Below are 72,089 nucleotides of genomic sequence, written 5' to 3'. Positions count from 1 at the left end.
TACCTCGTGTAACCTATTCTACCATCGCTCTATTTCTTTGTCCAAATCCAATGTACAGGATCTTTCGCGCTCCCATGAGATTCGTCCATTCGCGGTGGGATTTACCTAGTCCTGATCTTGTGCAGTTATCTTGTAGATGTTGTCAAAATTGTCGTCACTTTCATAGTCGTGCACTGGCTCCGTGCAGCGTGATCTTTCTGCAGGGTCTAAAGGTATGAATACGTGCAGAGACTTTTTCTCAAAAATCATCTTACGCTTCTTAAAATTTATCACCCAATTCATGTCAGTGGGCCAATCTATTCCTAATAGAGAAGGGTAGGGATTGTTATCATCAACAATATCTATTACTTCAAAATCCGCTAGTGTGCTCACTCCTTCGATATCTAGGTGATTCCTTGTAATCTTCTCATAGGCAGGATATTTTGTTGGTTCACCATTTGCAGCTGGATAGGAGACCATTGTAGTGTAGGCCTTCCCATGTTCTCCCATGTCTGCTTCGGCAGAACATTCACATCCGATCCTAGGTCCAAAATCACTTGGTCCATCTCATATTCTCCAATTTGTGCAGTCAATCTCATCTCTCTTCCCATCCTCGTCGCGTGCTTTCCAATCTTTTGAACTATAGGTGGTTCTCCTGAAGCGGTCCCAGCACATCTATTTATAAGTTCCTGCAACCCCTTTACATCCTTGCTGTCGCGCAACAGCTTCATGCATGTTTCCAGGAATGTCGTGAGCATCAATGGGTCCATTTCCAACTCTGATCTGTCTTTTCTTTCTGAAGTGGAGGCATCAGTGAAGCTCCTCCTATCTTCCATGAAGGTTTCCTTAGCGTGCTCCAAATCAAACTCTGGTTCTTTCGTTGGAGCCTTGCGAACCCAAGTACTATCTTCAGGCTGCTTGCCTTTGTCATCCCCTATCATAATTCCACTTCAGAGCACAATGTTCACATTAGAGTCTTCCTCACGTGGCTCAGACCTCATCATTTGCAGCTTCTGAGTTGGGGGAGATTGGAGCACTCCTTTGTCACACAACCTTGCTATCAGTGTGGGGCAATCCTCTGTCTCATGATCAAACAATGTACAATACAAGCATGATGGACGCGTCGGATTCATACAATCGCGGGCATAATGTCCTGGCCCTCTGCAATTGTAACATATCATTTGTCTGCGACCTTTTCCAAGTCCTCCTCCACCTCGGCCTCATCCACGCCCTTGGAATCTGGTTCGCGTCATTCCTACGTTCTGGTCAAGGGGTCGCATTTCGGTCGGAACTCTGTAGGTGGGAGTCTTATCCATCATCAGTTCATAACTTCTACAGGTGTGGTCATCATGTCCCACTGATCTATAGAAATTACAGAACAACTGTTGTGAATTCTACATGTACTTCTACAATAAATGGCAGTTGTCCGTAGCATGCTTTCCTCCTATTTGACAAATCGCGCACCACAACGTAGTTGTCGTGCTGGGTCCTGCTTGTACCTCTAGTCTCAACGGAATTGGTCCTCCTCGTGCAAGGTAATTCGAGAACACTGGCTAGTGGTCCTTGTCATGACCCTGACCCTTACATTTAACACACCATACTTCGTTGCGCACCTCTGGCCAAGTTTTCCTATCCTGTCTCAGACTCTGCATCTCAAGGCACAAGTTTTTCAACTGCGTGTGGATCTACTGAACTCCCAGGTTAGGATCCTTTATCGAGGTCTCATGCAATCTCATCGTGATCTCCAAGGCCTCGACCTTAGTTGTTAGCCTCTATTGTGACAACGTGTTCCTTAAATGCGGTGTTAGTGATGCTACAAACCATTCATGGTGTTTTCCATCTGTCAAAGTCATGTTAGTTTCACGAATTGTGCACTTTAGTCTCTGATCCAACTCCCAAGGAGTCTCACTTGGTAGCATCATGATCTCCTTGAATGAAATGATCAATTGTGCCTCTGAATTCGGTATGCTAAATTCTCTATTCAACGCAGTTTGGATATCTTCGATCCCCGCATTCGGATTGTCATTGGAATTCTTAAAGTACTAGGTCAGTGCGCGATCCTGCAGAATGATGACCAACGTTTTTTTCTTTATATTGTCATCTGTAACTCCCTGCGCTTCCCATACAAATTTTATCATGAATCAAAACTGGTCCAGATCTTCATTTCCTACTCCCTTGAACACTGGAAATTTTATCACGCTTTCCATATTGACTCGCGGTGGTGGCGGAGGTGGTATAGGCGAAGATGGGGGTGAAGGCAGTGAAACTGGTGGTAGTGTGGGTGGGGGTGGTATGTGCAAAATCCTCTGCCTTATCAAGTTGATCGCATTTCTTGGTGAGACCTTCACGAGCTCTTCCTCGTCCCCTCACGGAGGTGAAATCAAGGGGCTAGTTTCTAGTTCTGCACTACCTTCATTTCTATAAATTCTCCCACTCCGCATAGCCCCAAACATCAATGTATTTGCACAACCCACTTTTTACACAGTAGCATTTTAATCCAAGTGTTTAAAGACTTAACGTACTTACCTCGCGGTCCCTCGAGGAAACGTCACTCTGTCTCATTGTAGTTGACTGAAGTATCTACCACGAACCCAGTGATGAATCCTCCTATAATTCGATCGAGCCAGTGATCAACAACGTGCATGATCTTATCCTCCGATGCTTCCAATCTGCGCACCAATTCTGAATTCCACACAATAGGTTTGTCGAGCTTGCACCTTCCTTGGTTATCTGCTAGCTTCGCGATCCACTTGAATAGCTCAGTAGGGAAAGATGCGAAGAAAATTTCATGGATCTTTGTGTACAGGTAGTAGTCCAACCACTCTTCTTTTAATGGTCACAGATTCCTGTTCTCTTGTGCCACAAACTCGTGAATCTTCCTATCCAACCAATATTAAATTTCTTTCTTAGTTGGATTCCAGTAACACAACATCAGACATCTCTATGCAGATCTTGGTCCCGAAAACAGAACCATTTGTTGGCTTGTTGGGGCCTAACACAGGTTCATATTTAATTAGCTAAAAAAATCCCTATACTACTGGCCCTTTCAGCAATAGTCCGAGAAGTGCGGACTGAGGTCTCACCCGAAGTAGTATTGGGGGGTGCTGGAACTAGGTTTCCGCGCCCTTTAGATGTTTAAGGGGTTGATTCTGTCCAACTGTTAGTCCCTTCGCACAAGTTACTTCGTACACTTCCCTGGCCTTCGCGCCCTGATATATTCGTCTTCACGCAACCCTAACCAGGGGTTGTGGGGCTTTCGCGCTATTGGATTAGCGATCTACACTATTTCCCTAAGTCACAGCCGAGCTATTACTTATCTTCTTATACCAGTTAGTTATCTTCACGCAACCGGATGCCTTATGTTATATTTACTTATTTAGCACATTCATATGAGTTCGCACAGTAAATAAATAGTAAACGTGCAATTTATACCCAATAATACATAAATCAGGAAAAGATACATAGAAATATGGTAAAACTTCTCTTTATTAATGCTTCCAACGCTTACAAACTTGACGTGCCTTGCGCACTCAGCTGCAGGGGTCCACGCACCTAATTGCGGACTACTAGACCTCTGGGCACTCAACTGGAGAGCCTTCTCCTACTCTACAACCCAAATACATGACTTACACTTTGACTCCATGCTTCATCGATTCCTTCTATCCCATCGATTCATTTTTCTCTTACACTTAAAGCCTCACTTTATTTATACAATCCCATGGTCCGCGGACCAAGGGTGGATCTTTCAAACCGACATTACATTACAAAAACAAGGGAGGACAACCCTGTGACTCTATTATGACTCCGCGCTCCGTGCTCACAAATTGTGGGGTCTTTACAATGGACTTAGTCAAAACTTGGGCTTTAAGCCCCAAAACATGCCTTGGGGGGAATTCCACGCCCAACATGCACACTTATACTTTAGGCACAATGTGCATTTCTATGCATTTACCTTTGAACAACAAAGTGCATTATCACAGGTTTACTCCAAAGCCTACATGCATGCCTAGAATTTTGGAAAAGTCACTTGTTTCCTCTTCAAATCCAAAATTTTTGTTTTTCCCTGTTGTTTTACACCTGTTTTAACCTCTCATGAGTGTTTTTCAGTTTGATTGAATGTGATATTGGTTTTTCTTGTGATTGGTCTTGTTTTTCAAATTAGGGTTGAGTCTTGTCTCATGAATGGTCGACCTATCAAGAGAGATATTTATTGGTCCTGTTGAGTTGACTGTCTATCTTTCTTTTGTCAATTAAATTAGGTTTTAATTCTAGATTTCTTTTTTGCAAAAGTTTATTTTGGATGCCAAAGTGAATGATTTACAAGATTAGGTTTGGTTTATGAAAATACTTTGTATGTTGGTTCTAAAATGAAAGATCATTTTTTTGTCTATTTGTTGAAGTGTTCATGAACTAAATTAGTTACTGCAAGAAAACTTATAGCATTCAATTAGGGAAAAGTTCATTTTTAGTCATCATTGGTTTCTTGTTGCATTGTTCGAATTTCTGAGTGATTGTATGAAAAGAGAGGTTTCTTGTTTGCTTGTGTTATTGGGCAAACTGAAATTTTGAATTGTTTTCAATATTTGGGTGGTTTGCAATTGGTTATTTTCATTTTAGGAAAAGGGTTATAGTGGGGTTTTGAGTTTTTGTTTATATTTCAGTTGAAAAAGTGAAAGACTCTTCCCTACCTTAGATAGATTTTCATTGAAACAAAAAGATCATATCATCATTTTCAATTGCATTAGGATTGCGTCAAGTCATAATTTCATCAAGTTTCACATCCATTACCTTTGCATAACAACAACTATTAAAATCAATGCTAATTAAAATCAATCTAGAATTTTTTATTCTTAGGGCTCTTTTCCACCTACAGTAGATTAAGTTGTAGGGCTTTGGAATAGGGAAGTGAGTAAACTTTCCAAAGTTGCAGAAAAACACTAGAATCTTGTGATAGGGAGATAAATCCAATTATTTCAGTTTTTCTCTGGGAAGCTCCCCTTACAAAGGAGTCAAGCATGAGATCATATCAGACCTGGTGAAGTGATCATACCCACTTCATTGGCTATGGTACAGTGATTTACGCGTGTTACAATGGTGTAAAAAGGTACTTGAGGTCACTTGAAAGTAAACCTTCAATTAACCATGTTAAGGAGCTTTCAAGGGGATTGAGCTTTGTTACTCTTCCCTTGCATGCATGTTCGATATACGACTATCCCCCCAGGTAGAATTTTTGTACTTGGTAACCTTATGGCCGTAATCCTAAGGCTATTACCTGAGGTGATGATAGAGGGAAGGTCTTGTTGTACCTGGAACAGATGTTGACTAGAATCAATTGAACTTTTTGGAGGGTAATCTTCGCTCGAGATGGCATAAGTGAAGTTACTTGCACCAAATTTTTTCACTAAGCAAGTTGTTAGTGAAACTTGTTCCATTCGTTCTTTCTATAGCCACTTTTTACTTTGATTTTTGCGACGTTGGATTTCATTACCAACTAGTGATTTCATTGTGAAAATTTTGTTTGCATGGTTTGAATCCTTATATTTTTTAGCATGTGTTAAATTGTTTGTTTTTACTTATTAGTGACCTTAGGATTGGATTGTGAATATTGTTTAATTTTTTGATAAATTTTAATCCTGGATGAATCACCAATATAATCACATAGAATGTGAGTTCAACCTCCTAAATATACACCATGTTAATTGGAAAATATAAAACCTAAAAGGTCAAAGCCAACAGGATCAAAAGCCTCAGGTGAACCTGAAACATCAATAGTTTTACAATCTAAGGCAGTAGAAACCAAATTGAATCCAACACAGGAAGTAGAATCAGGCTTAGTTCGCTTTTATCCAAAGATTACCAAAGTAGTTCACACTAAATCTGACATTGGTGAAGTTTCAGATACTGAACTAACTAAACCAGAGGTAGAGGAACCTGAGTCTGAATTTTCTCAACCAGAATCACCTTCAGTTGTTTTAGCTCCTACTTTTAAGTAACCTTCACCTCGAAGGAAGCTGATAGTTACGACTGAATTACCTCCTGGGTTAATTAGCATTGAAGACGTCACCAAAGAAATAGAGACACCTCATTCTTCATTTATCGGTACTGAAAATTTTGACACAAGAGTTCCTTTCTCTCCTTTCTGACCTGACCCATGGTATTCTACATCTTTGAGTTTTTTAGGTCAGATTTTGTCACTGCCACGCATCCCTTTTTATTCACCAGCAAGAGTTATGTCAAAAACTCCTATTGGGAGCCAACCCATTGATTCATATATGTTTACTAGCTCCCCGGAATCACTATTGTATGGTGGTCCATCAGTTCCTCCTAGATAGCAATCACTTACTTAGACCTTTTTAGGAGCATCCTCTTCTCCCCAACCTTCTACTTGGTCATCTAGTTTATCTACATCTACTTTTCAGAGCATTAATTCCATGCCTGAACTGCTTAGAGTGTCAGACCAAAAAATTCACATGGTTTCTGGGAATTCAAGTGACCCTGACTAGTGTTTATTACCAACCTTGGGGGTAACCACCTTATCCTCCACCTAGAGGACAACCTTTTGTTGGGGGTCAACCTTTTACTAGAACCAATGGTCAGATACCTCATCCTAGTTTAGGTCAGCCTACCATAAATCAACCTTTATATGGTACTCCTTATCCTGGGACAAACATTATTTTGGAATCTTCCTTTTATCAATAGTATGGTCCAGGTGCTCCACAAGTGCCATTTTATCAACTTGCTCGGCCTACTAGGCAAACTATTCCTCAAACACATGTTCTAGGTATTACAGTACCTGTCTAATAACCTATTCATGGGATTCCTCAAATAGTTGTCCAACAACCTATCCAAGGGATTCCTTAAATGCTTGTTCAACAATTGATTTAATGACCTGTTTAGAGTTCACCGTAGACCCCTATTCAAAAATTTGTTTCACAATCGGTTCCAACTTCTTATTAGCCACCTATTCTAGGAGTATCACAAACGATCGTTCCAGTAGCCCCTCAAATATTTGTTCCTTAAACTACTCAGGCAATCCAGTAGGTTTCTACTTATAAAATTGTTCCTATGATCCAGTCTATACCACAGATTCCTATTGGGAAACCTATTGTCAGAATAGTGCAAACACCTTTTCAAGGTCAAGCTTACCAGGTTCCACCTTTTAAAGGACAAGTTTTTCAAAGTTCGCCTTTCCAAGGCCAAACTTTCCAAAACCCACCTTTTCAAGGTCAATTCATTCAAAGCCAACCTCTTCAAAGTCAATTTGTTCAACTTACGTGAACCTTTGCAAGTGCAACCTATGAAGGGGAAATACTAATTAGGTAAAATGGGTCAAGCTTAACCTTTTAAGAGTCAACCGTACCTCGTTCATACTTATCAAGTTCCCTTCAACCTCAACCCGGTATGGTTCACCCTGGTTACTTTGGTGGAATTCCAATTCCAATTGCTTAGGTTATTCCAGTATATCCTAGATATATGACTCCAGGGGTTGGTCTTAACTTGCAAGGTTATCAAACTTTACTGCAAGACCCTAGCCAACAGTTACCATTTATTACAATGCTAGATCTAACAGATTTATCTTGGTTAACCAACGATCCTATTTATTATTATCCTTTTTGGTCGAGGATTCCTACCAAGTTATTAAGTGACACACCCAAGTTTGAAGGTAAATCGGGAGAGGATCCATGCAATCATGTGATGACATATCATCTTTGGTGTGCATCAAATTATTTAATTGTTGATTCCATCTATCTATGCCTTTTCCAACGAAATTTAACTAGTTCAGCAGCTAAATGGTACATTGAGCTACCTCATGCCTCTTTCCATAACTTTAACTCCATGGCAACGACATTGTTAACCCACTTTCAGTTACCAATATATTATGATACTAGTACTGAACTATTGACTTCTTTAAAACAATCGAAGTCGACTCACATCTCTGATCATATCCATGAATGGAGATGTAGACGTCACTTAGTCAAAGTTTTCATTCCAGATCAAATTTTAGAGGAGTGGTTTACAAAGTCGCGTCTTCACGTTATCACGGAAGATGTTTCCAAGGGAGGTGTATCCATAGAAGAGAAGGTAATTTCTCGTGCCCAATACCTAGACTTAGTCTACACTCAATCTAGCACTTTGTACAAAAAAATCTTGAATTTACCTCACCCTATGAGTGAACCCATTATTGCGTCTCCTACAAGATCAAATGTGGTTGATGGTGTTATAGGCTCTGGTAGCCAACCATTTAAGGGGAAAAAGAAAAATTATAAAACTACTCAGACTTTGGCCATACAAGATACACCATCTGAAAAGCTTTCTCCGGAAACTACTTCTAAGATTAATGTCGTAAAATCATCTACTGGTGAGGAAAAATCAACCAGAGGTAAAAATAATGGGAAAGGTAAATCGAAACAAAATTCTACTTCAAAAGAGAAACCTACTAAAGCTGAACCTACCAACGAAAAGTGAAAACCCGATTATCCTTGCCTTATTTGTAATGAGGATCACTATACAAAGGAATGCCCCCATCAGGTAGAGGTTTCTAAATTCATTAAAGGTTCTCCAACTCCCATTGTTTTGAAGGATCCATTTCCTTCCCAAGATAGAAATATGGTTCTCATAACACATATTCATCTTTCAAATCGCAAGATATCCTGATGATTTCTTCGCAAGAAGTTCTAATAGCTACGAGATCCAAAGATTATGTGTCCAAGAATCCTGTCGAACTGGAAATGAGGTTAGTTCGTATTGCCAACCTTCCAATTCAATTCCACCTTCTCCCTTTGAACCATTACAGTTCGAGAAGGAAAATCTTGACATGATGATCTGACCACCTCCCAAAGGTGTGCTTCAGAAATCAACATTCAACTCATATGTTAGAGATGCACAAAATTACAACATTGTTGAAGACATGGCTATGTATCCTTCTGCAATTCCAGCTCTGGAAGTGTTGCAAACATGCCCGACATAATGAAAGATTTTATTTTCAGCTATAGGATCTATTGATCCACAGGATTCTAACTTAATTGTCTTTGATCTTGAGAGTCATAACCTAAGACTCCCTCATCAACTGGAAATCCAAATTCTAGTTTTTGTTAAAACTAGACGAGTGTTTCATACAGTTGTTGATGAAGGAGCTTCCACAATAATTATGTCAATTTCTTGTTGGAATGATTTAGGTTCTCCAACCATCAATCAATCGCCTATCACTCTAAAAACCTTTGATGGAAGAGTTTTTCATCCATATGGGATCTTGAACGATTTGCCCATAGAGCTAGAGGGTAAAATGGTCGTAATCGAAGTTGAATTTGTGGATTCTTAGTTATATTACAACCTTTTTCTTCGTCAACGTTGGACCTATGCTATGTCAGCAGTGGCCTCTTCGTTGTTTCGAATGATACAATTTCCTCACAAAGGAAAAATTGTCAAAGTAGACTAGTTGTCTTACTACACTTCAAACCCTAACTCTGCGGGTAGCATACCTTTTGTTGGAAAAATGAATTCTCCTTATGAAGATATTGGTGTTGGTTTACTTAAAGACTCATCACTAATGGGAACCTTTGTGATTCCTCCACCGAATTTTCCTTCTAATTTTTCCGAGGTAAACATGATTACATCAAGAACTATGGAATCTCCTGATCCGTGGATAGTGCCTTTAGAGTCTGAGTTATCCTCCTATGGAAATGAGATGACTTTGAGCCCTTTTGAATTGGCTTATCAGGAAATACAATCATTTTTTGGCTCTACATCTTCAGATATTGATCAAGTGGATACATTCAATGAAGATTATTCTCCTTTGCCTTGGTTAGAAATAGTTTCATTCTCTAATCCTTTTGATTATATGTTTCCAACTGATGAAAGTATCATGGAGGTTATGACTTTGGATGAAATGTCATGGAACGATCACCATCATCATTCATCTTTTCTACCTAACCCTGACAAAATTGAGAATGATTTTTCAAATATGTTTTCACCTGAGATAGTAAATAGTCCAGAATCACCCATTTTAGTATTTCAATCTAAATCCGAAAGAAATTTAGGGGATGTATCTATGAAAATCACCATTGACATCTCATTTAAAATAGGTATTGTTGAAAATATTCACATAGGTGCCTCATGTTCAATCAAAGAAATTCAAGCATATAAGGCCTTATTTCAATAATTTTGTGACATTTTTGCTTGGTCCGAAGAGGAAAAAACAAGAATTGATCTAATAATTGTAATAAATGAAATTAAGACTTACCTGGATCCCAAGCCTATCAGAAAACAATTACGTCTGGTGCATCTGCGAAAAGTTGTTGTGATTAAAGTTGAGGTCGAGAAACTGCTCAAAGCAAGTTTCATCTACCTGGTTCCCTTAACTGATTGGGTATCCAATATCGTGCATGTTAACAAGAAACATGGAACCATTAGAGTATGCGTTGACTATAGGGACATCAATAAAGCTTGTCCAAAAGACAATTATCCTACTCCCTATATCGATCAAATCATCGATGAATGTGTCGGAAATGAAATATTCTCATTTATGGATGGATTTTCTGGCTACAATCAAATCAACATACTCCCAGTTGATCAACATAAAACCGCATTCATTTTCCCATGGGGGACTTTTGCCTATTGAAAAATCCCATTCGGTTTGAAGAATGCAGGTGCAACTTTTCAACGAGTCATGTCTTATGCATTTCATGATATCAAGCATATTGTGAAACCTTATTTGGATGACTTTCTAGCTCATTCACTGAGACAGGAAGACCATCCAATGCATTTGAGAGCAATTTTCATCAGATGTCGTCATTACAATATTCACTTGAATCTACATAAGTGTGTTTTTTGTGTGCAATCTAATCGATTGTTAGGGTTTCTCTCCTCAAAGGAGGGCATTCATGTCGATCCATTGAAGGTTGAGGCTATCTTGAATTTTCCTCCTCCTTCTAATCTTTGCCAACTCCAAAGTTTGCAAGGGAAAGAAAAATTTCTATGTCGATTTAGCCAGAACTATGTCGATTTGACTAAAGGTTTTACTCAACCTTTGAAAAAGGGAATCCCATTTATCTGGAATGAAGTGGCTCAAAAATCCTTTGATGCACTTCAACATGCATTGACCCATACACCACTGTTGCATCCTCCCAATTATCACCGAGATTACTTTTTGTACTTAGCAGCGTCTGATGTCGCCATTGGTATGGTCCTAGTTTAGGAAGACAAGTCGAACTAAGAGCATGTGATATATTACTTAAGTCATAATTTAACCGAAATTGAAGAAAAATATGAACATGTGGAGAAATTGGCCTTGGAAGTTGTTCAAGTTATCCAATGTTTCCGTCACTACATCCTATTTTGCAAAACTACTAGGATTTTTATTTGCAACCCCATGGTTTTCATTCTTACTAGAAAATCGTTGTGGGGAAAATATTCCAAATGGATAGCCATCCTACATGAATTTGATTTGGAATTGATCAAATACAAATCTAAGAAACCATTGGTGTTTGTTGAGTTATTGTGTGACTTTCCCCGTATTGAAATTGAAGACATGACATAAGATTCTCTTCCAGATGAATCTCTTTCTAATCAGTACTTAAGATCCTTGGTATGGAGATATCATCATTTATCTCTAGACTCGGACATTTCAGCCAGAACTGAGTCGAACTGATCGTCGCTGAATTCGATATTAATCCCAACAATACAATATTATTGGCGATACACTTTATTGTTGTGGTGCCGATTCTATTTTCCGACAATGTTTAACTCATGCAGAAGCTGAAAAGGCATTAAATGGATGCCATTTTGGAGCTTGTGGTGGTCATATGTCAAGGTTTTCCACTGCTCAAAAGATCTTGCGTGCATGATATTTTTGGCCTTCTATGTTTAAAGATTGTATATCTATGGTCCGGAAATGCCATAATTGTCAAATTTATGATCAAAAAATGTGTGCACATATAGCTATTCTTCACCCAATCATTATTTTCATTCCTTTCACTAAATGAGGAATTGACTTTCTTACATGTAACCCTCACTCAGCTGGGGGGCATGGGTACATTATCCTTGCGGTAGATTATTTTACAAAATGGGCTGAGGAGATGTATACATATAAGGATTACAATGAAACAACATCCATTTTCATGTTCAAACATATAATTTCTTGGTTTGGAGTACCACAAGCCACAGTCCTTGACCATGAGAGTCATTGAAACTATATGATGACTAATCTTATTATGAATCTAGGCCTGCCTCATGACAATTCTATGCCTTATTACCCATAGGCAAATGGCCAAGTGGAAGCCATTAACAAGGTTTTAATCATCATGATTAAAAAAACTAATGGAACCCATAAACAAGAGTGGAATCCAATTCTTTATCTAGCCTTGTGGGCATACAGTAGCACAACAAAAAATTCATATGGTTTTATTCCTTTCCAACTTGTCTACAACATGGAATCAGTTCTACCAATTGAATGCAAGATACCGTCTTTGAAACTAGCAATTGAATTATTACCAGCCACTTCTGCTGAAGAAGAATGTTTCCTGTACTTAATACATCTCGATGAGATTTGTCGTGATGTTGCATTGGCTAGTGAGGCCCAAAAGAAATGAGTTAAAGAAGAGTATGATCTGAATGTCAAACCTGATTCATACACAGAAGGTGATTTAGTCTTATTCTATGATCAAGAGCACGATAAGTTAGGTGCTCTTAAATTCGAGCCTATGTGGAATGGCCCTTATATTGTAAAACGTGCAGTGGCAAAAGGGGCCTATGAGCTAGTGGATTATGGTGGAATTCCTTTGGGAAAGCCCTGAAATGGTCTTTACCTAAAGAAATATTATGCTTAGATTTTTTGGTGAAAACATTTGTATATTACTGTACCATAGTTAATGTGTGATATTTTTTAGCAGTTTTGCGATTTTTCGCTACTTCTCCTGCTCATGTTGTGTTACACTTAATTTGCAGATGTCGACATTCCATGAGAATTACATTGGCTTCGTTGATGGAGCTAGTCGTAGTACTCGGAATTTGTCTTCCACAACCTAGGTCATCTAATTGTCCACCGACGAGTTAGTTTCTATTCATGGGATATGCCTTCGTCAAACAATGAATAATATTGTAGAATATAACGCAGTGATTGAGCTATTATCTAATGCCATTTAATTTGGCATCCATCAATTGATGGTTAGGTTAGATTCAAAACTCATGGTATTACATTTGAATGGTGTTAATTCAGTTAGAAGTGCTTCCATGTTAAGGATGTTTTGGCAGCTTCGTCTCTTGGAACGAGAATTTGATTACATTGAGTATCAACATATTTCGAGAAATTTAAACACATTAATAGATGCATTAGTTAATTACGTGTTAAATTGGCACTTGTAAAACATTTGTAAAAAAAATAATGCAATATTCATTCACATATTGTATGAGATAGTGAGCAATAGAAGTAGTAAGTTTCATTAGATAAAATTTTGTGAATAAGTGTAGCTTTTACAAAAAATGTCATCCAACAACATGAGGCCCCGTGGCCTTTATTTTCTGAACATGTCGATATATCATCAAAAATAAAAACAAAAATATCCCTCATAATAGTTAGTACGCATGATGGTGATCATGGTAGCATACAATAGCATGTGCTACTTGTCATAGCAAATAGTTTATAGGATTGGGAACTCCTACAGTATGCCTCTGGTAGCGGAGTGGAAAATCATCTCTACTGACATTTGGAATGTCCAAAGTCATCCTCTTAAGGTTATTCTCTATCTTTTTCAATGTCTCTACTGCATTTGGGTTCTGTACTATGGGAGAAACTGGCTACTCACCACGCTAGTAATATCTACGTAATCTAGTTGGTCTCACTGGGGCCACATTTGCATGATCATTTCGGATAATTAGTTGGATGCCAAAAATAAAAATAAAAATGAAAATATCAAAATCAACCATAATTTGAATTTTTACCTATAACAACCCACTACATCCCAGGAGGTAGTGGCGTGTCTGGATCTCCTGTGTAGTCCATCCCTACATACAGAAAGTCTTTGATCATGATGATCTGACCTTCCAACCACTCAAAGAAGTCAGGAGTAAATCTGACTGTTGTTCCTTTGCCACCTCCATGGCATGCCATAAGTGTACCCCATTTTAGCATGTGGGTGTCACGAGGCCCTCTTATCTCTACAGATACATGTGGAGCCAAAAGAGGAATCTGCTCCAAAGCAAACGAAATAACAAAGGCACCATACCTAAAGTCTTTTGAGTTTGCCCGTTATGACCCTGGTTAGTTGCCCCTTCAAGTTGGCAACTACAGCTTCACTCCAGTTAAATATGGTACCCTAAAAGCAATCCACAATAGTCTACATGTAAGCCTTCATGAGAAAATGTAAAGTTGCACTACCACACAACCATGCAACAGTAAACCCGACGACTTTCAAATGAATTTGAGCTATGGTTTTGATATCAATCCAACCATCTTTGAGAGCAGCCCTCTTAGTGCAATATTGTATCAAATAGGTAGCATTGGTCTCGCCATCGTGCCTATGGCCATACAAGTTGAGTTCCACCCCATGACATGGAAGTCCACTCAAGAAGTAAATGTCATCAACATTGATGACAAGTTTGTGGTCTCCGCCTATCAAACATTCTTCCTTAATGTTCCACTTGCCCACCATCCATTCAAGCAAGTGTAAGTGGGCCCTGCTGCTCGAAATGGTGAAAAAAATGTATAACACACAATTTATCAAGGTTTGTATGATTGTTGGATCATTTAGGGCAACCATATCTTGTTCTTCATGCTCATGCTATCTCGATTCCATGTTTACGGTTCAAAAGCCCACAATTAAACATAAAATATTATTAGGATCAATTATGGAGAGATTTAGCAAAATATTTGGGGTGTTTTCATTTTATTTTTCTTGCCCTCAGCACTATGTGCAACTGACTTTCAAGAACAATGCACATGTGCACAGTTTATTTCCTAGAAACCGCGCACATAGCATTAAAAAATAGGTTGGTGTGTGTAGTCTCGATAAGGGGTACCTACACGCGTCGAGGGTGAAAAAAAAAATAAAAACCCTCCCCAAAAAACCAAATTCCATGGTGAAAAGATAAATAAATGACATGAAAATGAAGAGCTCAGATAGACCATTTACTTGGAGAAAATGACTCATGATTTCGTCCAACGATTTGCTTGGAATCAGCTTCGGAAGTTTCTGGTAAAAATGACTTCTATCTCTCTCAAAAGGGTAAAAATGCAAATGGTGAAATTTTTTTACTTTTTTGGACTTTTTATAAGTTTTTAGGGTTATTTAAATATTATTTCATACCTATTAACTTTTTAAAGTCCGATTTTATAAATGTTTTCATTTTATTTTCTAGCAGAGATAATTATTTCGAGTTTAAGTGTGCAGGTTACAAGATAATTATGGAAACAAGTCATTTTGGTACTGAGTACATTTTATCACTTTTTCAAACTCATTAAAACTTGAAAAAAAAAAAGCAAAAAATGGATTTCTCTTTATGCCCCTTTTAGACTCCTTAAAAATGAAAAGATCATTGACTACTTGATTGTTCAAACTCGTAAAAGTAAATGAACAACCGTCCATTCAATATAAGTTTACCCCTTTTATGAACTGAACCAGACTATTTACGAAAAAGGCATACATTGACTAATCATGGCCAATAGAGTTCTCTCCTGCATTATTTTATCCTTTTTCAGGCTTGAGGCTAAATTTACGAAAAACAACACTGGGGAGTTTACTTATGTTTTTCATTTGACTCCCTAAAACTGAAAAACACAGAGCTTTAATTTCTCTGGGCTCGTTAAAATTTTACAATAAAAGAGCTGAACAAGTTTTATTTTTATGTCTTTCCAAACTCTTTAAACATGAAAACAACATCAAGTTACTCCTTTACTGGACTCGTTAAAATTAAACAGTACAGGACTCATTAAGCATAATGAGACCGAACCACTCCTTCTTAGGGTTTGTTAAAAATACTTTGGAGGAATCATCTGAAGGATGAGCTTACAAGACAAGCATATGTTATCCTCCTGAATCTTGTAAAAAATAAAGAGGTACTTTCTAGTCATGGTGGGGGGAACTGAGAAAGAATCTTTGTTTTTCATTTATAAAAGGCAGTTGTCTCTCTTGAACAGGACACTTCGTCACTTTTCGTGTGTGGGTTGGGAAATCCATTTTTACTCAGTTGACCATACCTCACTTGAAAGTCTTCAGTTGGTTTGGGTTTTATTTTTGAGTCAAATGCTACCAAGTCATCATGTCTTGTCCCTAATATGTTCAAGAGAAGTTCAACCTCAGTCAAAATTACTTTGTTAGTCTTAGCCTTCAATTGCATCAACCATCCCTGAGTCAGTCCTGGATTACCCCAAATTATTGTTCTTCAAAACGTGACATGAGTTTCGTGTCATAGTCCTCCTATCAAGGGTCACTTCCTATCAACTTCAGCTCATTATCTAGGAAATTGATCTAGAAACCTTCAATACATTGAGGCCTGAACACCTTAATGGAAGGTTTCTCACCTTTGATGATAGGTTCTCGTCATTGGCATTCGATCGTATGATTCTATGGGTGTTTGAAATCAAATCATTTATTCACAATTCATAGATTGTACCAAAAGTATCTTGAGAGCCATTATCATTATCAGTGGTTTCTCTTGCACTTGTTAACAATTCACATCATTGACCAATAATCAAGTGGTTTCTACCATGTTCAACTTCAATACATTCACTCACATGGTTAGATTTGTACTACGGATCGAGAGATGGAGATCAAGACCATGGATATACTTTCATCCATCCAAGATGCATCGATTTATTAAATATTCATGATTGTAAACATAGATCCATTGATGGTTGCATCCATACTGTGTCATCTATTGAAATGGATCTTCAAATGTATTTCCATACTGTGTTATTGAGAAACTTATGTTCTGAGTATGGGAATTCCTATCTTAGCGATGATATTATATATTGCATTGTAACATCTGTTTGATTCTTTCAGGTCTCTTACTATCATCTCTAGCCCAAACCTTCGCATGATAAAGCACTTCAGTCATCAAAATATTTATTTTGACTTTGCGCTTTAGGGGGAAATATGTTACATGTCATTTTGTCACATTAAGAAAATGACCATCGGTTTGGATCTTTCACTATCCACAAATGTGTCCCAAAAACATTCCCCTTCAAAATTAGAATCTAAATCATTATGAAGAAAGTGGAATTTCTCGATTTTATAAAACAAAACCCTGATTTTGGTTATATTTGCAGTTTCCAAGTTCATTTTTGCACATACACTGAGAAGACTGTTAATGTATGCCATAAGTACACATTGTCTTCCACTATGACTTGCAAACATGACTTGAAGTACATAAAAAAAAAGGTAAAATCTAGAAGCATTATTAGTAGAAACTATCCCAACCAACAAGCTTTGAATGAGTTCCTATTCAGTATTGATCCCTCCCATCATGGAGTAACTCCCCTTCCTTTGTGGAACCTCTATCCCACTAAGAGGGGATCTCATCCCTTAGAGAATGGATCCATAACTTCTCATCCTTGGCCTATAAATATACTACAGGTCTGAGGATTGGAGGAGGATTGTTGGAAGTAGGTTTATGCTATTGAGATTAGGTTGGAAGGATTTTCTAGCAAGGGAGAAGGTTGGAGATTGTGGAAGGGACTTGCAACATCAAGGCTATATGGTCGTAAGGATTTTCTCCAGTTTTATGAATATAATAAATTGTTCTTTCTTAGTTACATCTCCATTGATTTAATTTGTAGGATTTCTTGATCACCTACATAAGTTTTGGTTGCATAATTGATTAGTTCACATGTATAATTGGTTAATTAATTCATTTGTCTACTTGCTTATATGTTGTATGCTTTGATCTCTTGTTTTTCTTTGTCTTTGCATATCTCTTTCAAGACATTACAGAAAAGTTGTTGAGAGCAATGAGAGGAAATTTAGAGCATCAAAGAGTAAGTGATTGAAATCTTTGAGGGACTTCATCAATCAGTTCGCTAAACCAGTAAGAGGCCTCTTTCATTCTATTTTATTTCAAAATATTAGAACTTAGACAAAGGTAGTAGTTAATGTTTGTTTTTTACTAGGGTTATTTGAAGTCTAGGGAGTTTGCTCTTGTCTGTAAGATGGATTTTTCCACATAACACAAAACATATGTGAGTGGAATATTCGATCCCCCTCCTCTGGATCTTCGGGCTCATCCTTCTATATCTTGGTTGTGTCAATGGTGGCACTAGGCTCCGCATCGATAAGCTACTTCCGTTTGTCATTCCCTTATCGGTTTTTGAATTAGAGTTGGAATATGCATATGATTTGGAAGCCTTCATCTCGATCACTAGTGACTGCTTGGCTCGGCACTCACTTTTGTTGTGAGTGGGGCTATTATGTAACTCACACCATTTCCCTTTGTCCTTCTTTGTCTTCATGGTGTTGTTATTTTCTTGTAGCTTCAGCGGGTTGTTCTAGGCTACCCCCCTGGTTTTGTCCTTTGTTCTACAGTTTGGGGGCGCCTTTCCCTTGCTTCGGATTCGCAAATCCAAAGTCTCGCTTCTTCTATTTAAATTTCTTCTCGACCTTGACAACCTATCGATAGGCAGTGTCAAGCGAGGATATATCCAGGAACTCCATCTCATCCTGGATGTACTTGTGTAGGCAGTTGCAGTACTTGAGTACCGATTTCCACTCATTATCCTTGATACCCAACATTGTGCGAAGGATATGGAAAACATTTGTGAACTTTGGCACATCTTGGTCCCTTCCCTACCGCAGTGTGGTCCACTTTATGTATTTATCTTCATAGCTCCTAATAGGGTAATATTTTTCCTTGATGGCATCTTGAAAAGAATTCCAAATGGGTGCAGCTAAAAACAATGATGATTCCCTCTCATCCTTTTATTCACAATAGGTGTCCCACTAGTCCTTGATGTGTCAGGTGGCTTTGAGGAGTGCAAAAGTAATATTTTCCCGACTAGAAAAGTCATGAACTAAAAATTATCCTTCCAATAGATTTAATGATCTATCTATGGTGTCTGAATCTATTTGGCATTCAAATATGGGAATGTCAAAGTTAACTTGTACCTTAAAAAGAGTGGTGCCTCTAAATTGGTTGTTGGATAAATATGCATCGTCTGTGGGTAGCCGCTGAAGGATCTAGGAAAATTTATCCATCATCGCATTCCTCTGTCACTCGAGGGCTTCCTCGAGCAACATTTTGAAAGGATATCCTCCCCCATCATTTTTATTTTCTTCTACCATGGGAGGGCGATGGGGTTTTTGAGGCTGGTCTTGCAAAGGTTCAACCAGCTCGAGCCCTAACTCATTATACCATGACCTCATTGGGGACATGCGAAGAAAAATAGAGAAAGGGCAGACCATTCTGATACCATTGATACAGACTTATGTAGGAATGCAACAAAATACATATATCAACATAAATTCACAAATGAAATAGAAAGAAAACTTCATTTCATTAATATCAAAGAACTTAAATATGCTTACATATAGAAATGGAAATAAAGTAGCTTGGGCGATGGAGGTTTATCTCTGAGAAGAGATGTGGTGGCTACATGCTTCTGAACTGTGTTACAATGAGGTTCAAGGGCCTTTTTATTATTAAACAACAAGGGAAAACCGTAAACAACCAAAACCCTAACCCCAAGAGATGGAATGCCAAGAGTTTGTGGGCCTCGTTGGGTTAGTTGGGAATTCAACTTCCCGTGGTCGTAACTTGGTCATATTATCTTCGTTTGGTGTGTGCAATACCTCATTGGAAAGATCTCTCTGAGTACTACAGGACTTGCCGCAGACCAGGCTCGTGGCATAGGAATGGGTCTAGCACAGGCCCTATTGTGGACCTTAAAAAAATGTCATTTAGGGGGTCAAAACTGCTCCGAAAGTTCAGGACCCGAAAAACTACTAAAAATAGTAAATGTTGCTATAAACGAGGAAACTAATGTGATTGACTAGAGGTCTAGGTGGAATAGGTGGGTGTCCACCAATATCTACCTGGATCATCCTATGACATCTTCATTTTCATAGTTCCACTCATACCTTAGATGATTCAACCTTACAAACCTAAGGGAATTTACACCACAACTAGGGAAAGGGGCCTTTCATTCCCTCTAAGAGAACTTGGGTCTCTCTACTCAGTGTTATTATTGACATATGTTTTGTGGTAGTTGTTCTAGTGTTCAATTGCATGTATAGTTAAATATATTTTTATCACTAAATATCAGATTGAATTATTTTCTTGCAGGAAAATTGAGCTATGTATGTATAATTATCTAAGAAGTGGATTGCTCTTAAAGACTTGATACAACTATTTTCTTCAATCCAAGTGTTGAGCCTTGAAAATGTCATTCATTTCCATTACACTTTCACTATTATGTCCATTATATCACCTCCACTTCACTACTATGTCACCACATTCATCCCACTTTCATTATCATTGGGCCACATTTATGTTTTTCCAATCTTTATTAATTCTAAGTCTTTTAAGTGAATTTGTGGTTAAAAATTAGAAAATAATGTGCATATGCTTATACCTAACAAATGGGTTGAGGTTGTTGACATGTGTAGGTTGAAAGGAGACTTTTAGAAGACCCTTATGTGGCACTCTAACGCTAAATTCGAATTTGGTTGGAAAGAATCATGGGATCATGAGGATATGTGTCACATCTCCTAATTGTATTGTAACTCTAAGAAGACATGTGTCTTATCAGTTCCTATTTTGATTAGGACTCTAGAGGTAGAGGGAGAGATTCATGGACTCTCATTAATAAGATGGCTCTCATCTTTTTGTATAAATAGGAGATCTCTCTCCTTCATTTGTTAGTCCTTTTTAGTTTTTTAGTCCCTAGTTCTTAAGTTTGTAGTTCTTCCTTGATGGCTTTTGAAAGCTTTGGAGGACTTTGTTGTACTTTGTACTTTTGAAGAAATTGAATAAAGCTTTGATGTTCTCAACATGGAAGGAGATGTGAAGTAGATGTCATGGAGCATATTAGGATGTAAAGGTAGAGTAGATTTCATTTTGTAAATATTGCTTTGATTTGATTTGATTGCTTTCAAGTTTGATAGATTAGATTTTTCATTCATGCAATTTTAATTCATGCAAGTGTGTTCAATTTTGCTTTGATTTCATAGGTGGCAGAGGGCCCCTGCCTTGTATAGTTGTCATTTAATTTTGCATTTAATTTTGTTGTGCTTCTGTATATTAGCTGTACATAACAAATTGTTTTGATTACTGTTGTTTTACATTAATTTTGTTATGCTTATGTATATTAGTTGTACATAAATTGCTTTCAAGTTGATTGTAGATTAGTGATGCACATAGCCTTTTAATGACTAATGACATGATAGAATCATCTTGTCCTTTTGCTGAAGCAGCAAGGATAATGGGTCTCATAGTCACTAGCTCATTGTTTGGTTATTGCATTTTATTTTGATTGAACTAATGACATGATAGAATCATCTTGTCCTTTTGTTGAAGCAGCAAGGATACTGGGTCTCATAGTCACTAGCTCATTGTTTGGTTATTGCATTTTATTTTGATTGAAGTAGCTACATATTTACACTTTTGTTTAAATACTAATTCCATCAATAACATGTTTTAAGATCTTTTGAAGTGCTAAGTTTTGGAATTTACCATTAGGGACATAGGCCTTGTCTTGAAATATTTATCCATACTTGTCCTTTAAAAGTATTCTTAAGACCTTAGAATAGGATTTCCATTTGCATTAAACACTTTAGAAAACCAACAAGAACAAAATCCCAAAAACAACATAAACTATAAAACAATGAAGTAAGAGAAAGGTTAACTAAGCACATATGGTGCACCACACTTCATCAGTTTACGATACCCGGATTGATAATTTATGTAGAGCAATTTAAGACATTAAATTGACTAGACATTTTGGCGCCGTTGCCGGGGAAGTGTAATTAGGAAACCTTATTTCTTACATCTAAAAAAAAATTAATAATTCTTGAGTATGCTCTCCTCCTGCACTTTGTGTGATCTAGAGGATCAAAAAAAGGATTGTTAAGTAAAAAAAAATAAAAATAATAATAATAATTCTTGAGTATGCTCTCCTCCTGCACTTTGTGTGATCTGGAGGATCAGAAAAAGAATTGTTAAAAAAAAAATAGGAGACAAAATAAACTTCATCACTTCAATTGATTCAAGAAAAAAAAAAAAAAGGGAAGAAAAAAAAAAAAAAAAACTTCATTTCATTTCCATTTTCACTCCATGCCATCCATTTCATCAATAAAAGATTTTTTCCCCCCATGATCATTTCCATTAAGATTGCCTAACTATCTCTATTTAGCTAAGTGGTTGTTGTGCCAAGTTTCCGTAGCTGAAATCAGTTTCCGCAGCTGTAATTAGTTTCCGCAGCCACCACTCCGTTTTTCAAATTTACAGTCAAGATGTTAGTGCAATAAAATGAAAATGAAGGTATGACTAAGCATATTCTATGAAGACATGTACATGGAGCATCTACAGACATCAATAGGGAGAAATTGAGTAAGGGCTAATAGACAAACAAAGACAAGGGGCCTCGGCATTTCTCTTTAGAGGCTGAAATTTATTATTGTTAAGGTGGATTGAGCTCCTTGTTTGAGGACGGAATCATGCATTTTTGTAGATAACGCTCCAAGTGTGTCACTTCCTCTAAAGCTAAGTTCCATACCCTGTCTCTCTTCAGCGTGCACCTCAAAGTGCCCTTTCTAATCCATAATCAAATCTGTAGGTGAGGTACATCAACATCCAAAGTAATCCATAAAAAAAAAAAACTCTTTGAGGGAGGGGTAGCTTGTTAGATGGGAGACTATTGTTTCTGTTTCCACTAGCCCTGTAATCCTATCAATTAAGCCAATCAATCCTGTTTGTCCTTCCTGCCCATGCCATGCCATTTATCAATATGCAACAAGATGTGTGTACTGTTCTGTGCATTCATTTTTTTTGGATTGTCAGCATGATTAATTTGTGGACTGTTCACTCCCGCTTCAATAATGGGGTAAAGCAAACTGAAAGGGTCATGGTCCGAATGCATATCTAGAAAAATCTCACTTGCTATGGCGAACTGAATGGGGCCTACTCACTGACTATAAACTGAATACGGACTTATTCGTGCTTAATGCGGATTGAAGTAAGTAAAGGGTAGTAAGAGTTTGTTCAGAGGCTGCTGCATGGCATGTAAGGTTCCAAGAGGTTTAGCAAATAAAACCACCAGAAGGCCGAATGCAACAAGTCGTAATAATTCAGAACAGTAAAAAATGTTAACTCAGAAAAACGCAAAACCTGAAAAATGTCAAATTTAAAACGTTCGATTTGACCAAACAAAGACGAATTTAGAAAAACTAAAACATGAGTTTTTTTGCCAGGTGGGTCAATTAGATAACCCAGAAACCGTTTGAAGGAATTTGTGGCGGTCTGGGAGAAATTTTCGGTTCTTTGGAGCCTCTTTTTTGCCGCCGCGTGAAGAAAAATGGAATTTGAGTTAATTAACTGACAGTTTGATGTATTCCGCGTGCCTGAAGAAGGAGAATTCCAATTTGGTTTTGTGCTGGCACCTACTCCACCTCTACCACGTCTTCCACCCTTTGCCACCACGTCCTCTGCCCATATGCCACCCGTTGCAATTCATTAAAACCCATTAAACATCAGTTTCAATCTAAGACGGCTCTCCATTACATGAATTGGTTGGATATGGCTCTTCACAGCCGATTGATAGACGTGGCATGAACCTTTCTAGCATTCAATCTTGATGAATAACAACCTCGTGATTAATCCTCGGGTTTAACTCATATTTGACTGCACTTTTACACTCCACCTGTAATCATGATAAGTGACCGGTTTCATTACGGTTCCTCTCCACCGCATAATTTCTGCAACCATTTTATAAACGTGTCTACACCTCCTCCGCAGCAGTTTAGTTTAAAGTTCTGTTGGGTTCATTCCATATCTCCACTGTTCTATTGAAGCACGGTTGCATCTCCACTTTGTCCATATTAGTCTCCTTCCCATTTCGTGAATCCACCACGACTGCCTATCTTCTGTTTTCCGCTGACAGTCTCTGAATCTTGTTCACGCCCGCTACCTATTGTCCAGTTTACATTTTCAGTCACTGTTGTCTTTTTTGTAAACCCCGTAACCCAGCTGTCTTACCTCTGTTAAACCCTCACAGGCAGACAAATTTTAAACAGAATAAAGGATGGGTCGGTTGTTAAGGGCAGAACCGGAAGGGCCTAAGTCTATGAAAGGGCCAAATAGTTATAGGTTGTTCATCAACTATAAATTCATCAATAAAACTGTTTTGCTCCATTCGCAGTGTTCCTACATACAGACAATGAATTTTTTTTTCAAAATTGATGATCAAATGTTTTAGCCACTTTTTGCAGCTAGCCCAACTTTCCGCAGCTAGCCCAACTTTCCGCAGCTGTTTTGTTAAACTCTAGGTTGTGTAGAAATTTTGAATAATTTAACACATATTCAATGGAGATTATCCTGATCATGTACTAATGCGGAAAACATACACAATACATAAGCTCCTCTACGTTGATCAAGAATATAGCAGCATCAATAACAATAAAACATCAAGAGCATTCACACATTAACACAGTATGTATCACGGGGAAAGCATCTCGCTAAAAACCCCACACTATCTGTATATTAATGATTGAGTCATGTAACATTACACAGCATAATACTTCTCACAAGTATCTCCACCTCTGTTACACACAATACAGCTCAGATCTGATCTCCAAATCTCTTCCACTGCTTGTCTGCCTCCACTGCTCAATACCTGCTCAAGAACTGATGAGAATTGCTTCCCAAACTCGATTTTCACCTGCAAAATAGTCACTCACTCTTTTTGGACGTGAGCAAAGGCTAAAATGCAGGCCAAATACGTGAGCAAACTCATTGGCATACTCAATCCCTTGATTGTGCAAGATCTGGTGCACAACTATAGTCACAACTGATAGAAATCTGATTCTCTACCACCTGTCCCTGTTGAACTGAACATGCACTGACATGCAACTGAGTTAACTGATGTATTCTTTAGTTGTATTATGAGTTAATAATTAGTTTAACAACTCATCATTAGTCTATCTGCAGTTAGACTAACTACAACCAGTTTAACTAAGTTAAACTGAACACAACTCCATCAACTGTACCTCCAGTCCACTAAACTCAACTCACTTGAGTTCTAACTGAAGTCATGCATGCAACAACTCAACTAACTCATAAGAAAAACGAATTTCCTTCTGACAGCTGCATGTGCCACTTCCGTAGCTCAAACTGAAGTGCTCCAAGAGAATAAGATTAAGTTTATAGTCCAAATATTATTGTGAGATAATAATATTTGACTTTTCTATTTTTGACAGCCAGTCTAAAAATAGACTTTGATCACTCACACTGTGATCACTCACACTTTCATCAAAAATAGAAGTCCATCTATTTTTCCCAACTTGATCAATCATCCATAAACATAGACATGATCCATATGTCTAAAAATAGACATAGTCTAAAAATAGACTTGCGCCAAAAATAGCCTGCGGGCCCACTTAGTGAAGGCGACTCTTTTCACTAAGCTCCATCATCTTGTTGCAATCTCAACACTCCCGCTCGACAAGATATGGATTATCAGCAACCCCTATCCTGCCTCGATGGTACTCGAATTTGCTCCTGGTGAGAGCCTTCGTCAGAATATCAGCATCCTGATCCTCCGTTGGAATGTACGAAAGTAACATGATCCTCCGCTGCACACAATCTCTGATATGATGGTACCTGATGTCAATATGTTTAGATCTATCATGAAATACAGGATTAGCCGAGAGTTTAATGCAACTCTGGTTATCACAGTAAATCACAGTAGGATCCAAATGAGAACCGAACAAACCAACCAGGATCTTCCTCATCCATATAGCCTCGCATGCAGCCAAACTTGCTGCCATATACTCGGCCTCCGCTGAACTGAGTGCCACAGATCTCTGCTTCCTGCTGTACCAAGAAACTGCTGTCGATCCGATATTGAAGACCCCTCCTGATGTGCTCTTTCTGTCTGTTGGGCTCCCTGCCCAATCTGCATCCGTGAAGCCACATAGCTTCACCTCATCCTCCTGTCTGTACCACAAACCATATCCCGATGTGCCTCTCAAGTAGCGCAATACATGCTTGCCCGCCTTCCAGAAGAGTTTGGTAGGCTTAACCATAGCTTGTGAAAGCTGGTTAACTGCATAGCATATATCAGGTCGTGTATTGACCAAATACATCAGCGACCCCACCAACTGTCGATAAACAGTGGCATCCACTTCTTCTCCCGAAGTGGCATCCTCCTTCCTCCAACCTCCAGGAAGAGGAGTATCAACAGGCTTGCAGCCATGCATGTTGAACTTCTCCAGTATCTCCCGAGCATACTTGCCCTGAGAAACAAACAGTCCACCACTGCGCTGCCATATTTCCAATCCTAGGAAATAGTGAAGGAGGCCCAAATCCTTCATCTCAAACTCTGTAGCAAGATCCTTCTTGCATGACAGTATCAACAGCTCATCACCCATTAGAATCAAATCATCAACATACAGTACAATGATAAGCAACTTACCCTCCACCACAATCTGGTATAGGTTCGGATCCGCCTCGCTCTTGGAGAATCCAAGTCCTGTGAAATAGCTATCTATCCGTGTGTACCAAGCACGTGGTGCTTGCTTCAACCCATACAGCGCTCTCTTGAGCCTGCACACATGCGACTCGCTGCTGAAGACTTCAAAGCCTTCGGGTTGCTCAATGTACACCTCCTCCTCAATGACTCCGTTGAGGAACACAGTCTTCACATCCATCTGATGAATGTGCCATCCCATCTGCGCTGAGAGAGCAAGAATCGTCCGTATGGAAGAATACCTTGCGACAGGTGCAAAGGTCTCCTCATAATCGATCCCCTCAATCTGTGAAAAGCCTCGGGCAACAAATCTTGCCTTGTACTTCTCCACACTCCCGTCAGCTGCCTGCTTAACTTTGTAGATCCATCTCGAACCTACCACTGATTTCCCTTCCGGTCTAGGAACAATCTCCCATGCACTGTTTCTGACAATAGAATCATACTCTTCCACCATGGCGTCTACCCATGCGGGATCCTCCACAGCTTCCTCGAAAGAGGATGGCTCAGTCACAACACACTTGCTCATAAGAGCCATGTACCCAGTGTACCGATCAGGTGACTGTCTCTGCCTGCGTTGGGCTGTAGGTGGTCCTACAACTTTCTCTGCATCTTGAGCCAGTCGCTCAGCTTCTGTCAAGCGCTTTCGCCCTCTGATGGTTGGCGCTGCATGAGTGGTCTCTTCCACTCCATGAACCTCGTCCTGTGGCTGATCCACGTCCTAAAGCTCATCCTTAGGAACTAATAGCTCCTCATCTGCATGCAAGTGTAGCTCCCTCTCAAGCGAACACTTCATGGCTTTCTCCTCCTGAAATTTTATATCCCGTCGCACAACAGTTTTACCACTATCTGGCAAATACACACGATAGTTGTGGGGCGTATCAGTGTACCCCACAAATATCCCAACCTCTGCAGTCGGTTCCAACTTCTTTCTGGCATCCTTCGTCACATGCATGTAAACGTTAGCACCAAAAATCCTCAAATGAGAAAGATCAGGCTTCTTACCAGAATAAGCCTCCTCGGGTGTACTCATGCCAAGTATCCTATGAGGACAACGGTTCTGCACATAAACTGCTGTATTGCATGCTTCCGCCCACAAGTGAAGGGGTAGGCCCTGATCATGCAACATTGCCCGTGCAGCACCCACAATCGTTCTGTTCTTCCGCTCAGCTACCCCGTTCTGCTGTGGGTTATGGGGAGCTATGAGCTCTCTACGAATCCCTTCTGCCTTGCAGAAATCCTTGAACTCGTCCGAGATGTATTCACCACCATTATCGCTCCTAAGAGCCTTCACCTTCTTCCCCGACTCCTTCTCGACCAGTGCTTTGAATTCACAGAACTTTGAATATGTCTCGCTCTTCTTCTGCATGAAGAAGATCCAGCACTTACGAGAGAAATCATCAACAAAAATCACATAATACCTGTGTTTTGCTGTCGAAGCAACTGAGAAAGGTCCACACACGTCTGTGTGAATTCTCTCAAGGATCGTCGTGGCGCGACTATCCTTCTCGTGAAAGGTGGCTTTCACAAACTTCCCCAAAGTACACCCCTTGCACTGATCTGACTGCGCAAGTGTGCCTTTAGGAAGCCCTGTAGTGATCTGCTGCAGTATCTTCAAGGCTCCATGGTGAAGGTGACCCAATCTCCTGTGCCACAACTCGCCATCATCCCGGCTCACCAATCCTTCTGCCTTGCCTGCCATTGCTGTGCATCCATCTACATGCAACTGATAAAGGTTCCTCACTCGAACCCCTATCTTCCGGGTCTCACCAGTTGTCTTGCTGCGCAGGAAGGCCTTTCCCTCGCTGAAAACAACATCATACCCCTTGTCTTCTAACATCGCCACTGAGATGAGATTCTTCTTCAATCCTGGAACATGCATGACTTCCTTCAATACAAAGGGTTTACCAGACTCCCTCTCAAAGGAAATGGTACCGATACCGGTCGCACTGTATCTACCATCATCGCCCATCTCGATGTGCACTCCAAGATCTTTGTCCTCCAGATCAGAGAACAAATCTCTATCTCCCGTCATGTGAAAAGACGCACCACTGTCCAGAAACCACACTGATCCCATCACACTTGAAACCAAGCATGCGATCAATGAAAAATCAAGCTCAAACTGAGAAGCTAAAGCCTCTCCCCCTGCAGATCCAGCAGCTTGCTTGTTCTTCTTCTTCTGCGGACAATTTTTGGCATAGTGTCCATGTTGGTGACAGTGAAAACACTTCACCTTGGACATATCCTGCTTCTTGCCTTTTACACCAGACTGAGAAGCTTTCTTGCTCTTCCCTTTCTTTGCTTTGGCAGCCAAAGCACAATTCTCTTCATCAGCTCCCTTTGACGAAGATCCGTCCCTGGTACTCCGCCTGATCTCCTCCTGCACAAGATCTGACCATAGTCTTTCCCATCCTGGCAACTTCTCCCGACCATTGACAGAGTCCTGATAGGAATGCCAACTCTTCGGAAGACCAAGGAGAGCCAAGCTCACCAAGTCCTCATCATCAACAGTAACCCCCACACTTCCCAGCTCATCTCGACACTGAGTGAACTTCGTGAGATACTTGGGAATACTGTCTCCCTTCTCGCATTTGATGTTTCTGAGTTTATCTTTGAGCGCCAGCTTCCTCTGATCGCTCTTGCTTTGGAATAATTCTGTTAATGATTTCCACATCAAATATGGAGTAGCCTTTCCATGGAGGCTGGACACAATGTGATCCTTCACACCCTCCAACAGAATTCTTCGACATTTTGTGATCTTCTTTTGCCAAGCATCAACTTGAGTAGCATCAGTAGGCTTTGGGATATCCGTATCTATGAATTCCTTCAGCCCGTTATCATCCAATACTGCCTCCATCCTGTCCTTCCATGCAATATAGTTTGAGCTGCCCTCAAGAGCATACTCCAATCGCAATCCGTTGAAAGACATTGCTGCGTTGTCACCAAGAAAACACTGCTGCAAATTCGAATTCCACCAGCAACCAACTCAACTGCTTCCGATCAACGCTCGCTTGATATCCTGTAAAAATCTCTTCTACAAATCAAGCTGCTCTGATACCATGTAGAAAATTTTTCTACAATTATCTAGCTTTGATACCATGTAGAAATTTTGAATAATTTAACACATATTCAATGGAGATTATCCTGATCATGTACTAATGCGGAAAACATACACAATACATAAGCTCCTCTACGTTGATCAAGAATATAGCAGCATCAATAACAATAAAACATCAAGAGCATTCACACATTAACACAGTATGTATCACGGGGAAAGCATCTCGCTAAAAACCCCACACTATCTGTATATTAATGATTGAGTCATGTAACATTACACAGCATAATACTTCTCACAAGTATCTCCACCTCTGTTACACACAATACATCTCAGATCTGATCTCCAAATCTCTTCCACTGCTTGCCTGCCTCCACTGCTCAATACCTGCTCAAGAACTGATGAGAATTGCTTCCCAAACTCGATTTTCACCTGCAAAATAGTCACTCACTCTTTGTGGACGTGAGCAAAGGCTAAAATGCGGGCCAAATACGTGAGCAAACTCATTGGCATACTCAATCCCTTGATTGTGCAAGATCTGGTGCACAACTATAGTCACAACTGATAGCAATCTGATTCTCTACCACCTGTCCCTGTTGAACTGAACATGCACTGACATGCAACTGAGTTAACTGATGTATTCTTTAGTTGTATTATGAGTTAATAATTAGTTTAACAACTCATCATTAGTCTATCTGCAGTTAGACTAACTACAACCAGTTTAACTAAGTTAAACTGAACACAACTCCATCAATTGTACCTCCAGTCCACTAAACTCAACTCACTTGAGTTCTAACTGAAGTCATGCATGCAACAACTCAACTGACTCATAAGAAAATCGAATTTCCTTCTGACAGCTGCATGTGCCACTTCCGTAGCTCAAACTGAAGTGCTCCAAGAGAATAAGATTAAGTTTATAGTCCAAATATTATTGTGAGATAATAATATTTGACTTTTCTATTTTTGACAGCCAGTCTAAAAATAGACTTTGATCACTCACACTGTGATCACTCACACTTTCATCAAAAATAGAAGTCCATCTATTTTTCCCAACTTGATCAATCATCCATAAACATAGACATGATCCATATGTCTAAAAATAGACATAGTCTAAAAATAGACTTGCGCCAAAAATAGCCTGCGGGCCCACTTAGTGAAGGCGACTCTTTTCACTAAGCTCCATCATCTTGTTGCAATCTCAACAGGTTGCAGGTGTCATCAAGCAAAACAAGTCACATGGGTAGCTGGGGGAATGTTGGTACATGGATGGTGTCCTATTCATTCGATAAAATTTGATGAAAAAGACCTCGGTCAAAAGGAAGTCAAATTGTGTGTTATCACTAAGTCGCCACACTGAGTCGCCACACTAAGTCGCTGCATGTCAAGAAAAAAAATAATAATTTTGAATCAATGAAATGAATAAGTTATTTGCTCACTTTTCTGAAGGTATTGATTAATTTTGGATTGATGATGAAAAATGAATGGCTAACTTTGTATCCAAGATTTTTAGCTACAGAACTGTGCACATTCCGCAGCTAAAGTCCAATTCCGCAGCCAGAAAAAACCTCATTGTTCAAATCAGCCTAACTTTTTCATACAAAATCAGATTTTGATGATTTAAGTACCATTAGAAAGATCTCAACAAGATCTACACAATGATAAATCCATCATTTGAGTTTGAAATGGAAAATAATGAAATGAATTGCTGAAAATAAGCAACATCAACTTGAGGCACTAATTCCAAATCAGGTATAAATTCTTTTGATTTTTCTTTTGAGAACTTGTTTCATTAATACAAATTCTTAGTTTTGTGTGTAAACATCATAACTAGAGAGATTGGCCATCTCTCTCCTTTGATAATCTTACATTCCATTGCAGAAGAAGTATTAGTTTTTTTGCAGGTTCCAGGAGGAAGGACAAATGACTACAAGAGAATGGTGTCTCTCTAAGAGACCAATTTGTTTCATAAGAGGATGATCAGCAACAAAGAGGAAATATGCTGATGCAAAATCAGATCCAAACACTTGAAAAACTTTCAGATACTATTGTCTCCATCACATCCATACTTCATAATAAACCATTCACCTCATTCCACTCCATACTTTCCATTTACATTCACATACACTTTCCATCTCTTTTTATCCATTCATAACCCACAAATAAAAGCAAGAGGCTCATTCATATGCTTATTGCCCATTGCCATTTCTACTCTCCATTGCCATCTTCCATTTTCATCTTCCATTTCTTGTCATTTTCATTCCGCAAATAAGCCCTGCTTCAATGCAAATTATTGAGTCCATAGTCTTTTGAGTCTAAGTTCTTTGTAAAAACACCTTGAGGCTTGCATGCCTTAATGGCAAGTCCTCATGCTGACAAACAATGGGAATACATTAATGTCCCTTGTTCGTTAGATCTTCTAGGTGACTCGACATCAGCAAATTCATTCATACCTAGCAAGATGTGTTTGGGCATCTTGACTCTCATTGTCATCAATGGTGAGAGTTCTCGTGTTGACTAGTGGCATCCATTAATGGCCACTAAGCCAATAATTTCCTACTATGTTCGACATCAGAACATCTTTTCACATAGTAGGAATTGTGCCAATGAGTTTTGAAGACATGAAGACTATTATTTTCAGCATTTTGGAGCAGATTCAGCAAGTTTTAGTAGAAGCAATAAAAAGTCATCTTATCTCTCTATCCATGATTCCTCTTGTTCAGCCACTTGAAGAAGAATATGATCAGAATTTTTCAGCCACCACACATAAAACTCATCCATTCCAAAGGGTAAGTGAAGGTATGTCATTTTCTAACTTTTGACCATAGAATTCCATAAAAAGCTAGAATGATAATTGTTGGAAAAACATTTCTCTTCCTCATTTCATAAAATTGCCAATACCATCAGGGGGGGGGGGGGGGGGGGGAATACATTCACATTCATATCTTGCCATGTCCATATCATATTCAAGAGCTCACATACTTCCAACATATATTAATTATTACATTGCTATTATGAGCATACAATGGCTTTTGAAAAAGTGCTTAAAGGATAAATTGGATACAAACAAAATCATAGTTGTCACAGAAGAACCAACCATCATGCAATCCAATAAAGATATACTTTGCAACAATAATCAAAATATCATTATGCAAAGTTCAAAGATCAAAATAGAAGGCAAAAAAAAAAAAAAAATTGGTTGTAACACAAAAACCAACCATGTTGCAATTCAAGTAAAACACTTTGCAGAAATATGAAGTTATCAAATGATATCATGCAAAGTCAAGCCAAAGCTCAAGGATCAAAAGAGTTAATGTAATATATATTGCATGAGGACATGCAATAGCTTCAGTTGGGGGGTATGTTGAGCCTTGAAAATGTCATTCATTTCCATTACACTTTCACTATTATGTCCATTATATCACCTCCACTTCACTACTATGTCACCACATTCATCCCACTTTCATTATCATTGGGCCACATTTATGTTTTTCCAATCTTTATTAATTCTAAGTCTTTTAAGTGAATTTGTGGTTAAAAATTAGAAAATAATGTGCATATGCTTATACCTAACAAATGGGTAGAGGTTGTTGACATGTGTAGGTTAAAAGGAGACTTCTAGAAGACCCTTATGTGGCACTCTAAGGCTAAATTCGAATTTGGTTGGAAAGAATCATGGGATCATGAGGATATGTGTCACATCTCCTAATTGTATTGTAACTCTAAGAAGACATGTGTCTTATCAGTTCCTATTTTGATTAGGACTCTAGAGGTAGAGGGAGAGATTCATGGACTCTCATTAATAAGATGGCCCTCATCTTTTTGTATAAACAGGAGATCTCTCTCCTTCATTTGTTAGTCCTTTTTAGTTTTTTAGTCCCTAGTTCTTAAGTTTGTAGTTCTTCCTTGATGGCTTTTGAAAGCTTTGGAGGATTTTGTTGTACTTTGTACTTTTGAAGAAATTGAATAAAGCTTTGATGTTCTCAACATGGAAGGAGATGTGAAGTAGATGTCATGGAGCATATTAGGATGTAAGGTAGAGTAGATTTCATTTTGTAAATATTGCTTTGATTTGATTTGATTGCTTTCAAGTTTGATAGATTAGATTTTTCATTCATGCAATTTTAATTCATGCAAGTGTGTTCAATTTTGCTTTAATTTCATAGGTGGCAGAGGGCCCCTGCCTTGTATAGTTGTCATTTAATTTTGCATTTAATTTTGTTGTGCTTCTGTATATTAGCTGTACATAACAAGTTGTTTTGATTACTGTTGTTTTACATTAATTTTGTTATGCTTATGTATATTAGCTATACATAAATTTCTTTCAATTTGATTGTAGATTAGTGATGCACATATCCTTTTAATGACTAATGACATGATAGAATCATCTTGTCCTTTTGCTGAAGCAGCAAGGATACTGGGTCTCATAGTCACTAGCTCATTGTTTGGTTATTGCATTTTATTTTGATTGAACTAATGACATGATAGAATCATCTTGTCCTTTTGCTGAAGCAGCAAGGATACTGGGTCTCATAGTCACTAGCTCATTGTTTGGTTATTGCATTTTATTTTGATTGAAGTAGCTGCATATTTACACTTTTGTTTAAATACTAATTCCATCAATAACATGTTTTAAGATCTTTTGAAGTGCTAAGTTTTGGAATTTACCATTAGGGACATAGGCCTTGTCTTGAAATCTTTATCCATACTTGTCCTTTAAAAGTATTCTTAAGACCTTAGAATAGGATTTCCATTTGCATTAAACACTTTAGAAAACCAACAAGAACAAAACCCCAAAAACAACATAAACTATAAAACAACGAAGTAAGAGAAAGGTTAACTAAGCACATATGGTGCACCACACTTCATCAGTTTACGATACCCGGATTGATAATTTATGTAGAGCAATTTAAGACATTAAATTGACTAGACATCAAGTAGCTTGAACACTTGCAATGATAGATTTTAAGTGACTTCCTTTTATAATCATTTGACTTTTATAATATTAAGGTTTATAGCTCACTAAAAGAATATTTAGTAAATTAACCTTATCTTATTGATTTTCTTTTCTTTGTTAATTTTTTAGTAAAAATTAATATAAAACCTACATAAAATATGCTAATAATCTATATAATTATAGATTAATACCATTAAGATCTAAAACCCCAATTACCTAGTGACACTCTCTTTTCTTATATCCTTTCTTCCTTCATCCTGGGGTTTTTCAATTTAGCCACAAAACTAAGTGGCCAATCCACTTTTCTTTTTCTTTTTCTTTTTAGTAATAAATATGTATTATAGTACTCTTCCATTCTTACTCTCAAATTACATGTAGTAAATCCACTCCTTTGTTAGAATTTAGATTTTTTAAAATAAATTATTTTATATAACACTAATAAACATTAATAAAAATATATTTACTGCACATCCACTTATACACCAAATACATTAACTAATTACAATCATATTACAAATATCATTTTAATATAATTTACTTTTAATCTTAATTAAAAAGTTTTTATCACAATAATTTGAATTATATGCAATATGAACATCAATATTATCAATCACAATAACCCCACTTTACATTAATAATAAACCTAATCAAATACCATCACCCTGACTTACAATGATACCTTGACCTAAGTAATGATTATGCCATCACTACCATATAAATATAACCTACCAATATGAAATCCACAATATTGTTGTTATGATTGAGACTAAAAACTTCAACACCTTTTTGTCTAATACTCAATCTTGAGATGTAATCTCAAACATGAAAATCATATAACATACTATGCATATGAAAGAAAATGAAACACCCCCAGGAAAAAATCATCAAAACAACATAACATGTCTAGGAAAGAAAATGACAAGCAATTTGTTTCGACATTCCACTCACTAATGTGTTTGATTAGGTTGGAACACAACACCACTTAGATTAAGGCTACACTGCTAATGTAACTCACCGACTATATTCCATATCAATGACATAATATAACAATCATCATGACATATCCATTTAATATCAATGACATAATATAACAATCATCATGACATATCCATTTAACTTAAATAGATTTTTGCATAGTAACACAATAATTAAAAGAGACAAACCATGATCATGAATAAAATTGAGCCCCCACATGGGAGGAGGACTACATGAAAACTTTATGCTTTTCATCAAATTATATGCTTAATAATTTAATATAAATAATTTGTTACAAAACGTATTATCATCAGTGATTAAAGCTTGATGTATTACCAATCTGATAATGGAAGACAAGTGTGATTTTCAAGAATAATGCAATTAACAAAATACTTTATTCCATTTCACATTACATCACTCTAAGGAATATATCATTTTCATATTGAAACAAAGAATCAATACAATGCTACACGTGTACAAAACAGTGGTTTTATAAAATGAGACTCACCAACCTCAACTCGAGTGTCAAAGTTAAAGGTTGAGTGTCTCATCACTCACCTACTACCTTGGTTCACCTACCACCACGTTACAAACTAGGTGGTCCAACAAGAGGGGTGGCGTTTGTCCACTTTCCAACTTACCCCTTCTCTTTCTTTGGCACACGTGCACACAAAGAGAGGGACCTAGGGATAGAGACACTTAGGCATAAATGCAAATGTATGTACATTTGTAGTTGTGTATGGGACATGATTGGAACTCTAGATGAGATTGGAATTTCAAGGGGAATATTGGTTACATTGGAATTATGATTTAATTATATTAAAAATATAAGTTTTACATTTTTTTAAGTTGTATATGGCACATGAGTTAAACTCTAGATGAGATTGGAATTTAATTAGGGATATTGGTATATTAGAATAAGTTTTACAATCTAGATTGGAATTTAATTAGGGATATTGGTATATTAGAATAAGTTTTACAATTTGTAGTTATATATGGGATATGAGTTAAATTCTAGATGAGATTGGAATTCAATCAGGGATATTGGGTATATTAGAATAAATTTTACAATTTATAGTTGTATATGGGACATGAGTTAAACTCTAGATGCGATTGGAATTCAATTAGGGATATTGGGTATATTAGAATAAGTTTTACAATTTGTAGTTGTATATGGGACATGGATTAAACTCTAGATGAGATTGGAATTCAATGAGGGATATTGGGTATATTAGAATTATGTTAAAATTATATTAAAAAGTAGCAGTTTTACTTTGGTGAAGGGAGTTTTATTTTAAAAATTTGGATTTTGCTCATTTGTTTAATTTTAAAATGATATTAATTATTAATTTTTAAGTCAAGAAGTTTATGTTACAGCCCATTATAATGTGTAAAGATATTCAAAATTAAAATTTTGTTTAAGTTGGTTAAAATAAAAAAATCTAAAAAACATTATACATATTATTTAAATAATATCGACTCAAAAAATATTCACCCTTGAAAAATTAATTTTTTTTCAACTTATATTAAATCTATATTTAAAATAAATTTATACTAATTTTAAAATATATAAAAATATTATTTACCCACAATCCAAAACTCACTTAACTCTTAGACCCCATTCAATTCAAGTCTGACTCCCAAAGACCAATAAATTAATATATGCATTTTAACATCATTACATACATCACAAAACCAACAACTTTCATATATATATATAGATATATAATACCAATAAGGAGTTGTCTATAATGCGACTTTTTGGAGATTCCGGTGACGGAATCTGGCGGAAGAAATTGAGGTTAAATCTTGATTTGTTGCAGTTAAAATGGTTTTTTAACTGCATATTTGGATTCAGCACCCTGGAAAACCCCTGGGACGCTTTCATTGTGCAGAAACTAGCTATCAAACTTGTGATTCCAATAAATTCCTGCCGGATTTCGACCGAAAAGACCCGCCAGAAAGGCTTTCAAAAAGTCGCGTTATAGACAACTGCTACCAATAATAACTTTCACATTAATATTTTGTTTTCCGTGTAACGTTCCTCTCGTGGTTGGTAGCATTTTCTTTCTTGATTGCTTCATGAATATTGAATACGCCTCCTTTTGAACCTCCTCAAGTTTAACAATTGGAACAACGTAGATCAATCCACGTGGCATTGGCAACATCTATGGCATTTATGTTGAATTGTTGAGCCATAATTGTAATAGCAAACACCGACTACGGTTGCATTATTTTTTCATGAGTTCTTAGGCTACCTTCATTTTCCTTACTAAAACCTAACATTTGGGTACATTAAAAAAACCATATAAATGTTTATGAAACCCTGCAAAACATTAATCAATTCTGAGCCACTGATCCCATAAACAAAGTAACACATAAGATGAAATGCATATATCAAAGTAGGAGTAATCACATGTCTCATATATCAAAGTAGGAGTAATCACATGTCTCATTGTCCCTGGGTCAAATCCTATTCATCAATGTATAATCGCTTTTCAATAATGATTAGTAAGTTTAAAATCTAAGGTATTTTTGTCCTTTAATATAATATATTGAGAGAGCGTGTGGAACTTGTCATTTTATTAAGTATGGAGGGTGGTTGTGTTATTATTTTTAGTTTTTTTTTTTGATATTATGAATAACATGGGGGTGATGTTATTTAGAGAGATCTAATTTGAGGTGTCATGACTGATGTTACACTAGGTATATTTAGCAAGTTGCATAGTAAGTCTATACGTTTTGTTAGTCTTGGTGACCATCTCATGGTGATCTGTAAGATGATTAGGATGGTGTACTAGCATGTATTATAGGAGGATCAAGGATGTCTTGTCAAATATGATGATCATTGACAAGGTGTCACACAACTATCTTCAGTGAAGGATGATGTAGCTTGGCAATGTGATAAATTGTTTGTGTTGTCCATGGCAAAGCAATAATGTTGATCAACACATTGAATATATGTGAACACTTTATTAAGGAGGGTCAAGATCTTCTTTGACTACCATATGTAGGGTTAGATGAATGATAGCATAGTCATATGTTGAGTAGTTACAGTACCTATGGTGAAACAAGCACTCTGACATTTGACATGGTTGAAGGTGTGTGGTTTTTGTTTAGTTAAGATACGTCTATTAGGCATATTTTAGGTGATACATGTAACGTCTCCAACCCTTTGCTGGGTGGCACCACTCACATAAATTTTTAACATTGCCTAGTGATAGTCAACAACACAATGAAGCCAAAAAAAAATAACAGCACAATGAAATGCATGCCAAGAAAATCCATGGAACATACACATAACAAGTTTCTAGCACTTATTCATTAAATTTTTCGATTGACTATGAACCTCAAATGTTTCTCTCAACTGTAGGCTGTGCTACTCCAACTCTCTTAGTCATCAGTCATCATTGAGTTGGGACCATGACTCCACTCAGCATTGACTTCTAATGCCAGGTACATGTCTCGTACCAAACATAATAGGAGCAAGGTACCAAACCTGATAGCCTCCAACTAGCAGGCTCACTCCCATCAGCCCCACACCCATGTAGTGCACCCCCTTCTCTGCTTATGCAGTCCCTCGGGTTGTGCCACTACCTCTAGGGTGTCTACCTCAGTCGACCAGGGACGCTGATGACATTGTGGCCTTAGGAGTCGTGTTTTCCTCATGGATCTCTAGGTAACCTCTAGGCCCTTACATAGCCAAGGTACCAAACCCAACAACCTCCAACCAGTAAGCTCACATCCCTCATTAGCCCTTGTATCAACCAACTAGGTATGCTCATGGGCTTGGGCTCCAAGAGTCCAAGGAATAACATCTAGTTCAAATTTTTGTTAAACATTTTATACATAGGCCTTGCAAATTTGAATTCAACACTTTATCTCTAGCTCATGCATGCGTAGTGTGGCAAGCTGGGCTCTAATACCACTTTTGACATCACCTGACAGAGGGTTGGGGACATTACTATACAAGTGATTGATGGTTATGCCCAACTAGTAAGGTCATGTTGATTCCACATGATAACTAGGCTTCTTGAGTTGTATGGGGACCTCAAGTGGAATGAAAAGTCTAGCCACATGACAATTGTATTAGATCCATGTTCAAATGTGGAAATTGAGGAATTGTTTCTTCACCACCAATGTCACTTTAATCAAAGGAATCATTGGTGATATGTTGACAAGGATGTCAACAATTCAAGCGGGGAAGAATGTAACGACCTAACTTGAGGTTTCTAGCAGCAATTCCATGATGGAGGGAATTCTAGGAATAGTTGTAAAGTTACATGGAAAGTATGATATGTTTTGGCAGCCTTTGTTATTGGCTTATGGCGATTTCTAAGTTGATTAGAATGGTGTATTAGTGTATAGGCTAGTAGGACCAATGATTTCTAATTGAGTAGGATGAATGATCAATGAGGTGTTGTATAATGGCCTTCAATGAAGGACAATGTGTCTTAGCAATGTGATAGATGTGTATTTTATCCATGGAAAAGAAAAAATGTTGATAACTACATCAAAGACATGTGAAAACCTAATGAAGGAGGGATACGATATTCTTTGACTATTCCATGTAGGCTTAGAAGGATGATAACATGGTCACATGTTGAGTGGTTGATTTTTTAAGCATGCTTATCACACTTGAGGTGACAATAGGTTACCTATGGTTTAGTTATGATGAGATAGCAATGCTTATTATGAAATGAGCATTCAGACTTTTTACATGATAGAAGGTGCTTAGCTCGAGTTCAATTAGGACATGTTGGTTAGGTGTATTTTGAAAAGTGACAAGTAGTTGATGGTCATGCCCAACTAGTAAGGTCACACTAGCACCATGTGGTGACTAGGCTTATTGAGTCATATGGGATGCTCAAGTGGAACAAAAGATCCAACCCTATGACACCATCCATCATGGCATTGATGCTACTAATATCTAATACAATGGATATAAGTGGAAACACGTAATGGCTTGTTCATTATGCATCGAGCAACACCCTCGGTCTTGAGTGGTTGGCTCAAGCGGGCCTTGTCTAAGTCAAACTTATGCACTTGGATAATGATATTCATGTTAATCTGTGTATGCATTAGTGAGATACCATACTAAGAAAAGCTTCTAGAAGTATAAGTACCATTAAAAATAGCATCAATCATTTTCTTAATATGAGAAATATCTCTTTTACTCTAATAATTATCATGTTACTAAAACATCAATATCCTATGGGGGTCTATAAACTAATAGAATCACTTCGAAAGTTATAGCTTAGTGGCAAGAAATTGCTTTCAAAAGGTAGAGACCCAACTTTAGATAAATTTAGGAAAGGGTCAAAACCAAAAAAAGTATTATAGAGTTAAACTCTTCCACACATTAGTCATTTATCTTAAGTAACGCCTTGGTGAGCATGTTATTATTTGTCAAACCACCTAATATAAGATACCATGCATAGAATGTTGTTTTTGGTTCTAGCATAAGATTCCATGGGTTATAAAATTGAAAGAACCAAATTTGTTGTTTGATTTTGGTTGTCATAACCTGTATAAGTGATCATCTAAGATGGTCTTCTACCACAACCATTTGTGACCATCAACAAGCTTGAATTTGGTGTAGGTGTTTGACTTAATACACTTCTAATATTTTTGTGAGGCCTAGTAAATGAAGGAAGTTAAGATCCAAATCATTTACCATATTCAGTATTAGTTAGTTTGGGTCAATTAGTCTATATATAACTTTACTCATTCCAAGGAACCCACAATATAATATAGGGTTCAAATATATCCTTGTCAAAGTGGAAATCTTTCCTAAAGTATCTATGATTTGAGAGCCAAGCATTCTCAGGAAGGCCTTTGCCTTCATATAATAATAGAGGGGGTCACAATAAAGATTACTCGTTTAAAAATCTAGCTTAAAAGGGCTTCCTCTTTCTAGTTGAGAAAGGAATTAAACCCCCTAGACCTTCCATATATATTGTACCACAATGATCCCTTAATTTTTATCATGTTTAGAGTAATGATAAGTGTGCATAGGCTAAGGCCTTACCAATATTTTGATTTCCCTGGAGATAATTAACCAAATAAAGTTCCAAAATACCTTTCTATGTCCTTTGATAAAAACTCAATAGTGGTACCCAACTAGAAGAGTACCAAATGTGGGTAGGTATGGGAACCTTAGTACATATGAAACTTGTTTTCCATATACATGTGTTTAATACACAATCCTTAAATACTCTTTTGGACTCTCTAAAGGACAACCTTCTATATCTCTTTAGGGGAATATTGAAGAAAGTAATACAAAGAAATTTCAAGATCTAGCCTAGATGAATCCATGTGTAGCCTTAAGTTTTCAATGAGTGAGACAAGGTTTTTCGATTAAGAGAGTATTGACCCATAAAAATTTAGATGTAGAGGCACCATAAAGGTTCTAAATCTGAATCCATTTCATAGTGTTTTCCAAAGGGTTTGAGTCTTCAAGATAGGAAATGGTCATCAATGTCATATATCGTATGTTAAATGTAACAACCCTGGTCAAAATTCTATGTAATAAAGTTAATAAAGTAAAAATAATAACCAAGTTCATGGGACACTTATTCCAAGCGGAATGTTGGGAAAAACATCCTAGTGTGGGTGTTCATTTGGTTTATTATGGCTAAGGAAATTGGAAAAGGCAATGGCAAGGGATTTGGAAAGGAAAAGTAGCATTAATTGGCATTTATTTATGAAAATAATGGAAATTAGAAGAAAAGGAAGGTGAAAGGTTAGAGGTTGCATGTGAGGAGAAAATGAAGGAAAAATAATGGAAATTGAAGAAAATAGAGGCCTTATTGATAAAAATGCTTCTGAGGATCAGTTCACAACCTTTTCTCAGTTCAGCTTTGGAGCTCTCTCTCTATTCTCTCTACTCTCTCATACTCTTGGTAATTTAGAGTATTTTTGGAGCACTCTAGCATTGGAGGAAAGAAGGCAAAGGAAGGACAAGAAAGCAAGAGGAAGCAAGGATCAAGCAAGGAAGAGTAGGATTCAAATGGATACAATAGAATTACGTGCAAGTATCGAGTTGTTGTTGGAAATAATACTGAGAGGGGGGGGGGTGAATCAGTATTATCAAATTCTTTTCAATATGCCTTCCAGATTTATACTTTAATTTATTTTTCAGATATTGATCATTAATTTGTATGTCAGTGCCATGAACAAGAACAAGAAAAATAGATAAGCACACCAAAGAACACCAGATATAAGGTGGAAACCCAATGTGGGTGAAAACCACCTGCTGCAATATGTCTCTATCTTCTTTCAATTAGAAACTTCTTTTACAAGGATTGTGTACTGGTGCAGTCCTTTACCAGTACGTAGGCTGCAACCTGCAGAGAGCTACAACTCTCTCTCGTTTTCCAGTCTCTCTTGGAAGGGAGCTACAACCCCCTTTGCTCTTCTACTTCTTTAAGGACCACGTTTCATTAATTTTCAGACTGGATCCAAGAAGATCAAATAATCATCAAGTACATGCAAATCACCCAATCTCCTTATACAATCAACCAATGAATCACCCAACTTCTCAGAATGCTATAAACAGAAAAGTAATACCAGAAATCTAAACCCAGAACTCTGCAGCAATAGATAAAAGACAGCCAACAAATGTTTCAAGACAGGTCCGCAACTTCACCAATATAAACCTGTGAATATCCGCAGCCTTTCTGTGCCTGAACTACGCAGATCCGCACTGGATCCTTCTGGTGCTCTGCGTACCACCGCACTTACTCCTTCTGCTGAACTGCGTACCTCAGCTCAGATCTGCACCTTTACTGTCCATCTGACAGCGTACCTCTGCACTGGTCCTTATGTGCCTTTGCGTACTTCCGGAATGTGCTTTCTTCTGCGCTGCGTACCCCGCACTGCACCTTCTACTGCGCTGCGTACCCCCGCACTGTGTCTTCTCCTGCGCTGCATAACCCCGCACTTACGCCGTGGATCGCCTGCGAACCTCTGATTAGGGCCAAATTAACAGTCCTCCAATGTGTCACAGACAGTCAGATCCACAGATCTGATCATGCGCCCGAGAGATCATGACTTATCAATAGATTCGCCTTAAGTTTTCTCCTTGATTTAGATCTAGCTTTGTAAAACCAATCACCCAAAATTTCAGATCTTAAGATATTCAAATTTCACAAGTGACTAGCCAAGTGATCTCCTTCCCCTTTTTATAGTCAAACCCTTATCCACACCATGGGACAAAACCATCAAAAACCAATACACGGGATCCAAACTAGGGTTCAATAAATTAGATCCTATACCACGGGCCAAAACCATAGGATCATGAACCGACGGGCTAAATACCAAGGGCCAAACATAAGAAACCCCACGTGAGTACACTTCTCTGCATTGGAGTGAGTGAACTGGGGGACCACACCTTATGAATGGAGAACCTACGGGTATGTCCGCACTTCCTGAACGGCGAACCTGTGGGTCTGCACCTTTTGAATGATGCACCAGCGAACCTCTTATTTTCCATCATTTTGAGAGCCTGAACAGAGTTTTGCCACTTGAGTGAGTTGCCATCAAGTGCAACACCTGAACCATAGAGCCAAACCAGAATCATAATGCCAACAATCTCCCCCTTTGGACTTGATGGAAACCTCAAGATCCTCAACGTCATTCTCCCCCTTTGACATCAAGGGCAAAGGGTTATGCTCCCCCTGACTAAAGATCAGATCGGCAAATGAAAAATTTCTTCAAGAAGAATCATAATCCACCATACACCATACATGACCGTGAAAGAGATAGAGACATAGTGCAGCAATATTCAGATATTCTGTACTTCCTCCAAGATCTTCTACCATAATGCCAACAATGCATTATTAGAAGAATATATGCTCCCCCTGAACCTATGCCATTCGATCTTCGACCAATCCGCAACCCAACAAATGTACGCGTATATCCCATATGAAACTTGCGTATAACCAACAATCTCTGAAACAAATGAGATTCAACAACAGGATGATGCATCAACAACCCCCAACTCTCTCTCGTTTTCCAGTCTCCCTGGGCAATGGTTTGGTGAGTATATCAGCAACTTGTTCCTTAGAAGCAACATACTCCAACTTGACCTTTTGTTCAAGCACTTGTTCCCTAAGAAAGTGATACTTGATCGGTATGTGCTTGGTCTTTGAATGCATGACTGGGTTCTTTGAAATGCTGATTGCAATTGTATTATCACATAAGATGGAGATAGGTGGAGTACAAGTGATCTGAAAATCCTGCAAGGTCTGCATCATCCAAAGGAGTTGAGTGCAACAAGATGCAGCAGCCACATATTCCGCTTCAGCTGTAGATAAAGCAAATTTAACTCTGTTTCTTGCTGAACCAAGATACTAATCTGGAACCCATAAAGAATGCAACACCACTTGTGCTCTTCCTGTCATCCATGCTTCCGGCCCAATCTGCATCTGTATAAGCATGAAGTGTGAGATCTGTATCTCTAGGATAACATAAGCCATAGTTTTGAGTTCCTTGAAGGTACTTGAAAATTCTCTTCACTACCTAAAGATGAGTTTCCTTTGGATTTGCCTGAAATCTTCCAACTATTCCCACTGCATGCATGATGTCTGGTCGGGTACCTGTCAAATAAAGTAGACTTCCAATCATAGATATGTAGGTTGGTTGATGCACTGCTGCTGATTCATCATTTTCATTGAGGCTACATCCTGTGACCATGGGGGTACATACTGGTTTTGCATCTTCCATGCCATATTTCTTCAAAATCTGCTTGACATACTTGGTTTGAGACAAGAAGATCCCGCCTTCATTTTGTTGGATTTGCAGTCCAAGAAAATATGTCAGTTCTCCAAGCAAAGACATTTCGAATTCTTTCTGCATCACCAAGGCAAAGATTTGACTCATAGCTTCTTCATTGCTGCCAAAGATAATATCATCTACATACACAACAAGTATTAGTAATTTGTCATTTTCAATTTTTATATAAAGATTGCTATCTGTTGATCCCTTTGAGAAACCTTTTTGATGAAGATATTTGTCCAAACGGTAGTACCAAGCCCTTGGAGCCTGTTTAAGACCATAGAGAGCCTTTTTTAGTCTGCATACAAGATTTGGATCATTCCCAAGGATGAAACCATCTGGTTGCTCAATGTACACTTCTTCTTCTAAGTCTCCATTCAGAAAAGTTGATTTTACGTCCATTTGAAATACTTTGAACTTCTAAAAGCTTGAGAGAGCAAGGAACATTCGGATGGCCTCAAGTCTAGCAATGGGAGCAAATTTTTCTTCAAAGTCTATTTTTTCTTGTTGAGCATACCCTTTACACACAAGTCTGGCCTTGTTTCTAATTACTTCCCCTTTTTCATTCAACTTATTTTTGAAGATCCATTTTGTCCCTGTGACATTCTTATCTTTTGGTCTAGGAACCAACTCCCAAGTGTTGTTCTTTTCGATTTGCTCAACTTCTTCATCCATTGCCTTGACCCAGCATTCATCTTTGCATGCCTCTCTTACATTTTGTGGTTCAGTGGAGGATAGCAATGCCAAATAGCTTGAGGCTTCTGCAATTGTTCTTCTTGTTTGTACACCTGCTTCTTTCTGCCCCAAAATCTGAGATTCTGGATGATTCTTCTGAACGTACCTGGATGGAGTCTTCTCTTCTATCCTTATATGTTCCTCTGGTGCCTCTTGAGGTTCTTCTTCATCATCTGTCTAATTTGGAGAGTAGTCTACATTCTCTTCGATATTTTCATGATTTACTTGCCTAGGGATGTATCCTTTTTCATCAACCACTACATCAATGTTGTCAACAATTCTTCCAAGCCTTTTATTGTAACACTTATATGCTTTGCTATGGGGAGAATAACCAAGGAGAATGCCTTCATCTGCTCTAGGTTCAAGTTTGCCAAGTTGTTCATCAGTATTCTTAATATAGCATTTGCTCCCAAAAATTTTGAAATGCTTTACCGAAGGAGTCTCACCATACCAGAGCTCATGAGGAGTTTGAGTGTTGTTCACTCGGACATTTGTTTTGTTGAGAATAACAACCGCAGCAAAAGCAGCTTCACCCCAGAAGGTTGCGGGAGTCCCAGACTCATCAAGCATAGCACGAGCCATTTGTTGGATTGTTCTATTCATCCTTTCCACCACTCCATTTTGCTGAGGAGTCCTAGCTGTAGAGAATTCCCTTCTTATTCCATGTTCTTCACAGAAATCGAAAAATTCATTTGAGGTAAACTCCCCACCTCTGTCGGACCTAAGGCACTTAATTTTGTGATCTGATTCGTTTTCTGCCAAGGCTTTGAAAGATTTGAATTTTTCGAATGCTTCGTCCTTGTGTTTCATAAGTCCCAACCAAACCATCCTGGAGAAGTCGTCAATGAATAATATAAAGTATTCTTGTCCTCGAGGTGACCTTGTCCTAAATGGACCACATACATCTGTATGGACTAGTTCAAGAGGCCTGCTGGCTGATCCTTCCTTCTCAGGGAAGTTAGTTCTGGTTTGCTTACCAAACTGACATGATTTGCATATGGTGTTGTCTGGAATTTTGATATCTGGAAGACCACGAACTGCCTGGTATTTGCATGCTTTCCTTATTTGTGAAAAGCTTAGATGCCCCAACCTCCAGTGCCATAACCAATGTTCATCATCTTTGCTCAAATAGCATTGTTGTTGTCCTTCTTTAAATATGTATAGATTATTTGGAGTTCTTCTGCCTTTGATCACTGTTTTTCCAGTATCAAGATCACGAATGCTACATCCATTTGATCGAAATATTACCTCGGTTCCTTGATCACACATCTGACTGACACTCAGTAGATTATGCTTCAAGCCATCAACATACAAAACATTTCCAGCTTTGACCTTTTCTTTCAAATGAGCAGTGCCTTTTCCTTTTATGGCTGCAGGGGTATCATTTCCAAAAGAAACTTTCTTACCCTTTTCTAAAGCAGTATATGATTCAAGTTTTTCTTTATCACCTGTCATATGCTTCGAACATCTGCTGTCGATGTACCATAGATTTTCCTGTCCTTCTGCATAAAAAGCTATCCCACATCTTTCTGGTTGTGGTTCCTTTATTCTCCATGTTCGGGTGCTTGAGGCTTGTTCCTTTGTCTGTCGAAACCTGCTCCTGCATTCAGAATCTTCATGACCGAAGTTATTACAAATAGAACATTCAATTTCATTTTCAAGGGCCGAAAAATTGTTATAGGTCCTTTTCGTAATCCCGGTCATACTTCTTTGTTTTGAGCTTCTCTAGTCATGATTGTCTTATAGGAAACACATTGAGCTGCTTTGTGACCAAAGTTATGGCAAGAGAAACAATGGCCATTGAAGAAACTTCTGCGATTATTAAATCTACCAGCCAAATGATTGTAATTTCTATTTTCATCCATTCTTGAAGCAAATTGAGAAGTTTTTACCTGTGGCTGGTTGTAGCTTTTGTTCACCCTTAAGATGGATTGCCCCTGGTTTACCTGGTAGTCTCTATTTGTTCTTGATGTAATTCGTCCCTACTTTACCTGATGATCTCCATTGGGTTTTTGCTCATTCCTCCTTGCTGCATCAAGATAACTCTTTGAGGTGGATGCTTGAGATGTTTCTCCATTATAACCTAGACCTGTCTTGATTAGTGGAGAACGCTGTACATTGATAATCTCATCCAGAGTTTCAGATCCTTTAACAAACTTAAGATTAAGAACCTTTGTTTTCTCAATTTCTTTTCTAAGGCCAACAATTTCACATTTTAACTTCTTAAGAGATTTTTCTTTTTCATCAAGTTGAAATTGCAGAGTATCAATGATCACATTCTTTTCTTCTAAACATGTCTTGAGTCTAGAAATCTCTTCATAAAAGTCATCCACATCTATAGCATCCATGTAATCATCATCTTCAAAGGCCATTAAAAGTTTATAATCATTACCTCGTTCATCTTCGTCACTATTTGATAGGCCATCACTGTCTTCATGAGTGTAGTAACTTTTCTTAGTTGCATTCTGTTTCTTGTTCCATCTAACAGGTTCCTTTCCTTTGTCAAACTTATCCTTGTGAAGACATTTGGCAGTATAGTGACCGACACTTCCACAAGCAAAGCATTTGAAAGGTAACTTACCTCGGAAACGACTAGTACCCCATTGAAGATTTCTGACAAAATTTGATTCTTCTTCTTCTTCTGACACGTGTCCTGACTCATAGTACTCTCCTTTGCCTGAAGCCTTGAAGGCAGCTTCTCTCCTGTCTGATGGACCTCCTTTCCTCATTTCATCAGTAGTTAGAATTCCGTGCAGCTGTGACATTTTAAGGCTTTGTAGATTCTCTTTTTCTTCTATTGCAGAAACTTTAGATTCAAACCTAGGGGACAAAGATCTTAGAACCTTTTCAACCACAACAACCTCTTTTATTTCTTCACCCAAATTTTTCATACAATTAACAATCTCATCTACACGAAGAAAATAGTTAGCCACACTTTCATCATTATACATCCTGAGATTTTCATACTGAATTCTGAGGGTTTGAAGTTTTGCTTGTTTTACCTGATCATCTCCTTCATAGCTCAGAACAATTTTGTCCCATATCTCTTTTGCGGATGTAAACTGCATTACCTTAACAAATTCTGATTGAGATAGGCATCCTAATAGAGTATTAACTGCCTTTGCATTTGTTTCATATTTCTTCTTCTCAACCGGATCCGTAGGAGTTGCTGATGGAAAAGTATACCCTGTATCTATGATATCCCAGACTTCTGTACCAAGAGATTGAAGATAGGCAGTAACTCTTACCTTCCAATAAATGAAGTTTGTCCCATCAAAAATCGGTGGCCTGATTGATGCTTCCCTCTCGTAGTTGCTCATGATGAAAGATTTTTCTTCAAGCGATCAAGCTTCTTCTGAAGAACCTGCTCTGATACCAATTGTTGGAAATAATACTGAGAGGGGGGGGTGAATCAGTATTATCAAATTCTTTTCAATATGCCTTCCAGATTTATACTTTAATTTATTCTTCAAATATTGATCATTAATTTGTATGTCAGTGCCATGAACAAGAACAAGAAAAATAGATAAGCACACCAATGAACACCAGATATAAGGTGGAAACCCAATGTGGGTGAAAACCACCTGCTGCAATATGTCTCTATCTTCTTTCAATTAGAAACTTCTTTTACAAGGATTTTGTACTGGTGCAGTCCTTTACCAGTACGCAGGCTGCAACCTGCAGAGAGCTACAACTCTCTCTCGTTTTCCAGTCTCTCCTGGAAGGGAGCTACAACCCCCTTTGCTCTTCTACTTCTTTAAGGACCACGTTTCATTAATTTTAGATTGGATCCAAGAAGATCAAATAATCATCAAGTACATGCAAATCACCCAATCTCCTTATACAATCAACCAATGAATCACCCAACTTATCAGAATGCTATAAACAGAAAAGTAATACCAGAAATCTAAACCCAGAACTCTGCAGCAATAGATAAAAGACAGCCAACAAATGTTTCAAGACAGGTCCGCAACTTCACTAATATAAACCTGCGGATATCCGCAGCCTTTCTGTGTCTGAACTGCGCAGATCCACACTGGATCCTTCTGCTGCTCTGCGTACCACCGCACTTACTCCTTCTGCTGAACTGCGTACCTCAGCTCAGATCCGCACCTTCACTGTCCTTCTGACAGCGTACCTCCGCACTGGTCCTTCTGTGCCTCTGCGTACCTCCACAATGTGCTTTCTTCTGCGCTGCGTACCCCGCACTGCACCTTCTGCTGCGCTACGTACCCCCGCACTGCATCTTCTCCTGTGCTGCGTACCCCCGCACTTACACCGTGGATCACCTGCGAACCTCTGATTAGGGCCAAATTAACAATCCTCCAATGTGTCACAGACAGTCAGATCCACAGATCTGATCATGCACCCGAGAGATCACGACTTATCAATAGATTCACCTTAAGTTTTCTCCTTGATTTAGATCTAGCTTTGTAAAACCAATCACCCAAAATTTGAGATCTTAAGATATTCAAATTTCACAAGTGACTAGCCAAGTGATCTCCTTCCCCTTTTTATAGTCAAACCCTTATCCACACCATGGGACAAAACCATCAAAAACCAATACAAGGGATCCAAACCGGGGTTCAATAAATTAGATCCTATACCACGGGCCAAAACCATAGGATCATGAATCGATGGGCTAAATACCAAGGGCCAAACATAAGAAACCCCACGTGAGTGCGCTTCTCTGCATTAGAGTGAGTGAACTGGGGGACCGCACCTTATGAACGGAGAACCTGCGGGTATGTCCACACTTCCTGAACGGCGAACCTGCGGGTCCACACCTTTTGAATGATGCACCAGCGAACCTCTTATTTTCCATCATTTTGAGAGCCTGAACAGAGTTTTGCCACTTGAGTGAGTTGCCATCAAGTACAACACCTGAACCATAGAGCCAAACCAGAATCATAATGCCAACAGTTGCATGTATGATTTCCTTGCTAGTTTTGTCATGCATGATACATGCTTGTGTGTTTTTGGTTCTATTGTTGTCTTTGGCATGGGATTTTCCAGGTGTGACAGTGGTTTCCACCCTTGCCTTTCCATTTCTGGATAACCATGGTGTGATGGGGTTCTCTTGTTTTGGTTTAGCTGGATTGCCGGGTGGTTTCGAAACTGAGTGGGGTGGTCTCAGGGGAGAAATACAAGGCCTAGGAATCCTTGAATTGGTGAAGGTGGGATTGTCGTAAATCATGATTGTGTATTCCCTCGTTAGGTCTAGGAATCCTCCACTGGTGAATGACAGGATATATAGTAAATATTAGAGGGTGGAGCCTCGTTAGGCCTAGGAATCCTCGACTAGTGAATGGCGAAATATACGGTAAACCCCAGAGGTGGAGATAGACAAATTCCTCACAGTTTAGGTGGAGAGATTTGGAGGCATTCATGCTTGTTTAGGGCCTAATGATCTGGTGGGATTGTGGTAAAGCTTGGTTGTATTAATGAGGGTTTCGGGCCTAGGAATCCATTGGTGGATATATGGTAAAGCTTGAGGAAACCTTGATTGGTTTTGTTATGAGTCCCGCATTCATGCTCATAATATGGTACAGGAGTGATTGGCTGAAAAAAATTATTTGGTTCATCCCAATCTATGGTCGTGTGGTTCATGGAAGTCCCTGACTTGGTTGTATTATGCATACATTAATAATAACTCCCTTTCCTTTGGTATTTCATGTGTGCATGTACTTGTTAATATGTGGATTTTATGGTTGTTATACTCTTGTTATTATGTTAGTTATATGATGGTTATAAGCATGGTTTATGACAGACTTTGGTAATGGATCTCATCATGGTTTGATTAGTACATGAAATGTGAATGAATATATGACCTAATAGATGATAATGCAGTTAGTGTGATAAGGCATCAATTATTCTTGAGGATTCTCAGATAAATATGAGACCCCTATGGTTAGATTTGTGGTTATTACCTGTAGATTACACGTTTGTGATATGTTTGAAGAAATGTCTACCATGGCTAGTAGATATCAGGTCAAATCATTGTACCAATGTTTGCTTTAGTAGCTTTAATTCATGGTTATTTATCATTTCTTGAAGTTTCATGAAGTTCTGGCAGAGGCCTGAGACCTAAGCCTAAAAAAGTGGCATAGAATCTGAGGTCGTTGGCTCAGAACTGCTTGAAAAAGGCCACAGTCACATGCATGCCTTACTCTGGGAGTGACTGGAGGGTCATAGTCACATTCATGGCTTGTCATGGGAGCGACTGAGGGTCTAGCTCAACACAATTACAATTTTCTTCAGGGGTTGGGCACTTGGAAGGGTTTGTTATCTGCTAAATGTTTTGTAGCTCCAGAGAAAGGTTAGCTTGGTTTTGTTTTGTTGGTTCCACTTCCTTAACTACACATGGGGAGTTGAATCACATATTAATAACTCTTCGTCACATGTTTACCCTAGTGGACCGGTTATCTTGGGTAAATGTGGGAGGAAGGTGTTACAAAGTTGTGTCAGAGCATGGTTCACCCCTTGGACTAGATGCGCGGAATGTGTTGGTCATGCATACATGTCTGTTGCATATGTGTTATTTATGATTGTGGTCTATGTACTTGTTGTGTAGTCATGGTTGCAGTTGTGTCGCCATGTGAAATTTGATGGTGTTGTTGTTGGATGTATTTGTTGTGAGTGTGTTTCGTTTATGCACTTGTTATGCATGTCAATGTCTATACGACATTATGCATACATTTACATGGTTATAGTTGTCGTGCATGAGGTCATGATACGTGGTTGGAATAGTCATGCATGGTAACTGGCTAATGGTTGAAATGATGTTTATATAATGTTATAATTATGTTATACATTTATTTCACTAATCTAGTGGATCTTGCAGATGAGATATCCTTCCATGAACTATACTGAGGTATGTGATTATGTTATGTTTTGGTCTAAGCTGACATGGTAAACTTGCAGTAAGAAGATAAAAGATGACTAGCAAGATGGTAGACTATAATTCAAGAGATTCTCCCTATGGATCATATGATTAGCATGGTAGTGGGCACTCTTCTGAGTTAGCAGACACATTGAGAAGTTTGAAGGTAGAAATAATACTTTGATGCAGTAATCCTGCAGAGTTTGTCAGACTTGCAGAGATAGGTACCACTTAGGACCAGAAATGGGCAGTTGGATAGGACTAATGAGGCATACAATAGTATATCTCATGGTGGGCACAGGTCGGATAAGGATGACACAATCAAAGATGGAAATTTCATGGATACACCATATAGGAGAGGTGATGGACATAGGTTCTATACTAGTTCTAGTTCTGACAAGTATCATGGTCATCATCATTATCATCCTTACAGGAGGAGTGATAGGGGATATTTTCAATATGATTTCAATAAATCCAAGCCACCTACCTTTGATGGAGATTTGAAGAAACCGAAGGATGCATAGGCATGGCTACTTAGGATGAAGAAATTCTTTGAGTTACATGATTACACAAAGAACATGAAGGCCATAATAGCTATCTTCGACCTCAAAGGGAAAGCAGACATTTGGTGGGAATATGTGAAGCGGGTTAGAGACATCAGGAATTCAAGAGAATTTTCAAGAAGAAATATTTTTCAGAGAGGTATTATGATAGAAAATCCAAGGAATTCTATGAGCTAAAGATGGGTTTGATGACGGATGAGGAGTATATGGCCAAGTTCTCAGAGTTCTTGAGGTATGTACCATTTCTTAAGGATGAAAATGCCAAAGTTCACAGATTTGTTAGTGGATTTTCATTAGAATTTAGATATTGGATTGAGCATGATGAGCCTCGGTCACTTGAAGAAGTCATTAGTAAGTTGAGAATTGTTATGAGAAAGAAAAGAAAAAGACAAAATCTCAGCAAGGTTGGAAAGGGAAAGAAGAAGAAGGTAAATGGCAGCTGAAACGAACAAGACCTCAAGATGTAGATGAGAAAGAAAATATTGCACCTTACAAGAAGTTTAATGGACCTCAGTCTAGAGAACAACAAAATGAAAGTGATGATAAGAGATGGTTGCAGTGTTGGACATGTGGTAAGGATCATCTCAAGATATATTTTCCATAGAATCAGGGTGGTATGCCTCATATTTACAGTGCTTACGATGCACAGATAGTTGGGGATGTTGGGCAAAGAATTCCACGGATGTATGTAGCTATAGATAATAGGAAGTCAAATCACTAGGAATTTATTATCGAGATGGACATTAAGCTTTGTGATCAAGTTGCTTCTATTTTGATTTACCCTGGATCTAATTATAGTTATGTCAGCCTTGACCTAGTGGATATGTGTGGTTTGAATAAACAAGTGCATGCAAAACCTTAGTTAGTGCAGTTGGATACAGGTACAAAGAAGAGAGTTCATCATTCGGTAAGAACTTGTGCATTCAATTTAAATGGTATGCCTACCTTAGCGCATTCGAATATACTTTCATTGGGATCATATAGTATTTTTTTGGGTATGGATTGGTTGTATCTTCACACGACTAAGGTGGACTGCTATGACAAATCTATTGAATGCTTGGATGACAATGGGGAACAAAGAATCTTGCAGGGCAAGAAGAAATCTACATCAGTTAGAATAGTGACAGCTATGCAGGCAAAGTGAAGTTGCACAAAAGGGTGTGTGTTATTTGCAGTGCACATTGCTATTGATAAAGGTAAGGAGGTTGAGGATGCATAAGTTATGAAGAGGTACCTAATCTTGCAACAGTTTCAGGATGTTTGCCCGGTAGATATTTCATAGTTGTCACCTCACAGGGAAGTGGAATTTTCTATTGAGTTGGTACCAAGGATAGCACCAACATCAAAGGCACCATACAAGATGAGCACACCAAAGTTAGTAGAGTTGAAGTTGTAGTTGAAGGAAATGCTTGACAAGGGATAAATTAGGCCAAGTGTACCGCCTTGGGGTGCAACAGTGTTGTTTGTGAAAAAGAAGGATGGTACTCTTAGGTTATGAATTGATTACAGGTAGTTTAACAAGGTTACCATCAAGAATATGTATCTATTGCCAAGAATTGATGACTGTTCAACTAGTTTAAGGGAGCAACAGTGTTACTGAATATTGAATTTAGATTCGGATATCATCAGTTACACATTAAGGAAGAAGACATCTACAAGAGTGCTTTCCAGACCAGGTATGGGCATTATGAGTTTTCTGTAGTTCCATTTGGTTTGACTAATGCTCCAAATACCTTTATGTGCTTGATGAATAGTGTGTTGCATCCTTACCTAGACAAGTCTATCATTGTTTAAATTGATGATCTATTGATATATTCTAAAAATGAGTAAGAGCATGTTGAACACTTAGCAATAGTATTGAGATTCTTAAGAGAGTATTAGTTGTATGCTAAGCTCAGTAAATATAGTTTCTTTCAGATAGAGGTACATTACCTGGGACATGTTGTTTCCAAGGAAGGCATAGAAGTGGATCCAGAAAAGATAAGAGTTATCATGAAATGGGTAACTCCTAGAAATGTGGATGAGGTAAGATCATTTATGGGCCTAGCAGGTTATTATAGGAGGTTCATCAGGAACTTATCTTGGATTGCATATCCCATTACATCATTGTAGAGGAAATGTAAGAAATTTGAATGGACAGAGGAATGTGCAACAAGTTTTTAGCAGTTGAAGAAATTGTTGACAAATGCTCCAGTATTAAAGATTGTAGATCAGGACAAAGAGTTTGTGGTGTGTATAGATGCCTGCAAGAGAGGACTTGGTGGAGTCTTAATGCAAGAAGGACAGGTATTATTCTATGAGTCACGAAAGTCGAATGAGCACGAGCATAATTATCTGACACGTGATCTTGATTTGGCAGTGATCGTACATGCATTGAAGATGTGGAGACACTATCTTCTTGGCAGGAGTTTTGTATTGATGAGCGATCACAATGGATTAAGGTATTTGTTTGACCAACTGAATTAGAATGCCGGGAAAGCTATATGGTTGGCCACGATTAGTGAGTTTGACTTTGAGATTTGGTACATTAAGGGAAAATTGGAAAACAGGGTTGCATATGTTCTTAGCAAGAGAGTGTAGGTGAATCATATAGTAGCCATGAGTTCTTATGAGACAGACTTACAGGATCAGATTTTACAGGCAGGACAGTAGGATGACAGGTATAGTGAGCTTAGGCACAAGTTATAACAAAGTACAGGTGATTAAGACGTGGACTATCATCTCACAAAAAATGGTTTGGTCATATTTAAGGACATGATCTATGTCTCGAATGACAGTGAGCTCAAGAATACTATCTTGTGAGAATTCCATAAAAAATCATATTTAGGGCACCCAGGATACTAGAATACATTGACAACAGTGAATAAGTGCTATTATTGGTTGAATATGAAGAAGGAAGTGGTGGAGTTTGTGGCTATATCCTTATTTTGTCAACAGGTAAAAGCAAAATTTAACCATCAAGGTGGATTACTACAACTGATTCTGATTCCAAAGTGGAAATGGGAGGTCATTTCCATGGATTTCATCACAATTTTTCTGAGGACATATAGACAACACGATTCCATCATGGTTGTGGTGGACAAGTTAACAAAGGTAGCGCACTTCATTCCAGTGAAGTCTACATATTTAACTAGTGATGTAGCACGAGTATTCATCATAGATGTAGTGAGTTTGCATGGTGTGCCAAGGAAGATTATGTCAGAGAGGTATGCTAATTTCACTTCCAAGTTTTGGAAGGAGTTGTTTGCAGGTTTGGGTACAGAGTTTGCCTTAAGCACATTGTAACACCCTCCTCCCACATCTACCAAAGTAACTATCCAACTGGGGTAAACATGTCACGAGAGGCTACTATGATCTAATTCAACCTCCTAGGTCACCTCAAGGAAGTGGAACTGACAAAACACAATCAAACTAGCCATCCACACATCGTACAAAACCTCCATGATCTACCCCACCTTTCCAGGTGACCAACCCTTGAGGAAACTCAACAGTTCAAGGACCTAGATCCCCAGTCGCTCCCTCATCAAGCCCTCGAATAGACTGAGGGTCCTAATCACTCTCATGAGCCTTCCTGAGTGCAACTGCAACCATTTTCTGTCAGTGCTATGACAACGATTGCGAGATTTAAGGCTAAACTCCAGGTCTAGGACCCAGTCACTGTCTAGATGCACCCAACTTGGCCTAGATTTTGATGAAGACTGCGCATTTTGGGGAGTGAAGTGTGAAGTAAAGGATGCAGTGGAGCACAAAGTAGACCGCACAGTGGAGCGCCAAAGTGAACAATGCAGTAAATATATCGCGCGGTGTATGGGCTTCGAAGCAAGTCAAAGCCCCTCCCTTTTTGTAAAAGAATACTATTGTGTATATGTTGAATGGTTTTCGAACCATAGTATCTTGTATTAGGGGAGTCCATAGTATATGGATTGTGGTATTGCGATGATATATCCCTCAATGTAATAGTATATATAAGGATGAATAATAAAGAAGAGTACAACCTAGTCTTGAAGAATCATATCATGTGTTGAATGGTTGTATCTTTGTGAATTGTGGTTTGGGATAAGAAGACAAGGCTCTACAGCTGAGTGTATAGAAGCCTAAGTCCGCAGCTGAGTGCGCAAGCCAAGAATCGTTTGTTGTACAAAATTCTCTATTATAAGCAACAATTCTTGTGGACATAGTCCCACATTGGGATGAACCACGATAAAATATGTGTCTTCATGTGTATCTTTTCTTATTATTTGTTGTAGCATAACAATTTTATTACAGTTGCATTTTATTACAACATAGTAATGATTATGGGTTTATATGATATGTTTTAAGTGATGAATGTAATGTGGAAAAGTAATGTATGAATGTGAAGTAATTTATGAATGTTAAGTATAAGAAAACATAAAAATACCACATTGCATCATCCCTCAAGGCTGCAGAAACCTGGTTCTGCATCCTCCCATAGTCACTTCGGATAAGACTGTGATCTGCTTGCAGGTCGTTGCTGAACGGGCCAATGATTGAGGGTTTTTTTGGTGTGCAGTAAAGAAGTGAACCTGGGTCAGCCCAACCTAAAGCCAACAAATGTTTTTTTAGCCAGGACGGAGATCTATTTGAGGAATATGTTTATGTGGCATCCGCCAAGGAAAGAAGTTCAAGATTGGGTAGAATAGAAGGAACAAGAATTTGCAGATCAAGAGAATATAAGCCCTCGCCTGTCATCTAAAAGGTGGTTACAGAAGTATCTTTTCAAATATCAATACAAAATTTTCTTCGTTTCGTTTCATGTTGATCTGTACAAGTGGATATCAAGGCTGATAGAAAGAAAAGGTTGTTTTAAAGGAGGCGAACCTAAGGAGTGGACTTCTAAACTGATACGACAACTCAAGAGCACTGACAATAGAATTTCAAGAGCTGTTGATTTATGGATTGATAACATCTTGGGAGGATTCATTAATGAGTTCTCGATAGACTTGACTGTGTCCTACAGTGAAGGAGAATGAAATTTTTTCAAAGGATCGTGAGGTAAGTACTTGAGATCTCTAAAACTCTAGATTAAGATGATTTTGTGTGAAAAGGAAGTTTTACGAATGTAGTCATATTATTAGTTTACTTATATTTGAGAGAATATCCAAAGAAGAGTCTAGAACAACACGAAGTGGAAAAAGATATAGAATAGACACTAGAAATAGATCTCGTGGCCAAGATCCAGAGACTTTCATAGAAACTTAATATAGCGCTCTTTTAAGCGAATATGAAAGTGAATAAATCCTCCCTAAAAACCTCAAAGTAACTCCACAATATTCACCCTTCTAGCCTAAAAGTTCACCGAAGCCAGAATCAAGTAATAATCAAGGTGATTTTGGTTTTCCCCGTCCACCTACCCCTCATCCCCCTCCCCTTACGAATCCCCCTTCCCCTCCCTCTCCCCCTCCGAGAAAAAATATGGTCAATTATATTAAGCTACTTATTTTTAAAGGAACTAGATCAGATGATCCATAACAATTCTCGTTTTTATGCGAAGTAGTGTGGACAAGAAAATAGGTCCATTGATGAAAATATAAGAAGGCACAACTTGTCACGACATTCTGAGATAGAGTGTGGACATGATACATTAAGTATTCGAGCAATCAGATCAGATCATTCACAGACATTAAAACAACGCTAGTAAAAGAATTCAAGAAGCCGAAGTCTGAGTTGGAGTGTATCACAGAATTAAAAGAAATCAAACAAAGGCCTATTGAGTCTATTTGGGAATTTGACCAGAGATTCAAGGTATTATTGGCTCAGGTGAGCTTCGACATAGCTCTACAACAACATAAGGAATGTTTTATAGTTGCACTATTACCACATATCATATTTCATTTGTCACAACAGAAGATAGAAACTCAAGCCGAAGCTTTAGAGCTGGCGATGAAATTAAGAGCTTCACCTATAGGAGATACCAATGTAGGTATGCAACAGATTCAAAGTTAGTTGGAAAATTTGACTTTAGAGTGGCCTTCTACAAAGTGCAAATCAGAAGACCACTCTAAAGAACAATGCTCTCTCTTCATAAATTACATGGCTAGTGGAGCACCAAATCCTTTTACTGTTGGATCTAGCCTCTGGTGTGAGATATGAAAAAATAGAGGCAAACATAGATCAGAAGATTGTTATTTGTTGCAAAAATATGTGCAGACTCCCAGGAACTTGTATTGCAAGTTCTATAAATCAGTAGGACATGATGAGAACCATTGTCGAGCTTATGAGATAATGATGGAGTGTGGTGCTAACACTTATAGAATGCAAGCAGAAGAACATGGACATGAGGATAATGGACAATGTAGTAGTCGAGGTGGTTATCAAGGAAGAGGTCAAGGTGGCGGAGCTGGTCGAGGACGTGGACAGATTATTTTCTATAACTACGGTCAACCAGGACACTTTGCGAGTGATTGTCAAAATCTCATTATGACATGTAAGTATTGTAAATATTTTGACCATGTAATCGAAGAATGTCTGGTACTTACGAAAAAAATGCAAGAAAAGAGAAACGAGAAACTGACATAGAATATCCAGATGATGACAGCCGAAAGAAGAACCGATGATCCTCGAATCAATATGGTTACTAGAAGTGGAGTTGCGACCGGTGATGAAAAATTAAATGAAAGAAGGAATCTGAGATTGCATGGGTTAGAAAGACTGTTGGAAAAGCTCCTATCTTTGATATTCAAAAGGAAAAATAAGTGTTTATGGAATCCAAGTGAAGCTTTATGGATGTTGAAGTTTTGACATCTAGTGCATAGCTGAAACATAAAACTAACTCCAACATAGCATCAACTTCGACATAGAAACCAGATTTGACACAAGATCAGGGGTCAACGAACCAATAAGTTATTTTCACCTCTTTTCTATAAACTTGTATGAAGTTATTAAGAGATCAAAAGGTTGTAGAAGGACTTCAGGAATTGATAGATTCATGTGCATCTAAAGAAATACTGTGAAGTGAGTTGTGTGCAGTTAACAATTTGCATCAGTAGAAGAGAACAGGAAGAGAAATGAGGCTTAGTGCGCAGATAGGAGACTATGAGATGGATCACGTTATTTTAGATCTGGGATCTGAGGCTAATGTTGTGACGAAGCAGACATGGGAGTTAATGGGTAAGCCGAAGTTATAGTGGTCACCTATTCAGCTAAGGATGGAAAATCAGCAGAAGATATTCCCCTTAGGAAGACTATCAGGTGTGACAGACATTGAAGGACTTCGCACTACAACTGACTTTAATGTAATAGAAATTGTGGATGATAGTAACCCTTATCATGCATTTCTTGGACTTGATTGGGCATTTGATAACATGGTTATAATTAATCTAAAGAAGAGACAAATGATATTTGAAGGGAATAATATGAGGGTAATTGTTCCCTTGGATCCATTAGAAGGAGCAAGGTATACAAAGCCAGTTAGAGAAGAGTATTGTATAGTTGATATAGATAATATCTATCAATTGACAGCAAAGGAATGATATTTTGTTAACCCTACTACAGAGGGAAAGTTAACTTGGGAGCATGATAGTTCTTGTGCATCAGACTCAAAAGAAGAATTGGAGAATTGGAATAACATGCTACATGAAGTATCTACAAGGCATTGTGAAAGAGTTACTAAATCAGTTCATTGCATGACATCTGAGGTATGTAACCTACCTTCTTATGATGGCTTAGGTGATGTGAATTTTTTTCTTGATGATTATGAAGAAGAGGTTCAAAAAATTCAAATATTGTTAGCTTTGGATATAGCTCTAAAAGCTACTCCTACTATATGGTGGGGTACACATAAGAAAAATATAGGAGGTTGGCAGGAGTTTCAAAGATTGATGTGGATAATATTTGGTCAGATAAACATAGAAATGGAGTTGAAATATGATGGTGAAACCAGTCCCAGGGAGCATATCCAGTTATGTACTACAACATGGAAGGATATTCCACAACAAGAATGGGTACATGGGTTCATTCATACATTGGAAACAATTCCTCAAAACTGGTACTTAGAAACAGAGCTTCGACATGGTACTGTGAGCTGGGAATATATGGTTGATGGGTTTATATTAACATTTAGCTTTGAAGATGATTTTCCATATATAGATTCAGCCCTTTAGACAGTTAAGAAGAAGATCTTTGAGAATTCAGCTCCAAGGACATGGAAACAACCTGATTGGGCTGCGTAGATAGAACATGCACTAGAATGCTACAACCTTATTGCAAAAGAAGAAAAATATCCTAACAACATTGACATAGCAGAATCAGAAAGACACCGCAAAGTAAATGGACCTGAGCCAGAGATACCAGATATAACAAAGCCAGTAAAGACAAAAAAGGTAAATATAGGATTAGAAGAGGAACCGAAGTTTGCAACTATAGGAGATTATTGGGATGAAGAAATAGTCAGCAAAGTGACAAAATTGCTTCATGAATATCAGGAGTTGTTTCCCACTATTTTGTTAGAAATGAAGGGTATAGTAGGATATTTAGGAGTTGTAAATATCCCCCTTAAGCTTGATGTGAAGCCAGTCAAACAAAGACCTTACAGATTGAATCCAAAATATAAGGAGAAAGTAAAAGTTGAGTTGGATAAGATGATAGCAGCATGAGTCATTGAACTTGTGGAAGAATCAGAATGGGTAAGTCCTATGGTGGTACAAGAAAAGAAAACTCAAGGAGAAATCAAGATCTGTGTTGATTTGAGGAAGTTGAATGATGCATGCTTACATGATCCTTTCCCTACCCCTTTCACAGATGAAGTGTTAGACAATGTAGGAGGTCAGGAAGTTTATTCATTTACAAATGGATTTCAAGATATCATCATATTATAATTTCACTTGAATATCAACATAAGACCACCTTTGCTACAGAATGGGGTTCATACCAATACATAGTGATGCCTTTTGGATTGAAGAATGCCCCTGCTATATTTTCAAGAGTGGTGGTCACATCTTTCAAAGAATATATCCACAAGTTTTTGGAAGTATATTTTGATGATTGGACAATATTTGGGTTGTTAAGAAAACATACTGGAAGTTTAAGACTTATGCTTGATACATGTAGACAATATCAGATCTCCTTGAACTTAAAGAAATGCATATTTTGTGTACCTTTTGGTATATTGTTGGGACATATTGTTTGCAAGCAAGGATTGATGGTAGACCCTATGAAAATTGCTATCATTGTGAACTTATCTCCACCAAATACAGTAAGGAAGCTCACACTACATTGGGACATACAAGATATTACAAAAATTTTATCAAAGGATATGCTTAGATTACTGCACCTATGGAAAAATTATTGAAGAAAGATGTCACTTTTTAATGGGATGAAGAATGTCAAAAGAGCCTCGACATATTGAAGGAAAAGATGGTAGTTTCTCCTATACTAGTATTCCCTGATTGGAATAAGGAATTTCATGTACATGTGGATGCTTCTTGTATATATTTGGGAGTGGTACTAGCACAACCTAGTGTAGGATAAATTGATCATCCTATAGCTTTTGCAAGTAGGAAACTATCTAAAGCAAAGAAGAATTACACAACCACAGAAAGGGAAGGATTGGCAATGGTATATGCCTTGCAGAAGTTTAGACATTATTTGTTGGGATCACATTTCAAGATGTTTATAGATCATTCTACATTAAATTATTTGGTTAATAAGCCTATTTTAGGAGGGAAGATTTGCATATGGTTATTGTTGTTTCAAGAGTATGACTTTGAAATTATTGTTAAGTCAGGAAGACTAAATGCAGGACCTGACCATTTGTCAAGATTGGAAACGGGTGAAGAACAAACCAATATAGAGACAATCTCCCTAATGCATAGTTATTTGCAAGAAAAATTTCAGATGACCATTTTACAGACATTATTCAATTTTTGAACACAGGAATGGCTCCTTCAGAATATACTACGAAGTAGAAGAAAGAATTAGTGGTGAAGGCAACTAATTTTTCATTGATAACGGGACACTTATATAAGATGGGACCAGATGAGATACTGTGCAGATGTGTTCATGAACATTAAAGGCAAATCATTCTAACAAAGGCTCATAAAGGCGTAGTTGGTGAACATTATGCAAGAAAAGATAATGCACAGAATATTTTGAGAGTAGGATTGTGGTGGCCTACACTACATAGAGATGCAAAGGAGTATTGCAGAGCTTGTGATGTGTGCCAAAGAATAGGAAAACCTTCAAGAAGAGATGAGATGCCACTGGTACCACAAGTTACATTGTAGGCTTTTGATAAATGGGCTATTGATTTTTTTGGACATATCAATCCACTTGGAAAGAGGAATGGTGCGAGGTACATAATTATTGCAACCAATTTTTTGACAAGATTGGCTGAAGCACAATTAGTAAGATATTGAAATGCAAAGACTGCTACGAAGTTCATTTTTGAATACATACTGTCTAGATTTGGGTGTCCAAAGATCTTGATGAGTGACCAAGGTTCCCACTTTTTGAATAAAACCATTGAAGGAATGACTGAGGAATTTCAAGTTTATCACCAAAAGACTACTCCTTATCACCCTTAGGCCAATGGAACTGTGGAAGCATTCAATAAGATTTTGGAAAATGAACTGACTAAGGTATGCAATGTAAACCACGATGATTGGGAGCTTAGGATTCCAGCAGTATTATGGGCTTATAGAATTACATGCAAGAATGATCCAGGTCCGGGTGTGACGAAGGACCCTTCCAAGACCTTTTGCGTTTGTGATGTGTTAAATTGCATTTTTTTAAAAGAACATAAGTGAATACATCTGCATGCTGTAAATAAGAGGAACATGTCAATCATCAACACATCAAAACATAATCCGTTGATAACGGAGTTCGTCCAGGAGGGACTATGTCTCTGGGCCCCAGTGTCAAGATGGTGTAGGCCACTGCATTAAGTGCTATCAATAGTGATGATGTACATAAGAGGTAATGTCACTATCATACAAGGAAAATGCCCTCATGCAGGAGTGGCTCTAAGAGATGTTTCGCTACAAGAACTCGTAGTCAAAAATACTCCTATCAGTATGACACAAACTCATGCATGATGAGCATCCAGCCAATATGGCATAAAAGGGATCTCAATGCAAACATGCATGACGACAACATGAGTATCCCATCAACATAAAACAAAGGGATCTCAAAACACAACATGACGAATCAAGACAACAAGTACATCACACATATGATTTCGCATCACAGCAAGTAGGGATCATGAAATCGAGTAAGAAACAAGATCCCACATCGAACATCAAACAGGGATCTATGCAGCACAATGCATAGCAAAAGAAGTACATGAACACACTGCATATACCTCACATCCTAGGGCCATCTGAAGAAGCGGATGTCAAACTACTGAAGCTGTTCATGCCATCAATCTCACAGCATCAATCACATGGAAATCGTTGCTCGCACATGAATGCTAAAACCTACATTCCACTTAGAAAAGTGACTGAAGAATAGATGACAGAATGAAAAATTTGAATGCACCATCAGATTTGTGGCGTCGAATAGTGCAAAATCGACTGTCAAATTTCTGAATTCTGAGGAAATGAAAATCTGGGGCTTAAGGAATCTTTTAGATTCCCCCTAGATTCCTCGAAGATTCCCTCCTCCAGGTCCTCTGCAAATCTGGTGCTCAGATCAAAATTCCGACTGCGCCATTAGGTTCCTTGTGGAACTATGAGAAAAATGAGTATGAAGTTGGTTGCATTGTGACTCTGGTGAATTTCAGCCTCCAAGGAATCTTTTAGATTCCCTCAAGATTCCTCAAAGATTCACTATGTTGGGAATCTGCAATTCTACTGCTCAAAAGGCGAATCTGGCCTCACCGTGGTGTTCCCTGCGAAAATCTGAGAAAATTGACTATAAACTTGGTTACATTCTGATAAAAAGAATTTTTACCTCCCCGGAGAATCTTTGGGCACCAATGAATATTTTGCCTCGAAATGTGTGTCAAGGCTCTGCCTCCTCTATCTCGAAATTCATGCCATGCTTCCTCCTCCGTGCACTAAAGAAATGATGGGTTAATATACATTTTTGAGCGGATATTTCCACAAAGAGGTCATTTGGCACATTGGTAAACTGGGCAATTTGTTAAGGAGGGGTCGGGGGATCAAATCGCGCCCCTCCTGAATTAATACATTACTGTTTTAATTTTTTATGTTTGGGAGTCGCATTTAGTTATTAGTGGGGTCGGGCCCGTCGTGGGCAGCCAGCCCCTTAACCTTCGCTGGTAAAAACATATGAGTCAGTTTGTTGGTTTTATGTGTGACATGGTAGGTTGGGGTCGCCCGTGGTGTGGGTCGGCCATGTGGCCAGGCAGGTTTGATTCCCGTCAACCCAAATATATGGTATTACATATATATAGAGGTGAGTGGTTGGGAGGGTGGCAGGGTTGGTGGCCCGCCCCCCAAAAATATTTATTTTTATATATTTTTTTTAAATTCTTTTATAATATAATGGCCATTTTGAAACCTCAGAAATTTTGATCGAAGGAGTCAAATTATCCATTTGACAATTTTGCCCGGAATCTGGCTGGAGTTGGCCGGATTCCATCCACTGGAAAATTCTAAATTGTGTCTCCATTAAGCCTACCCAGTCAGCGAAAAGTTAACCTAACTTTGACTACCTCTATCTCCTTCATCCGGACTCGGATTAATGAACCGTTCGCACCATCGCGATCATGATGACGAGATATTTAACATGAACCTGGTTTGAGCATAATCCAAACACTTTGATTTTTGAGCATTCATAAGCCCTCTTTGTCCTGTGTGTGTCTCTGGAGACACCTGGATCAATCTTCCCCACTGAGGAGCTTTTGGTCCTCCAAAAGCATGAAAAATAACCTACAACTTCTCTGTACCTTGTTTGCATCTCAAGCGTCTTAAAAAGGTCTCGTTCTCCCTCACCTTTGTTCTTCGAAGCCTTAAGCGATGAGCCGACACTTGCCACCTCTGCAACCTATAGTACATTGTTTTTGCAAATTACATGCTTGAATTTCATGACCAACTAATGACCCATGCATCCCATACTTGCCACGAGTTTATAACACATACTTGGTGGTCAAGTTTACATCAAGATGGACACAATACCCTAGCTACAAAAAAAAGGCCAACATAATATTGTTGTTTCAACAAGTGATGGTAAACACATCATCATTGCAACACATGATTTACAACAATAAGGCCAAACACTATTTGCTTTAACAAGTGATGGAAACACAACATCACTTTCAGAGTGTAAAATGCAACTCAAAATAAGACTAGACACCATTGTTGTTGAACAAGTGATGGAAAACACATCATCACTTTTACATTTTAAAATGAAACAAATGATTTACAAAAGTACAACCATGAAACATTAACATGTCTAGAAACCGTTTTTCACTTATCAAGGTGAACAAGACATCACCCTGTGATCGTCTTGCTTGTCGATCAATCGTTTCACCTAGTTCATGCACCAACACTTTGTCTTTAAGGCACTGCTCTGGATGGAGCCTCCAACATGTGGCTCTTTGATGGCCACTTATGTCACAATGACTGTAATAGGTCTTCTTTCTCTCGATTTTCTTAACATGTTTCATTACTTGCTGTTGAGAGGGTCCTTCACACCTCATCCTTTTGTGTGCTGCCATTCTTTTCCAACACTTATAAAATGTATGGTTATGTAATCCACAAAAGGTACATGTTTTTCGATTCCATGGTTCACATTCATCTCTAACAACATGATTATAATCAAAATGAACATTCAAAGATCGAAACTGGTTATACCTTTCCTTGTCATCTCTAGTGTAAGTATGGCGATGAGAGCTTGCCTCAACTCTTTCCTTGCAATGGAAACTGCCACAGGATGATGGGGATGTGTTCCCATCATTCTCTTTCCTCGACGATTTCGACGATGTCTCGAAAGAATCTGACACCTTCGAGCATTCTCCTTTAGTGTATCTCGAGCCTGCAAATTGAGGTCTCTGCACAACCTCCAATGGTTGAGTTATGCCTTGGTTATTAACACCAAGTTTTTCTTCCTCCTCGTACCTCGTCCTTGTAAGGAGCCTTATGTTTGTCCCTGTAATTGGGATCTCCAAATCTCCAACGGAAATCATATTATGTGAAGACGAAACCGAAAGGAAATCAACATCTTTTACCTCCTCTGTCAATTTGGAAAGAACTCATGAGGGATTCTCATCATCTGTTGTTGGTTCACTAACTGTCTCAACGCATTCTCCAATTTCTTTCCTGACATACCCAAGTCCTGCCTGATGGGGTAATTCTTCTACTTTGATGGGGTTGACAATGCCTTGGCCATTAATGCCCAAGCCTTTTCCTTCATACCCCATTTTCTTCAACAGTTTGGAGCCAATTCCTGTGGTGTGATTTTAAAAAACAGCAAAATCATCATCAGGACACATACACATTGAATTTAGAGAATTACTTTTTACCTCACATGGGTCACGCTGCAGTTTTTCCAAGGCCTCGTCCTTTGCTTGCAGCTGTCGTAGCAAACTTTTTTTTTCCTCTTTCTCTTCATGTAGATTCATCTTCAATTCAATGTTCTATGTTTGAAGATTATGTTTGTTGTGATTCAGTTCTTCCAGGGCCTCTTCCATGGCTCGCAATTCAAGCTGCAATCGCTCCTTTTTCTTTGTCTCTTTCTGTAGAGTTTCATACATTATTTCCACCCTTTTGGAAATTTTGAGCATGGTCTCGTACATCACTTTTTCATCCTCTGTCACTGCATGTTCCTTCGTTCACACTTTCAATTCACATCCATGCAAAGACCGCTCTGATACCACTTGATCCAGGTCCGGGTGTGATGAAGGACCCTTCCAAGACCTTTTACTTTCGTGATGTGTTAAATTGCACTTTTTTAAAAGAACATAAGTGAATACATCTGCATGTTGTAAAGAAGAGGAACTTGTCAATCATCAACACATGAAAACATAAGCCGTTGATAACGAAGTTCATCCAGGAGGGACTACGTCTTCAGGCCTCGATGTCAAGATGGTGTAGGCCACTGCATTAAGTGCTATCAATAGTGATGATGTACATAAGAGGTGATGTCGATATCATACAAGGAAAATGCCCTCATGCAGGAGTGGCTCTAAGAGATGTTCCGCTACAAGAACTCGTAGTCAAAAAGACTCCTATCAGTATGACACAAACTCATGCATGATGAGCATCCCACCAATATGGCATAAAAGGGATCTCAATGCAAACATGCATGACGACAACATGAGTATCCCATCAACATAAAACAAATGGATCTCAAAACACAACATGATGAATCATGACAACAAGTACATCACACATATAATTCCGCATCACATCAAGTAGGGATCATGAAATCTAGTAAGAAACAAGATCCCACATCAAACATCAAACAGGGATCTGTGCAGCACAATGCATAGGAAAAGAAGTACATGAACACACTGCATATACCTCACATCCTGGGGCCATCTGAAGAAGGGGATGTAAAACTACTGAAGTTGTTCATGCCATCAATCTCACGGCACCAATCACATGGAAATGGCTGCTCACACATGAATGCTGACACCTACATTCCACTTAGAAAGTGACTGAAGAATAGAATGAGAAAATGAAAAATCTGAATGCACCATCAGATTTTTGGCATCGAGTAGTGCAAAATCGAGTGTCAAATTTCTGAATTCTAAGAAAATGAAAATCTAGGGCTTAAGGAATCTTTTAGATCCCCCCTAGATTCCTCAAAGATTCCCTCCTCCAAGTCCTCTACAAATCTGCTGCTCAGATCAAAATTCTGATTGTGCCATCAAGTTCCTTGTGGAATTCTGAGAAAAATGAGTATGAAGTTGGCTGCATTCTGACTCTGGCAAATTTCAACCTCCAAGGAATCTTTTAGATTCCCTCAAGATTCCTCAAAGATTCCCTCCACTGGGAATCTGCAATTTTGCTACTCAAAAGGTGAATTCGGCCGCACCATGGTGTTCCCTACGAAAATCTGAGAAAATTGACCATAAACTTGGTTACATTCTGATAAAAAGAATTTTTACCTCCATGGAGAATCTTTGGGCATCAATGAATATTCTGCCTCGAAATGTGTGTCAAGGCTTTGCCTCCTTTGTCTCTAAATCCATGTCACGCTTCCTCCTCTGTGCACTGAACAAATTACTGGTTAATATACATTTTCGGGCAGATATTCCCACAAAGAGGCCGTTTGGCACATTGGTAAACTGGGCAGTTTGTTAAGGAGGGGTTGGGGGATCAAATCCCACCCCTCCCGAATTAATACATTACTATTTTAATTTTTTATGTTTTGGAGTCACATTTAGTTATTAATGGGGTCGCGCCCACCTTGGGCAGCCCACCCCTTAACCTCCGCCGGCAAAAACGTATGAGTCAATTTGTTCGTTTTATGTGTGACATGGTAGGTTGGGCCGCCGTGGTGTGGGCCGGCCATGTGGCCGGGCGGGTTCGATTCCCGTCGGCCCAAATATATGGTATTACATATATATAGAGGTTAGTGGTTGGGAGGGTGGTGGGGTTGGTGGCTCACCACCCAAAAATATTTATTTTTATATATTTTTTTAAATTCTATTATAATATAATGCTTATTTTGAAACCTCAGAAATTTTGACCAAAGGAGTCAAATTATCCATTCGACAATTCCGCCCAGAATCTGGGTGGAGTTGGTCGGATTTCGTCTGCTGTAAAATTCCAAATTGTGTCTCCATTAAGCCTGCCCAGTGAGCGAAAAGTCAAGCCAACTTTGACTTCCTCTATCTCCTTCATCCTAACTCGGATTGATGAACCGTTTGCACCACCACGATCACGACGATGACATATTTAACATGAACCTAGTTCGAGCATAATCCAAACACCTTGATTTTTGAGCATTCATAAGCCCTCTTTGTCTTGTGTGTGTCTCTGTAGCCACCTAGATCAAAGAAGTTGAAGGATCAGACACCCTTTAGGTTGGTTTATGGGCAAGAAGTTGTGATTCCCATGGAATACAGTATCCCTAGCCTAAGGATTTCAACTTTTACAAATATTGCAGACCCTAACATAATGGGGTAAATAATGTCGGAATTGATTGCTTTGGAAGAAGACAGACTTATAGTAGGATTCCATCAACAAGTAAAAAGGGCAAGAGAAAAGGTTTGGCATGATAGGCATATTAAGAAAAAGAAGTTTCAGGTAGGAGACCTTGTTCTCCTCTATGACAGTAAGTTTGTGAAGTTCCCAGGAAAATTCAAAATGCATTGGTTAGGCCCATATGTTATCAAGTATATTATTGATGGAGGTGCAATTCAGTTAGCGAAGTTAAATGGAGAGTTGATTCAAGGAAAAGTAAATGGTAGTAGGTTGAAGTTGTACAGGGACAATCCTACCCCTACAGCTTCTGTCTGAGGAAGAAAGGAGAAAAGTCTTAGTGCCACTTGCAGTTGAAAGTGGGCACTAGACTATAAACTATGCTGCAGAAAGCTTCGACGTAGAAGGTTACTTCGCTACAGTCTGGGGTATGTCGAAGATTGCAGAAGCTGCCACATAAGATAGGATGTGCGCTACAGTGTGGAACGCGTAGAAGTTCGTTAGAAAACATAAATATGGCTTTTAAAAGGGAAAAATACGCAAAAACTTGCATTTATGAGGACAGATTGGAAAGATCTAAGGATAGATATGCAATTAATGAGTAAATATGAACACAATCTGGACAAAATCAAATCTAATGATGGGGTTCGAATTTTAGAATTGTTATAAATAAGCTGCCTCCCACCCAAATTAAGAATTTTTCTGAGTTTAGAGCTCGAGTGTTCATAGTTGGAAGAAATTGCAAAGAATTTTTGCATGAACATTTTGTCAACTGAAAAATTGTGTGTATATTCGACGAAAGAGGCATAAAAGGAGTCATGGAAGCATTTGCCGCAACAACCCCGGTACACCCACAACATCAGCTCAAATGCTCGCAATAGCAACGCCCGTAAAAGTAGCAACTACAACGCCATTACCGCATAAACATAGGAGATTCCCGAGGAATAATATGGCTAAGGAAGTGAGAAGAAAGAAGAAACAAGATAAGAAACCCGTTAAAACTCAGAAAAATCTCGAGCCAGTCAAAGATAGTGACGAAGAAGTGGAGGAGATATAGGTGGAGGAAGGCGGTGCAGTATTTTTATCACCCCTACCACCATACATCCCGCCGAGGAAACCAAATGCCAAACCTATAAAAGAATCAAAAGATGTGAAGTATGGCACATTTACACCCTTGTTGCCAGAAGAAGTACCATTTAAAGGAGATTTTTTAGGAAAAATTTTACAGCTCAAGTTCGTGGACTATGATTTTAATGACAGGAAGAAGTACCCTTAGTTCAAACCAGATTAATATTTGAAACAAGTGCACTACTCGAACAATGAAGTGACGAGGTTAGAGCCACAACAATGCGCGAACGGGGTGGCGCAATCAGGACAACAAAATATGTTGAACGTGTCACACTTCGGTAGAAGTGCGGGGATCTCAGC

This window comes from Pinus tabuliformis, chromosome 7, assembly GCF_031772625.1.
Source record: "Pinus tabuliformis cultivar Carrire ecotype Pingquan chromosome 7, CPIR1, whole genome shotgun sequence".
Taxonomy (NCBI): Eukaryota; Viridiplantae; Streptophyta; class Pinopsida; order Pinales; family Pinaceae; genus Pinus; species Pinus tabuliformis.
This window is presented reverse-complemented; position numbering follows the sequence as displayed.